General features: G+C 39.7%; 2 protein-coding genes across 4 annotated transcripts; one reads left to right on the top strand and one right to left on the bottom strand.

Annotated features, from left to right (window-relative positions):
• Positions 1 to 11,373: 11,373 nt before the first annotated feature.
• Positions 11,374 to 49,472, bottom strand: LOC111237064 (1-phosphatidylinositol 4,5-bisphosphate phosphodiesterase delta-3-A-like). Its single transcript, XM_022766018.1, has 16 exons — positions 49,207 to 49,472; positions 40,978 to 41,033; positions 40,772 to 40,883; positions 20,149 to 20,377; positions 19,658 to 19,787; positions 19,225 to 19,450; positions 17,460 to 17,661; positions 16,464 to 16,608; positions 16,103 to 16,255; positions 15,026 to 15,169; positions 14,746 to 14,899; positions 14,486 to 14,602; positions 14,124 to 14,302; positions 13,639 to 13,774; positions 12,817 to 12,966; positions 11,374 to 12,695 (listed from the first exon to the last, which is right to left on the bottom strand). The coding sequence occupies exons 1-16, from the start codon at positions 49,295 to 49,297 to the stop codon at positions 12,547 to 12,549; spliced, it is 2,373 nt and encodes a 790-aa protein (XP_022621739.1). The 5' UTR covers positions 49,298 to 49,472; the 3' UTR covers positions 11,374 to 12,546.
• Positions 49,473 to 53,240: 3,768 nt separating this feature from the next.
• acbd4 (acyl-CoA binding domain containing 4) lies at positions 53,241 to 64,595 on the top strand. Of its 3 annotated transcripts, none has more exons than XM_022766041.1 (11): positions 53,241 to 53,366; positions 54,650 to 54,784; positions 55,229 to 55,349; positions 55,949 to 56,033; positions 56,427 to 56,547; positions 58,978 to 59,142; positions 59,511 to 59,617; positions 59,803 to 59,989; positions 60,114 to 60,328; positions 61,392 to 61,451; positions 63,876 to 64,595. In XM_022766041.1, the coding sequence occupies exons 2-11, from the start codon at positions 54,694 to 54,696 to the stop codon at positions 64,002 to 64,004; spliced, it is 1,281 nt and encodes a 426-aa protein (XP_022621762.1). In that variant the 5' UTR covers positions 53,241 to 53,366; positions 54,650 to 54,693; the 3' UTR covers positions 64,005 to 64,595. The 3 variants fall into 3 exon arrangements, with proteins under 3 accessions (XP_022621762.1, XP_022621763.1, XP_022621761.1); XM_022766042.1 differs by having other exon boundaries at positions 53,241 to 53,382; positions 59,520 to 59,617; XM_022766040.1 differs by having other exon boundaries at positions 53,241 to 53,382.
• The last annotated feature ends 1,164 nt before the right edge of the window (positions 64,596 to 65,759 follow it).

Raw genomic sequence — 65,759 nt, 5'->3', positions numbered from 1 at the left:
TTTACCTGCACAGCATTCCAAGACTGATAAATGACTGTTAGGTTTATCAAAAGTAGATGCACTTCAGATGGCTACAGACCTGTACTTCTGATGTGAGGCTGAAGAGTCCTCAAGGATAACTGTGTGCCTACAGTGGGTCAGTCTGGCGTGCAACATCCCTTGTTGCAGGAAGCTGTATTGATGCACTTGATGTGCTGGCCTGAACAGAGGAAACAGAGGTTACACCAACATCACTCAAATGTGTAGTTATGGCAACAGCTGCAAGCAGTGCAAAAATGACAACAACAAATGCACTCAATTGTGTGTAAACTGGGTTGTCAATAGCTTGTAAATGCTGCAAATAGCTCACTATATGTGCAAAACACAAAAAATGTGTATTACAGACTATCCCCTTTCACATATTCCCTGTAACTGGTGCGCTTATCTAGATATTCCCCACAGGCACTGTATCTGTAAACATGATATAAACGTTAAAACGGACATCATAAGGCATGACTCTCAATACTAACTTTCACAGCACTAACAAACAAGCCCAGACACCTATGCTAATCGCTGCAAAGCCTGTTTAGTCTGAATTTTACCGGCTTGACTTTGCAGACAGCTAAAACGCCTTTCAAGTGTGATAAAGTTAGTAGGTTGGCTCTAATCAACGTCACACAGCGATACCAAGCAGAAGAATTGCATACAATCTGTACCCGGCTATACCCGGCTGTGTGGACGAGGCAAAACGTTAGCCACATTAGCTACCATGCTAACAACACACGCAACAGGCTCTCGTGTACATACAGTAAAGCAACATAAAATGGTAAAACTTACAGCTCCCAAGTTTGAAGTTGGGTCTCGGACAGTCGGTGCTGATCCATGTTTTATCTTCAGAATGTAGCGAATTCCGCATTGTACTGGCCCTCGTTGAGAAAGCAGTCCCACATGAAATGGCCCACTACAACTCCTAAAGTGTCCATCAAAAATAAAATAACACAAATCCACTGGGTCTTCAGATCCTCGGATGTAGGGGGTAAAAATACTTCTGTGTTGGTTTGTACAGTCAACAACCAAGCAACTAGCGTGCATCGCTCGTACCTTTGACACAGTTTTACTGGAGCCGTGATGCGAGGGAATAAACGATAGCGGCTGCAAGACAGACTCAGAAGGCAGAACACACACCTAGCTTGGGGAGTGTCACCCACCTGGGGGGAGGTGGCATCTCCCTTCATGACGACATCAAGGGAAAATCTCCAATTGGCCTGTGTGAGCACACATTTTCTGAAAGGTGGAGCAAGCAAAAGACGGAGAGGATGGACTTTTCTCATGTTTGGGGGGTTTGCACATATTACTGATAGAAAACCATGGAAAAGTGCATTTTGCATAATATGTCCCCTTTATTATTTATTTGGATTTTTTCATTTAATTACAATAATACACACAAAAAAAACAAACAACAAAAGAAAAACACTTCCATTAGTAGCTTATAGGTCCTTCCATTCAGTCACAATGCAAAAATTCTCTCCTGTTCAGTGGTCATTACTGTAATTACTAGTAGTATCACCCTCGCCCCTTCTGTAATAATTCCATTTCTCTCATTTCCCTTCAAACTGTTCCTCCCGCATTCTCAAGGTATGTGTGAACCTCTCCATATCATAAATCTCCTCCACAATACTCAGCCACTGTTCCCTAGTAGGTGGGTCTACCTTATACCAGGCCCTTGTAATTGCCTTCCTGCTATCCCCCAATAATACTTTCACCAGGTATTTATCTCCTCCTTGTACCTCCTCTTGTGGAATGTTCCCCAGATATAATACCAAACAAGTCTTTGGTATCTCATATCCCAGTATCTCCCTCAGCACATTCCAGACTCCCTCCCAATATCCCTCCATCTTTTGACATTTCCAAAACACATGTGTATGGTCTGCCTACGCTTGACCACACAACCTCCAACATGATTTCTGATCTGGTGTGTATCTCCCCTTAATCTTTGGTGTTATGAAAAACCTTATAATGTTCTTCCACCCAAATTCTCGCCATACCCTAGAGCCAGTGGTTGAGTGTTGAGCCTTGCACACATTATACCAGTCATCTTCTGTTATTTCTATTCCAAGCTCTTTTTCCCATTTTTCTTTAATATAGTCAGCTGAATTACGCCCACTGGCACCTAGAGCTTGGTACAGAGCTGAGATTACTCTACATTTTCTCCCTTCATATGCATTTATCATTATTTTAATAATCATGTTCTATTCTTTGGGTTCTTCTGACTTTATTTCCTTTAAATAATAATCCCTCACCTGAAAATATTGAAAAAGTTTGTTTGCCTCCAAATCAAATTTCTCCCTTAAAGCCTGAAAACTCTGCATTTCCCCCCTCTCAATTAGTGTACATATTGCTGTAATACCATTATGTGTCCATCTCTCAAAGCCCCAATCACTAATTCCTGGTTTGAATCTCTTGTCATGGGTTATCGACCTCAGAATCTTTGCTTCATTCTGTAGTCCATACTTTCCCACTACCAAGTACCAAATCCACAATGTGAATTTAGTTATTGGGTCCAGCAATCCCTCTTCCCTTTTAAACAATTCCCTATCAGTTATTAATATTTGTACTGGGCTAGCCTCCACCTTCATTTCTATATCCTTCCATCTAGCTACATATTCTCTATTCTACCAGCAAGTTACGGCCCTGAGCTGTGCAGTGTAGCGTACATACGTGGCCTGGCATCAGTCACAAGCCATTAAGGAAGTTCATTATAAGGACATGCAGAGTTGCGGACTCACAATTGACACTTTGCGACTCTTTCCACCATCAAACTATCAGATTGATAGGAAACAGAGACAAAGCTCTTCCACAAACAGACCATGCTGTTAGCATGGCCGAACGACACAGAACCAGACCAAAGATCAAAGGGTCAGCTCCAGGGGATCAACCAATGGACACCAGATAACTGGAGAAGTGATATTTGATTGTTTCTTGTATAGGACAAGTAACAACAAAAAGGACTGATTAACACTAAGGTGTGAATCCTGGCCTGTCTGTGCCATGCATGAACACACACACACACGCACACACACACACACACACACACCAACCTCCCTTCCTCTGTCCCTCTCTAGATAAGAGTCATAAACTACAACCCACATTCCAATCCTGGGTAGTGACAAGCAGAACACTCTTCACAGACACAGATCAAAGGATGAATGTAAAATTAAATATCCAACTGTTCTCTAACTCATGAGATGTTCCTATGTAATAGTTTAATCCCGAACTTCTATCCCATAGAATGTTTGAAATGTAACATGTAGATTTTAAGACAAGGTCCTTCATGTGACCATACTGTCAGCATCCTTCACACAACGTAACACACTACATGACATCCAGAATGTGCATATTATTATTATTACAGTCGAAGAACTGCTGTGTAATCCATATGTATAGATTATTAGCTTTGGGAAATGTTTATATTATTGTTTGATCAATTAACCACTTGTATCATAATTAATTCCAGGTTTGAAGGATGTAATATGAAATCAACACTCCTATTACTCCTCTCTGCTATTATTAGTGCAAGTAGTTTTATGTTTTTCCATTTAATGTTTTGTGGTCATGGTGGAAGAAGGATGTGCGAGTTTATAAGTAAACTCTAGATTTAAATTATTCTAAAGTTCAATGGAAAATTACTCTCTTCTCCAAGTGGAAACACAGGAGAAGATGGGTGACGCCCATGAAACATGCGCCAGCCCCCAGGGGATAAAACAGTCATGAACCATTCACACATTGCCAAAAGAAGCCAAAAAAAAGAAGCCCCCTTTTTCTAATGGCCAAAAAGCCCCCTTTTTCCAAGGCCAAAAAAAGCCCCCTTTTTCTAAGGCTATTTTCTAAGCCTGTTCAGAAGCCAAAACCAGGCCTAAGCCTAAATCAGGACGACAAGAAGATGCGAGAAGCGAGAAACGATGCAGAAACTAGAAGCTGAGAACTTTGCTCAAAGCTCAGAGTCCCGGCTCAAAGCCCGGCTCTGTAGCCATGTAAACTCTTAGCTCTAAGCTGCTCGCTACAAACTCATGGCTCTTAGTCATTTTGCACTTTTCGCGTCTTTTATTTTTCTTTGCCACAAGCTACAAGTAACATGATTTTTGTCTACATGCGCGATCTTTATTTTTATAAGCCAAGTCAAGACCAACTGAACCAAAGCAACAGAAGTGGCTCAGAGTAATTTTGTAACTTTTAATCATCATCAAGTTTTCCTTTTTGAAGATTTTGACAACTTTAGAGTCATCTGGTCAACGCCAGTCTCCTCTAAAGTTATCCAACCAAAGTGAAGAGCATTAGAGTTTATTTCGCATCAACCCGCAAGAGACGCAGGCAGATAACATCTGCACGACCGCCTGCAGAGAAGCTGAGCAGAAATCAAGAGTTCCCGAGACAGAAAGTCTCCTGGCAAACTCCACCAGAGCTGAACCGCTGAGACACCGGCAGAATCCGTCATCGTGATAACGGGACACGGCCTCCAGGAGAATCCACCTAGACCCCGCGTCTCCAGGGTTACCACGGCAACCACAGCCACCTGGGTTCCAGCCGAGGGTCTCCAGCTACAGCGCAACTCACAGTAGGCCGGTCTTAACACTCTGCTCATGACTGGGTTGATGTCGAAATATAGCAATATTTAATCATCAGACCTAATTCGTAGATGTAGTATCATTAGCTGTATAGTCATAGTGTATAGCCATAACATATTCTCTCCCACCATTGCCAACTCATCACACTGCTCATTCATTATATTATTTTCATCTTTATGATTATTACACCTTGCATTTACTCTGTACATAGTAGTTTAGTTAAATAAACTCATTTATTTACACCCAGTTGTTGTCCTGTCGTATTCTTTTGACGTAGAGACTGGAGATCCATTGAATCGAGAAGTCATGGCTTCCGATATGAGATTGATAAATTTGGCAATGAAGTAATTCATTGTTGTCCTCCTAGAGGACTGGTGCCCCATTTCAACGAGAGTAAATCATTAAATATAGCGTTAACGCTACAGCAGCATAGAAGTAGTCTTGCAGTTTCGGTACTGCCATGCCCCCTTTGTCCTTGGGGAGCTGCATGGTGCTATATCGAATTCTTGGCCTCCTACCCCCCCAAATGAACCTGGATATCCATCTATCCCACTCCATAAACTGTTTCTGTGGTATCATTACTGGCAGAGTTTGGAACAGGTACAGTAGCCCTTGTAATACATTCATCTTAATTATTTATATTCTTGAACTAAGATCCAAATGTAGTATTGACCATCTTCCTATATCCCGTCTTAGTTCCTGATTAATCTGAATGTAATAGCAGTGTATAACTTCCCCACTCCCTTTGTGATATTCACTCCCAGATATCTAATTGTTTCTGAATTCCACTTAATTTAGTATTTCTCTTCTAACTCTGGTGTGGGGGCATAGTTTATGGCCAAGATCTGTGTTTTGGTAACATTAAGTTTGTATCCTGAGTAATATCCATACTCCTCCAGTAGGTTCATCAGTGCAGGGAAGGACTCACTGGGTCGCTCCAAGTAGGCTACCACATCATCTGCGAACAGCCCTATATTATGTTCTCTACCATTCACCTCCACCCCTTTGATGTCCTGGTTCTGCCTAATCGCCTGTGCCAATGGCTCTATGAATATTGCAAAGAGAGTTGGAGAGAGACTACACCCCTGTCTAGTAGACCTTCCCAGACAGAAGGGGTCTGTGAGACTACCATTCACCTTGAGCCTAGCAGTCGGCTCTTGATATAATGCCTTAATACACTGGACAGATTCCTCATTGAAACCAAATCTTTCTAACACCTTATATAAGTAAGTCCAATTGACACTGTCGAAAGCTTTCTCTGCGTCTACACCAACTAAGTTTGCACTATTCTTCGTTCGTTGAGTCTCTTCTACAATGTGTATCATCCCCCTAATATTGTCCTGTGTCTGTCTTCCTGTAATAAAGCCAGTCCGGTCTTCGTCTATAATATCAGTCATGAATGTCTCGAATCTTTTGGAAATTATTGAGGTGTACATCTTGTAGTCCACATTTAGTACTGATATTGGTCTATAGCTGCTACAATGCTCTTGATCCTTGCTCTCTTTGGGTATGGTTGTGATAATGGCCTCCTTCCATGAGGGAGGGATTTTCCCTTCATTAATTGTGTGTCTAAATGAGGCCATCAATACCGGGGTCAAGTCTTGTCTAAAGGTTTTATAGAATTCTGAGGGGAATCCGTCACTGCCAGGAGATTTATTGTTCTTCATCCTAGAGATCGCCCTTTCCATCTCCTCCTCTGTGATGTCTGCCATTAATAATGTATTCTGCTCTTCCCCTATTGATGGTAGATCCAACCTGTCCACGAAGTTTCTCATATCTTGTTCGTCTGACATTGCTAGCTGTGTGTATAAGTTTTGATAATATTCCCTGAATTCTCTCTCTATTTCGTCTGGTTCAGTAAGCAAATCATTAGTTTGGGGGTCTCTAATTTTGTATATGGTGTTCAATGCTTGTTTTCTTATACGTCTAGCCAGTAATCTGCTTGCTTTGGGACCTCCTTCATAATAGGTTTGTTTGACAAATCTAGCCTTCTTTTCCACTTCTGACAGTAATATATTATCTATTTTATTCTTTGTTTCTTTCACTTGTCTAAGTACCTCTGGGTCACTTGTGGCATTATGTTTTCTCTCCAAGTCCTTTAAGTGTCCAATTTGTGTCTGGTAGTTCACTAGTCTGGATTTCTTGCGCAGCGTTGTCTGTGCCATCAAATTCCCCCTAATGACGGCCATAAGCGCATCCCAAAGAATGGTTGGATCTACCTCCCCATTATCGTTTTCCTCTATATACCTATTTATATCCATTTTTATCCTTTCCACCAGGTCTTTGTCATTCAGTACCCCCACATTCATACTGTAGTCCTGTCGTCACTGTAGTCCTGTAGTCACTGTAGTCCTCCTTCTCTTGTTTAAGTTTATTGTCATGTAGACTATATGGTCTGATAAATCTGCTACCCCTATCGTACAGTCCTCTACCCTATGCATATCTCCCTTTGTCATGAAGAAATAGTCCAGCCTTGAATACATTTGGTGTGGGTCTGAATAGTGTGTGTAGTCTCTCTCCAAGGGATGTAGGTCTCTCCAAACATCTACTATTCCCAAATCAACCAGTTGCGTGTTCATATATCTATTAAGCCATGTCCTATTCTTCTTTGTACTAGTCGTATCTAGATTGTAGTTCATCACCATATTGAAGTCCCCTCCACATATTAAGAACCCCTCTAGTTCTACATTAATGATGTCAAATAATGATTCAAAGAAGGGTTTCTTGCTATGTCGGGGTGCATATACATTGATCAGTGTCACTCTCTGTCCCTCTAATTTACCCTTTACCATTATATACCTTCCCTCCCTATCACACATTTCTTTTTCAGGTTCAAATTTGGTTGAATTTGAATATAGCTACACTGCTCCTATTACTTTGTTTGTGGCAAGTGCTATAAAATGTGTTGTTATACCCAAATCTCTTTAGTTTCTCATGTTCCTCTGTAGACAAATGTGTCTCCTGCAGAAACACCACCTGCATTTTTTCTTTTCTGAATTTGGCCATAAACTTTGCCCTCTTAATTGGACTACTCAGCCCATTCACATTCAGTGATACCACTTTAACATCTTCATGCTGCATTATACATCAGTTCCCCAATGCACTTTCATTACCCATAAGCTAAACATGGACACATAAAAAACATCAGCAACAGCTGTTCTAACTAAACAGTAAACAAAAAAGTGATCTCCCATGGTAAACTGGGGTCTTTATCTCTCCCCATTTCCCCTGTTGGTGGGGAGAGGGGAAATCCTCTCGTAAGAGGGCCCCCCTTAGCGATGGACAACTCTCCAAACTGAAGTCCTCCGTTCACGCTAAAAATGTCCAACATATTCCAACCATCACTCCCGGCCTTGACCTTATAATTCTTTTAAAGCCAAGAAAACGTTAAGCATAGGGATATATATTTACCCACACTGTCCAAACTATCCCACATAATGGAGAATGAAATAAAATAGAATACCCCATTCAGTAAAATAAGTAGGCTAACCCTAAAAAAAACTCTATACATGAGTGGGCTATGTCATTCGGTTCGTCTCTCATAGCATGCATAACAGCAGTGTTTCCCCTCATCCTTCGCCCAAATAAAATATGCCTACAGACTACTTACGTAACTTTCAGAAATCAACCAGGAACCAAAGAGTCTTTGAGAAAAATACTAGGAATCCAAATAGAAAATGCAAAAGTTCCTGTCTGTTCCGTGGTATAGGCTACAAAGATAATCTCTTCTCGTCTCCTCTCACTTCTTCCAAGTGAACCGCATCAGTTCCTTCCTTGCTCTCCCAGCGACCTCGGTCTCCTGGTCCCCTACTCTGCGCCACTTGAAAGCGGCCTCAAGCTGCTGCTTCAGCATCGGTTGTTGTTCCTCCATCAGTCCATCCACCTTCATTCCCCTCTCCTCCATCGCCCGTGCAGCTTCTTGTGTGTGTGCCGTAGGTCTGGACGCCTCCTTGCCAGTGGACTTTCAGTGAAGTTAGCGGTGACTGGAACTTAATCCCTTCTCCCTTTAGAACTCTCTTCAGTCCCACATAGCTACGGCGCTTTGCAGCCACCTCCGCTGGGTAGTCGTGGTCGAACGTCACTGTCTTTCCCCCAGTCTCGATTTTTGTCTGCCAGGCCTTTTTGAGGATGTCATCCTTGATTTGGTACTGCAGGAAGTTGACAATGATCGCTCTGGGGTTCTTGTCTGGGGCAGGTTTCGGTGCCAACGCTCTGTGAGCATGTATGTGTAGACTGGCATCTTCCCCGAGCTTAAGCTCCTCGCGAATCAAGCGCTCTATAAATCAAGCCGAATCCTTCTCTTCGCCCTCTGGTACTCCCCAAACTTGAATATTGTTCCTTCTCGATCTCCCTTCTAAGTCAGTTACTTTCTCCTGTAGCCTCCTTTGCTGCTTGAGGGAAGAGGCGAGAATCCCCTTCAGCTCTGCATTCCACTCCTCGGTCTCCACCACGCGCTCTTGCATGTCTGCAATATCTCTGCCCTGGGCTTCCATTCCCCTGTCGATGGCCTCGAACCTGTGGCCCATCTCCTCCTTAAAAGTGGCTAGTTCTTGTCTCAACATACTTCCCAGATTTTGAATACTCTCTTGAATGTCCTTCATTTCTTTACGGTTTTCCTTGCTATTGGTCCCAATCTGCTTAGACACGTTGTCAAAGCCAGCCTTCATGCTAGCTAGCATGTCGTCATTAGCGGCATCTGACCTATCGTCTCCCTTTCTATCTCCCATTTTCTCTCACTCTCTTTGCTTCTTCTCCGTTTCTTTTTTGGTAAGTTCCCTTTTAGTACTCACCCCCTCTCTGGTTGCGCGTTTGAATTTTGGCTTTTCGATGTTTTATCACTTCATCCACCAGGAGCTCCTGATTTAACGTCTACCCACTCATTTGCTAAACCGGAAGCTGACTTAACAAATTCAATAAAACATTGTGAAATAAGATTTTCTAGGATCTCAATTTTTTGTATCGAGCCCATAATATGATGATGATGATCATAAAAGAAAATGTAATGCTTGAATTCCACTTTATTTTTAGTTATCATTGTCAGAAACATGTCATGTATGTATCATTTGACAGTATGGTTAGAACTGAACTTCGGTTACTCAAATACCATCTAACATTATGAGGTTCTTCAATTTGTTTGGATAATGGTTATTATTTTCAGTGTTTTAATAATTTTCTATTCTATCGTGTATACATAAGGTGGTTAAATAAATATCAAGTCATTTAACATACAGCTGGTGCAATATTGATGAAAATGTCAAACAAATGCACTTGCAATGTTGAGGAAAGTGATAAAAATTCCTGGATTTGCCCCTTTAACCGAATCAGCACCAAGATTTTTCCTTGCCAATGCCCCACCTCCCCCACCAAAATTGGTGCAAATGGGTGCCGCACTTTTTGCTTAATCCTGGTGACAAATAAACAGACACAGGTGAACATATAATCTCATTGGAGTAGGTAATAACCCCAAAAATGTCGATATATTGAATTGTACAGTTAGTGTTAGGGTTATCATTTCTTCAGTTCAAAACACACAACTTTGGTCTTTCTTACCATGTATATAATTCTTTCACTTACAGTTCTTGATTTATGTGCATATGTGCAATATTGTCACAAACACGGCTGGGATTTTTTTAAACTGTTAAATATTGGCAGTAGCTCAAAAATTCAAAAGAACACCCTGATCATATTTTTGTTAAAATGATAGCACATTAAGTTCTTTATCAAATAATGACTAATTTGGCAAAAATGCCAAAATATATTTTTTTAGACTAATACTACAGAGAGACAGACTAATACTGATATCAAGTAGGCTATCTTTTCATATTCCCAGCACCCAGCCTTGATTGAAACAATACATAATATTGCAATATTTACACAGTATTCTCTGTAAGTTAAACTCTGCATGAAATATTCATAGTATTTCTTGTCATGTGTAAATTAACAAAATACTAATGTCCTAAAAACCAAATGCTTCAACAAACTTAAACATTTCCTTCCTTAATTAAAACAACACTGTATAAAACCTTACCTTCAACACCTACAGTGGATGACATAACAGATTGATGCCTAACAAAGAAATGTGTTGTATAATTTGTTCAAACACTGACAACAATAAAGTCATGTTACAGTCACAAAGGATCGTCAGTCAGGTTGACTCTGCATGCACAAAACACACCTGAACATAACATGGCTACTAAAAAAAGGAATTTTGTCAGAACCTAACTAATTAGGCATAATACATTAGGCTGCATTATATATATATATATATATATATATATATATATACACACATATTATGTATTGGGGACATTGCCCAATTTTAACCTGATATCAGATTTACACTGAAAGCTGCATTAGGACCTGAACATCTCCACTACAGTGTTAAAAGGACAGGTTTGGATTTCTCTCATAATACATAGAGATTGCTTCATCGCTGTTTGAACACATCTGTGGAAAAGTATTGTAAACTCAGGGTTCTCACTAGCTTTTTTTCACAGCCTTTTTCACAGCCTTTCTTAATAGCCATGATAACAAGATATGTGGTTATTGTAATTGGGGTAGTGGTTTTGAGAAACTCGGTGACCCCAGGTAGATTTAACTGGGAGAATGCAAATGCCATGTAAATAGGTATCCATGTTTCTAATCAACTCTTTACAAATACAGGTACAGACAGGTAAAATCTGGTAAATCTGTATTTATACAGCACTAACCTAATAAGTAATCTTGTTATTACAGTGCATGTAAATTCACTGAGTGTGATATGGCCAAAAGATTCAGAAAAAGCTGAAAATTGAACCTTGAAATTTGAATATTTTATCGTAGACAATCTCAATGTAATACGTGCACGCCATATGTACATCAATAGAGCCTAGTGACAAGCTTGCCATCATACAGAGGGCCAAGATGTGATGATAGTAAAAACTGGGATAATAGCATACACTTTCAGACCGTTGTTGCTACAAATAGTAATGAAACATAGCTGATTCAAGAGTGTAAAAGAAGGTCACAGAGAAGTCAAAATCCAACCTACTTTCTCACTGTGGCACACCTGCCCAGTTGCTGCATGAAATAAAGTTGGATTGTTGGTTTCAGAAAATGGAAAATGGAAGATGACAATGACTATTAGCTCTTTGAATGACCTCTGGTTGTTTTAAAATTAATTTTAAAAATCTGAACATGTCCCTGAACACTTCATAGAGGATGGCTACTTCACACACCATGTATAAAGTCTACACTTGGGATGTAGGCTATCTAATCTAAAAGTAATGGTCAAATCACATACCAGCAGACTACACAAAATAGACACAAAACTATGATACATATAATTAAAAAAAAATTTCCTATAGAAGCCATGAGACTTAACTAATTGCAAGGTTAGCTTATATGTTCAAAATGTAAAGACAAAATCTAGCACCAAACTTGGTCATGGTATACCTCTGCAGGCTGGATCAATGGGTTATAATTAAGTTCTTCAGTCCTGCTCTAACAATCAAACCCCCATTAAATGATAAATTAAAGAAACTGTTAGTATTCAACAGTCAGTCAATGTTGTTAGAGGGAATGAGGCTGGGCGTTCAGTTAAACCTTCCAATCACACCCAAAATTGGCATTTGGTTCATCAGTGATGTTATATCCCTCGCTGATTATATCTCCATGTTTGCTATTTTGACACCCTTAGGAAGATCAGGGACTTAATCACAAAACTAACCACCATGGTTAATTATAAGCATCGAACAGTAAGAAAAGCATTTGCTTTCTTCTTCAAAAATTTGAAATAATGGTCAGCATTTTTATCTTTAGCATCAGCATTTGCAAGACAAATTTATAACCACTAAGTTTTATGAGTTTGGGGCCAGATCCTTTATTTCCTTGGTCAAGGCAGATATGTTCAGGGATCTTCCCATCGTGGCTTCCATGCTTCATGTGGCTAGGGGAAGAGGGTAGATTAGGGTTCCTTGGCTAAAGACCTGGCTGGTGATTTTGCTGATGATTTGTAAGGACTGCTCTTGCAAGGGGTGACTGTGATGTGGATGAAGAGAGAGGAAGGTGAAAGGCTGGAGCCATCCAGCTTGCGCAGTTGGACATGGCGATAACCTGCAGAGGTAAGGGAAAGAAATTCAGGAGAGCAAATGTTTATTTATACTGTCTTGGCAATCTCAAGCAAGTCTTTGTGACAGCCCCCATATTAGTCAAACCCTACTGTCCCTAAACACACCTGTGCGGAGACTGGTGAAAGGCAGGGTGTATTGCCCTAGAAAGTCATTGCTTGAGGTATAGTCATAGTCTTCCACCATGAAGCGAACCAGTGCCAGGTCAGGGATGTGGACGGTAAAATTAAATGTACAGTCCCACCTTGGGTTAAAGCCTGAAACAAAGAAACAACAATTTCTTACACAGATATACACACAAGTTTGTTTGATGAACTTTGCATGAAATCATGTTCATGCAGTATGTGATTCCCATCCAATTTTGTCTAATGTACCCCCACAGATCTGTCAGCTTAACTAACATACACATAAGCATAGCCACAGGTGAGTCTAGTTGGCACTGGACCCACCCAATAACAGGGCTTCAAAGGGCGTCAAATCTGAACCGATCCATGAGGAGCACAACTGTTCATCAGCATATTGCTTTGTCCATTAACCATTTATCAGTTACCTAGCTTTTTGCCAATACTTCTAGCTAACTGCTTAGGCTTCTCTGCTAGTTTTCAGACACTCTCAATGACGACATTGTTCATATTATTTCAAATTAGTTGAACTCCATAATCTTTCTACATATCCCCTGACAAGTACCCCCTGGGGTTCAAGCACCCCTGAGCAGGAATCACTTCTCTATGGTAGATCATTGTCATCTCTAAGATACTTTAAAATGCAATAGTAATTTTATATTGTTTAAACCTCATACAATTATACAATCCTTTTCAGCCACAACCCACTTTCAACAATGCTTTCTAAAGCTGTGTAGAAGTTCCTTTATGCTCCTACTGAAGCCATTTAATTGCCAAATCGTCTTTTGTGAGGTATAGAGTATTTACCATTGTTATCAACATGATGGGTTTTCTTCTTATTGTTGTCGATGGGTACACCATGTATCTCCACCCAAACCTGGGGGTCCACAATGGAACTGGGCTTGTCCCAATCTGGTTTGGGGAGCTGCTGAGCTGATATAACCTAGAATAACAATACAGGAAATCTTAATTTCATTAGAGTATCTTTCCAGAATGGAACAAGAAGCGCTAGCAACAGTTTTGACACTCTGATACAATGGCCCTCTTTGCGTGTAGCATTATGGCCCCGTTTCCCTCCATGGATCCTGTTTGGAGTCAAGCTACAGTCAACTACAACTCCCTAAAAGCATTTCATTCAAAATCATTTATAAAGCATAAAATTCTCATGCAGTTTAATGTTGAGGAAAATCATTATCTTTCAAATGCAAACTGACAGTGGGAAAATACTTGTGGAACCGGCAGTTCTGCTACTTGCTACTCATTTAGGTGCTACTCATATTGTGCCATCTTACCCGAACAGTGAGCAGTACAGGTCTGTGGCCAGGACCTCCACCAACATTCTCTGGGTTGAAGGTGGTGTCAAGCTGGCACATGAAGGGAGGTTTCAGGATGTAGCCACAATGACCATTCTGCAGGAACCTGCCATGGTTTAGGTCCATCTGCTCACCGGGTGTCTGGAAGTTCAAAGCAACTGGACACCACAGCAGTGTTAACAGCATGTATTTCAGTTTATCACAATGGGTGATAGGGCTGTTGTGCCGTTATATCAAAAAGAGGAAGATAAGAAAAAGGACAGATTTGTTTCTGAATGACAACTCTCTTATTGGTCTGTTTGCTTCTCTTGACAATTGAGTAACTTAAAATAACTTCTCACCAATTTGACAGCCTCCATTCCACATCTCCTGAGGGTTGTAGTTCGAGGACTGGAGGCGCTGTCCTGAGGGGTAGATCCGGCTGAGCTGGTGACTATTGTGACGCACAAAATACATCCCTGGAGGGTAAGGATGAGGAAAGTCCAGTTAATTCAGTAGTATACTGTGGAAATAATCATTTTCCTGAACAAGGTAGGAAAAATGGGAAACTTTCTGTATCCACAAAAGTAAGTGTAAGTGTAGTCACAGACACGTATCATACCTGAGTCCTTAATGTGTCTGAGAGCTTCACTTTCAGAGAAAGAGGACATTTCAGTTGTTGGTTTTTTGGCAGCTTGTTCAAAGCTTTGAAAAGGAACACTGCGGGTGTACACGACCAACTCTGATAGCTCTGGACTAAGCTTAGACACACCTGGCTGAGAAGATAGACACAGAAAACCATCAGATTCTTGACCAACCAATGCCTCAACCCCCCCCCGCCTTGTAAATGGGCAAGAGCCACTACTGCTAGAATAAATGTATGCTGGTGGTGTTATACCCACCTTCCTCTCCTCTTTTCTTGGGCAGGGTTTGCCTTCAGTCCAACTGACATCCTCATCTGAGGAGCTGAAGTCTGAAGCACTTAACAAGCACTCCTCCACCACATGCTCCTTCTTCCCCTTCACAAGGATTTTCCCTTTAAGGTCCTGCGCAGATACAACCAGCATACACAATACAGATACACACAACACTTTACCAATTAGTTTGACAATGATAATTACAGTAAAACTATTCTGTCATGCTAATGATACCACTAGAGTCACTACTGAAGCTACAGACATCAAAACTGCTACTTTATCACTGACAAAAAACAAAATCAAATCAGTATGCATAACCCTAACTTTGGCCCCCTACCAAGCACTGTATTTGAGTAGTAGCATAACACTATAACTGACACTACCACTACTAAGCACTATCATTAAGCAGTGGTAACCATAACACTAATCCTCAAACACTGTGTTTAAAAAATAGTAATACTCTATCAATCTATCTATCTATCCATCTATCTATCTATCTATCTATCTATCTGCGATCACTGAGGCACACATCATGCATAAATGCACCAACTCTCATGCACATTATGAGTATGTGTAAATGTAAAATAAGTGGGACACAGGAGAGCAGATGGCCCCAGATTTCCTGTGTAGCACAGTCTGCTCTATGTTTTATGCATAATCCTACCAAACTGATTGCATATGCCTTAATTACATGACAGAGAAATAAAAGTTCGGCCATCCAGAGTGAGAAAGTTTTAATATGTGCCGGGGTGAAGTCCTTACAGAGGAATCTGACTGAGAGCCACTTATTGACTATTTTTTAACCATGTTCACATTCCATTGAAAAGTAGCAAGCACATTACAAACTTCTATCTGGGCAAATCATGTAATAATGTCAGTCTTTAAATCTTCAGGCAAATGCAAAAACATTCAAAGTAACTTACACATAAAGAAAAAAAAAATGCAGCTCCAGGACACACAAGCATGATATATGTCTTGCTTAAGGACACTATTAGTCTCGATAGACACATTAGTTCTTATGGGACTGAACTTTCATCCGTGTATGGAACAGTGTCTCCTTACCTCTGGAGAGGGTAAGTTGTGACAATTGAGACCATTGAGGGGCTTAGTGAGCAGCTTGTCTCCCAGGATGGATTGCAGCTGTTGAGCCATTATTGTCTGCTGCTCCACAGAGCAGTGGTTCTCCAGGGACAGGATCAGAGGGTAAGGAGAAGCCTGGGAGAGAATGATGAGGGTACAATGTCAGGGAGAAAATAATTTTCTCCATAGAGCATATTAGAAGAAGATAATTATCTTTTGCCCCTTCAACAAAACAGTCTCTCTTAATGCATAGATTTACAAGTATATAATCTTTGTCCACACAAATGTATTCAATTAATCAATTTACAAAGCCCAGTATTTTTTTGTATCAAAGTGTACTCACTTTAAAAGCATACTCGTTGATAGTTTCAATGACTTCAACGAAGGGTACTTTGGAGGTGAATGTGTGTCCATGGTAAATGACTGGCTCTCCTTTATCTCCATCCCAGCAGTCCAGCTCCACGCAACGGCAACCATGACTGAGAGCTCTAAGAAAAACATCATCATTAAGAATTTCTGAAACAAAGGAGAGTCTGAGATTAAAGGTGTAATGTAAGTTTGTAAGTTATCTGTGCCCTTCCCTGTACCCTTCTTTTTTGATTTGATCACACTTGATTTTCAGAATTTCTTTTGTTTCTGTCTTGTATTCTAATGTGTACACTGTAAGTTTTACCTTGTCCGATTTGACAGTTATGTTGCAACCTTATGCTAAAATCATTTAAATTTTAATTTTGATCAAATTTATAGAATCCTTTTCCCTCAACAATCTACACACCATATTGACAAATGCAAACTGAATTTTGACATAAGTATTCTGACCCTTTGCTGTGATACTTGAAATTGCCTCCCGTTTCTCATCATCTTTGAGATGTTTCTATCTTCACCTAGATTGGAGTTCACCTGTGGTAAATTTAATTGCAGCCCCCACTAATAATTTCCCATAATGTCACATGTACATTGCTTTCCTTTTTAATAATTGCACAAGACTTTAATTTGCATTAATTTGATAATTAATGTATACATTTTGTTGTGTTATATCGTGATATGCTGCACGTGTCAGTGATGGTGTAAATGATGATGAGATGACTAAATGATCAAAGGACTGACTGTGAAGAAAGCCCAGTTGAATCCTTCAAAAACAAGCAAAAGAAATGGTGAATTTCTCAGCCACATTTTAAAACAAAAGGAATAGGAGACCTTTGTTGAACCTCTAAGATGTATTTGGTCTTGTAATTTGGACTTCAGAGGTGGATAGGAAACCCTGTAATAGCATACAGCTTTATCTTATTTCTTTTAGCTCTGACTGTACTTAACTTTGTGGTGCCCTTATCATTATTACCGAATGTATGGCTCTGTGCTGCTGTCCCCAGTCAGCTGGTCCTTAGTGAGGTATGTGTTGTGGGAAGAGGAGATGAAGTAGTGAGCCAGTGGGCGTCTCATGTCTTGGTAAACCCTCGCATGTTCAGGGTTAAAGACACAGTTCTCCTTAGACAGCATGTACATGGTGAAGCCATTAGGGGTCATGAACTGGTTCTTCTGGGCTGCACAGGGCAAAAGGCACAAACACAAGTGGAATACATGACTGGTGGTAGTAGTCATAGTGCAGTTTCTACAGTACAGCTAATATATAGCAATTTTAGCTGTACTACATGGTCTTTTGGACGTAGAGCATAAATGGGTTGGAGATAAACTTATCCTGTTTTTAAGATAGACACCATGTTTTGTAATAGTTTTGAGGAATTAGGTGCATCAGTGTCTTAACTACACTTCTGCATCTAAATATTTGCTTGGGCCCTTCTCTTAGTATATCCATATATATATATATATGCAAGAATTCTGGGTGGAATTTTTGGTTCTGCTTTAAAATTTGACAAAAGTTAGATACTAGTAGTAGTTGTTCCTACATTAGGTCTATAATGAAAATAATAAAACAGTTCTCTCTTTTGGAAAATTAGAAGGCATCTTACATGCTTTTACTACATGGACTGGTGCCAGTGAACATTTCTGATCTGCTTAATCCTTATGCTCAAACCGCTCAGATCTTCTGATCACCTTCTGCACACCATTCCATTTTCCTACTCCCACAATAGCCCTGTTCACACCTGGCATTAAAATGCGTCTCCATGGTCTTGAGGTGCCACTTGTGATCGAATATCACTTCCCTGCTCTATATGCAAATAAACATGTATGCATTGTTGTTTTTTCCATTCTATTCTATGTATTTCCTCCTTTATTATTATTTCTGAAAATAGCCTTTTTAAGGACCATATCATGCTCAAAACCTCATCAAACTTTGCACATGCGTCACGCCTGATAAAAAAATGTAGATGCTTTGTGGGTCTTGCAAAATGCCTCGATAGAACCACCAAGAAAATTTCAAGAAAGTAGCCCTTGCCTTGTGTTTAACCTACATGTGTGAAAATAGGCACATGTAACATGTCAAGACTTACAAAAAAGCCTCCTGCACCCATACCCTAAACCCAACAGGAAGTCAGCCATTTTGAATTTAATCTGCAATTTTGGCACTGCTTTTGTGAATTAAGGATGTCATATATTAATGAACTCCGTCTAGAGTATTAATCAGATCGACATCAGATCTGGTCAGTCTAATTTTAAGACCTTTGCGATGCTAAATTGGAAAGATTTTGAGTTTTAATTGGAGGACCTGGCTGTGGTGGTGCACCAAATTCTGATGTTTCACCATGAAAAAAGAGGTTGTTATGACACACGTTGTCCAAACTGACCCAAACTTTGTATGACTGCCAAGAGTCCCAGCCTGAAGACATACATATGCCAATATTCAGTTATAATCATAGCGTACCTTGTGGCAACAGAAAATGTCTTGTTTTACAATTTGACGTCCTCCTCCTAGCAGATTGACCACACCCAACTTTCAAAATTTCAAAGAGGCACTACTCACAATGTGTTTCACCTACATGTATGAAATTCGGTAGGCACATGTAACATGCCAAGACTTACTAGATATTTTTTGTTTAACACATAGTCACTGAGTTTGTCTGTCTCTCATTGATTTTATCAGAGCTGTTTTGTTAAACATACATCATATAAATATTGCTACAGTATATTGTTACTTAACACTGTACCCCACTCATTAAGTTCATATGTGAGTATGAGACTTTGGGCATGGATGAGTGAAGCGTCCTCCCCCTGGTCCTTCAAGAAATCCCTCAGGTCCACAGTAGAAAGTACACAGCCATTTGCAGAGTAGCGGACAAACACAGCATCTATCTCCGGTCTCCGTAACAACTCCCTGCAGAAAACTTCAATCTCCCTGTGGTCCAGACGACCATCAGCTGACTGGTCACATTTCTCTCGGAGAAACACAATAAAAGACAGAAGATGAACATCAATTTTCAAGCTGGCTTCAATTTGTCATTCCTAAAGCAATGTGTACTTAAATAGTGGTGATCTAAAATAGGTTTAAATATTAATTGAAACCATATATGAGGGGATAAAGTTTTTATATATGTGTGCGTGTGTGTGTGTGTGTGTGTGTGTGTGTGTGTGCCCGTTCACCTGGAAGAGGCTGCGGGCATATTGGTCACTCAGGTCAATATTGATCATCTGCAGCAGGGTCTGGACTTCTTCATAGCTCATCTTATCATCATGATTCTGGTCAGCCCGACTCAAGTAAGCATGAATCCAGGTGACACACAAGCATTGTTAAGGAAACAGCAAGATGACAATGTGTTATACAATAGTTTGACCTAGATAGAGTATTGAAGGGCAGAATTAATATCAAGAAGTGTCCTATTGATAGTGTTAGGATTCTGGGATTTTTGGAACTAATTCAATCAAAAAAGTGGAGAAACAAAAAGTACCAACATATGTTTTCACTGGTTAAACTGTTGCCACTCTGGTTTGTGTCTCTGAGGGATCCTTGCAAGGGCCTCCAACAAAAGTTTGTTATACTTTATTTCTTCCAAATGTATATGGCACTGTTATATGTTCCTTTTTCGTAACAATTATCTCTCCAGATAAGGCTAATTGAACAACAGTTAGGATATTGGTCAAGTTTTTCCTTCTGGGTCATATTCTCCACTCTCTCTTGCAGAGTTCGAATGCCGCGAGCCCAGTGTTGAGCCTCCTCTTGGCTCTGACAGAGGAGATCCAGGCTCTTCCGGGGCCCTTTGAAGACCACTGTCAAACACTGGCCTTCAGGTACTGAGCCAACCAATTGTCGCAACATTTCTGACTGGCAACCCTCCCGAATGCACTCCACCTCCAAGATGGAGACTGATGTGTAGGAAACAGAAGGAGAAAGAAGAAGTGAGAAGAAGAAAGAACAAAATAGGTAAAGAACAAGTACTGTCCAATTAATTATCCATCCTGTTTTTAAGTGTAACGTTCATTTTTAGAGAAACTTATCAGTTTTTTTTTGTTGGCTGAGTTTGCCGTGGGTATCCTCAATCATGAAGGGTTAAAAGAGTGTAGCGTTAACGCCATATTTTAGGATTTACTCTCGTTGAAATTGGGCACCAGTCCTCTAGGAGGACAACAATGAATTACTTCATTGCCAAATTTATCAATCTCATATCGGAAGCCATGACTTCTCGATTCAATGGATCTCCAGTCTCTACGTCAAAAGAATACAACAGGACAACAACTGGGTGTAAATAAAAGAGTTTATTAACTAAACTACTATCTACAGAGTAAATGCAAGGTGTAATAATCATAAAGATGAAAATAATAAGGAAATGAGCAGTGTGATGAGTTGGCAATGGTGGTAGAGAATATATTATGGCTATACACTATGGCTATACGGCTAATGATACTACATCTACACATTAGGTTTGATGATTAAATATTGCTATATTTCTACATCAACCCAGTCATGAGCAGAGTGTTAAGACCGGCCTACTGTGAGTTGCGTAGTAGCTGAAGACCCTTGGCTGGAACCCAGGTGGCTGTGGTTGCCGTGGTAACCCTGGAGACGCGGGATCTAGGTGGATTCTCCTGGAGGCCGTGTCCCGTTATCACGATGACGGATTCTGCCGGTGTCTCAGCAGTTCAGCTCTGGTGGAGTTTGCCAGGAGACTTTCTGTCTCGGGCACTCTTGATTTCTGCTCAGCTTCTCTGCAAGCAGTCGTGCAGAGGTGTTATCTGCTGGCGTCTCTTGTGGGTTGATGCAAAATAAACTCTAATGCTCTTCACTTTGGTTGGAGATTAGAGGAGACTGGCATTGACCAGATGACTCTAAAGTTGTCAAAATCTTCAAAAAGGAAAACTTGATGATGATTAAAAGTTACAAAATTACTCTGAGGCACTTCTGTTGCTTTGGTTCAGTTGGTCTTGACTTGGCTTATAAAATTAAAAGATCGCGCATGTAGACAAAAATCATGTTACTTGTAGCTTGTGGCAAAGAAAAATAAAAGACGCGAAAAGTGCAAAAATGACTAAGAGCCATGAGTTTGTGGCTAGCAGCTTAGAGCTAAGAGTTTACATGGCTACAGAGCCGGGCTTTGAGCCGGGACTCTGAGCTTTGAGCAAAGATCTCAGCTTCTAGTTTCTGCATCGTTTCTCGCTTCTCGCATCTTCTTGTCATCTGGGTTTCTCTGACTTTTCTTTCTCTTCTGGTTCTCTTCTGAACTGATTTTTGGAACTTTGTGACTTGTTCTGCACTGATCTTCTTGGAACTGCTTTTTTTGGAACTGAACTATGTGAATTGATCACGACTGTTTTATCCCCTGGGGGGCGGGTGCATGTTTCAGGGGCGTCCCCAATCTCCTGTGTTTCCACTTGGAGAAGAGAGTAATTTTCCACTGAACTTTGGAATCATTTAAATCTAGAGTTTACTTATAAATTCGCACATCCGTCTTCCACCATGACCACAAAACATTAAGTGAAATAACATATAAAACTATTTGCACTAATAATGGCAGAGAGGAGTAATAGGAGTGTTGATTTCATATTACATCCTTCAAACCTGGAATTAATCATGATACAAGTGGTTAATTGATCAAACAACAATATAAACATTTCCCAAAGCTAATAATCTATAAATGTGGATTACACAGCAGTTCTTTGACTGTAATAATATTAATATTGACATGCTGGATGTCATGTAGTGTGTGTTACCTCGTGTGAAGGATGCTGACAGTATGGTCACAGGAAGGACATTGTCTTAAAATCTACATGTTACCTTTCAAACATTCTATGGGATAGAAGTTTGGGATTAAACCATTGCATAGGAACATCTCATGAGTTAGAGAACAGTTAGATATTTAATTTTACATTCTTCCTTAGATCTGTGTCTATGAAGAGAGTTCTGCTGGTCACTACCCAGGATTGGAATGTGGGCCGTAGTTTATGACTCTTATCTAGAGAGGGACAGAGGAAGGGAGGTTGGTGTGTGTGTTCATGCATGGCACAGACAGGCCAGGATTCACACTTTAGTGTTAATCAGTCTTTTGTTGTTACTTGTCCTATACAAGAAACAATCAAATATCAATAGACAAAGTCTTATTGTTACAAACTGGAGATTTTGCCTATATTCTCCAGTTGTCTGGTGTCCATTAGTTAATCCTCTGGAGCTGACCCTTTGACCTTTGGTCTGGTTCTGTGTCGTTCGGACATGCTAAAAGCATGGTCTGTTTGTGGAAGAGGGGTCCTTTGTCTCTGTTTCCTATCAATTTGATAGTTTGATGGTGGGAAGAGTTGCAAAGTGTCAATTGTGGGTCCGTAACTCTGCATGTCCTTATAATGAACTTCCTTAATGGCTTGTGATTGATGCCAGGCCAGGTATGTACGCTACAAGAGCAAAAAAGAAAATAGGGAGAAAGCACATTTTGTGTGCAGGTTGTTTCACTAAAACTCTATATTCAGTACAACACAGAAATAACATGTCCTCCAACTTAAACAACCATATACAGTGTTATTTTTCCCATAATTGTTTTACTTGTGGTGGGCCGCCGACATATGCCATTGACCGCCACATATTGATTTTGTTTTCTTTTTTCTTTTTTCTTTTTTTTTTACTTTTTCAGGAGGGTAAAATCTTATTCCATTGTGGACCTGTGTGCAGTGGGTTATTTGTCAGTAAGTACTAAAATATTTGCAGTAGAGTATGTCATAACTGTTTCTTGTATTGTATATTTTGTTTCAGGGCATCCCAGAAAAAGGGAGCTTGCTCTCAGTGGCCTTCCCTGTATAAATAAAGGTTTGAATGAATGAATGAATAGACTATAAAGTATTATTTAATATTTAATTTAATGACCTAACAATAAAACATAACTGTGGGTCATAATAACATGCCTGCACAGATGACCTTCAGGTTCCTTTTTTTACAAGAAAATAGTCTCAGAAATAAAGTAAATTTCCTATAAACATTTTGCATTTTGCATTTTTGCAACAGTGATGAGAAAAGTGATGACCAAAGGGGAAGACTATAGCACAACAGACTGAGCAAACTGACTGAGCAAACTGAGTAAATACTTAAACCCATACAAAAACTTAAACCCATACAAATTAGTTCTATCCTACACAACACAGCCCTTACATCACTGGAGGAGAGATGATGAAAGAAAAGTGAACCTTTAGTCTGTCTCCATGTTCAAGTAAATGCATTACACAATCATAGGTGTCGCTTTAGATTTTCTATTTGTGACTTTCACTTACAGGCTCAAATTCAGATTTTATAATGCAAACTCACCATCTGATTGGTTTCCATCTCTCATTCTCTGAATTATCAATTTATAGTACTCGTAGTAATTTGCTTAATTTGGGTAAATATGGTGATAATCATAATTATTATGTGGAACAGATAATTTCAGCATCACCACTACCCCAGTATAAATTGGAGTAAAAGCATTCATGTGTCCTTCCAGGTGATTTTACTTGCCTTTCAAGGCTTCTGTACTTACCTCTAAAGGTTATGAAAATGCAAGGGCATAGGTTTGGTTTCAATATTGGTAGGGACACAAAGGCCCTGCCACCCCTCCAAAACAAATAGGACTTTTTAATGCTGTCAACCAGTTTATTAACATAAACATGAAAACTATAACTATAAAAACTATATACACAATAAAAGATGAAAGACTAAAAGAAAGTTAACTTTAGGAAACTACCTGTTAATGGAAAAGACTTGCATTAAATGTTAATGGAAAAGACATTTATTTTTATATTCAGTTTAGGCATACCAGTGTTGCAGTTTCTCTTTTATCCTTGATTTCACATTTAAAACAAACTCCACCTTGACCAGCTACAACAGTATAATGTTGCTAATCCAGTCATACATCGGTATTAACAATCTAATAATGTAAGGGTGGTGACGTTAGCTAACAGATTTGAATTTTAAATCAGTGTGGCTGTTGGCTGGTTAGTTTAATAAGTATTACATATGCTTTCGGTGTTGAAAAAGCTCTTCTGTCTCTTTTTTGGTATCATGATATCTACAAAGTACAAAATGTGTTGGCATAGACAAAATTAAGTTATACGTGCTGTGCAGTTCTGGCAATAGAGGAAAGGGAGTCATCTGAATAGTACATTTTTACCCATGTTTGAGGTATGGACTGACAACACTGACAATACTGTTATAAGCACACTGATACGCTCTCACCTCCTACATGTCTGGCAGTAAGTGTGATATTTGTATATGACGTGAGCTGTAAAATCAGGTGATTGATTATCTTTAAATCTAAACACCAGGCCCTATTTGGTACCTGGTGGCAATTGAAGCCCTTGAAGAAAACCTGCTTCAGAGAGCAGGTGACCTGAGACAACACTGGAGTGGCTTCAGGACAAGTCTCTGGTTGTCCTTGAGGGAACCAGTCAAAGCCCAGACCTGAAGTCTCAAGTTTGAGTTTGAGAGGATCTGCTATGAAGTTTGGGATAAACTGCTCAAATCCAAACGTGCAAAGCTTGTAGAGACTTGGATTTTTGATTTTTTATACATTTGCGAAGATTTCTAAAAACATATTTTGACTCTGTCATTTTGGATTATTGGGCGTAGACTGATGGACAAAAATGTATTTATTTTTTATTAAGAATTAAATTTACAACACAATAAGGAGTGCAAAAAAGTGAAGCTACTGCAGATTACCTTTGTCGAGTGTATAGTTAAGTTAATGTTATTTTAAGTCTCATGAGCTCTGAAATGAACAGATTTGTATTGACAGACATACAGACACACAAATCTGAGCAGCACACAAGGAAAAGACAAAAAGATATATTCACCCTATAAATTAATTTTAATTTATTTAAATTTGTTTGACTTTTGACTTTCAACTTGCACGCAGCACGCTACCTGTTCAACAGACCCTACTGTGTGAATAGTTAACTCACCTCTCTCCGTTGGTCTGTTTTGCTTTGAATATCTTTTGTGACAGCAATGTGTGTCAGTAAAAATGTAAGTTCTGTTAAATAATATCTGACATTATGTCTTCACGGTGATATAGTTGTCTTATGCAGTGTTCAGGACCAGATTTGATAATTAGCCGGCTACTAGCTTAACGCACAAAATACACATGTAACTACTGAACTCATGTAGTTTATAGGCAATTATTGTTACACCAAAGCTGGTTTACTGGATTGACTGTGTTACCTGTCATGTTGCTAAGACTAGTGGAAGGAATCATTGAATTCCGTACCATAATGAAGTAACCCAGTCAGTCTGGTCATGTGACCTTCTACCCATGGACATCAGTGCCATGCTTGTGTTTGTTCATGTTCATGCCCTGACCCCTTCTCATCCAAATCCACTGACTGGATCTTACTGCCTCATCTGACATGTCCTTCACTATTTTCCTCACACTCTGTCCACTTCCTCCTAACTCCCTTACCAAAGAGACAACAGACCTTGCTACAAATCCTCTACATCCTACTTCCACAGGACAAATCCTAACTTTCCATCCTCGCTGCTCTGCTTCTGCCCCTAACTCTACATACCTGAGCTTTTTCCTTTCATATGCTTCTTCAACTGAAGCCTCCCACGGAACAGTCAGCTCTATGAAATATACTTTCATTCTACTCCTAGACCACAAGACTATGTCAGGCCTTAGCTTTGTACTGGCTATTTCCTGGGGAACAACAAGCTTTCCTCCTAAATCTACCTGCATTTCCCAATCACAAGCATCCTCTAAGCTGCCTTGCCTCCTTGCTGTCTTACCAACTTTCTCTCCCTCCTGAACAAACTTGATTGCAACTCTCTTTATTTTTGACCCTCCTAAATTTGCCTGCCTCCGTAGGTCTTCAATTCCTGCAGCTAAGCTTTTTAAAACCTGGTTATGTCGCCACGTATACCGGCCTTGCGATAGACTAACCTTACAGCCTGACAAAATGTGCTTTAAAGTTGCAGTACATGAACACAATGAACATAGCGGGTCTCCATTTACCCAGAGTTTTAGGTTCTGGGGAGTTGGCAATACATCATATGTTGCCCCTATCAAAAATCTAATGCTACTTTCCTCCATACTCCACAGCTCTTTCCAGCTAAGCTTTTTCTTATCTACACCTTCCCAATTCAACCACTGTCCCTGCTTAGCCTGAGCCACTGCCTTTGCACCCCTTAATATTTCCTCCTGTCTACGAACCTGTTCCACAACTAGCTTTCTCTTTTCCTTGGGACCTGCTCTACTCCACACCGGTTTGCCTGGGCCAAGCCCCAAGCCTCCCCGGCCTATTTGGACATTACCCACAATCTCTGTATGCCTGAGCGTTGCTTCTGCCTCCTGCACTGCCATTCTTGGATTCCACTTTCTCCCCTTGATTGGGTTTGGAACCACCTTACTGACTACCACATCTTTACTCCCAGATAACAGGAGCTCTGTCCTAACCTTAGTACATTTAAACTCCTCCACTAGACTAGTTACTGGGAGCTGAAGTATGCCTTTCCCATACAGTGCCACCGTACTTAAACATCTAGGAACACCTAGCCACTTCCTAATGTAAAAGCTAACTAATCTTTCCATTTTTTCTGCAGCAGATAATGGAATCTCATATACGGACAGTGGCCACATCAGTCTGGGAAATAACCCGAACTGCAGACACCACAACTTCAACTTTCCTGGAAGCCCTGATTTATCTATTCTATCCAGTCCCTCAGCAACATCTTTCCGAAACTGCACTACCTGTTCTCCGTCATTCAAGTCTGCCTTGTACCACCTACCTAGACTCTTTACTGATTTTTCCCTAATTATTGGAATTTCCTCTTCGTCTATTACAAACTTCCTATCACTTAGCTTCCCTCTACTTATTGAGATACTTCTAGACTTACTAGGCTTAATTTTCATACTAGCCCACTTTAAGTTTTTATTAAGTCTCTCAAGTACTCTTTTCATACATGGCACCGTTGTAGTTATCAACGTCATGTCATCCATGTAGGCCCTAATTGGTGTAAGGCGCATCCCATCCTGCCGCCTCTCTCCACCTACAACCCACTTAGAAGCTCTAATGATTACCTCCATCGCCATTGTGAATGCCAATGGAGAAATCGTGCACCCTGCCATAATGCCTATTTCTAGCCTCTGCCACCATGTCGTAAAGCCTGCTGTACTTAAGCATAGTCTAATGTCTTGGCAATACGACCTACTAACTTCACCACTACTTCAGGCACTCTAAAATAATCAAATGCCTCCCAAATAAGGCTATGTGGCACTGAACCAAACGCATTTGATAAATCCAAAAATATGACATGCAAGTCTCTTTTCTCTGTCTTGGCTGCCTGAATCTGATGCCAAATCATGCTAGTGTGCTCTAAACACCCTGCGAAACCTGGTATTCCTGCCTTCTGTACTGCAGTATCTATTAAGCTATTCCTTTCTAAATAACTAGCTAATCTCCGTGCGACTATGCTAAAGAAGATCTTCCCCTCCACATTAAGTAGCGAGATCATGCGAAACTGACTCAGGTCTGAGGATTCCTTCTCCTTAGGAATAAAAACACCTCCTGCCCTACGCCATGCTCTAGGAATAACCTGTTTCTCCCAAACTATTCTTAATTGCCTCCACAAAAACTTTAGGATATCAGGTGCGCTTTTATAAACCCAGTAGGGGACTCCGTTTGGCCCTGGGGCCGAAGAAGCCTTTGCATGCCTGACTACCTCCTCAACCTCCTTCCACCTGGGTGGTCTAACATCCATCTCATGATCTATCTTTCCTAATGGTGGCATGTCGGGTGGAAGGCCTATTACTCTATTCTGCTCCAAATCTGAATACGTGTTTCTTAAATACTTTTCCACTTCTAACTTCGTTGCCTTAAGCTGCCCTCCCTTTTCCTGGTTAAACAATCCTTTAACAAACTTGAAAGGGTCCCTGTAAAACGCTGTCCTTACATATTCTTTCTTCTTTCTCTTTTTCCTAAGATATTCAGCCCAGTACTGCTAGCCTGCCTCTTAAATCTTCTTGCAACACATCAATCCCCCCCCCTCTCTTCCTCTGTTGCCCTTTTCCACTGCTTTCTTAATTGTCTTCTTTCCTTAACTAATTTCTCCATTTCCCTTTGCCGTCTAGACTTAACTAACTGTGCTCTTTCAACCCTCTTTCTGTCTTGCACCCCAAACCTTTCTACACCATAGGAGTAAATTATATCTCCCATCTTCTCTAGTCTATCGCTTGCATTTCCTCCTAGTCTGCTTAAAATTACTGACAAATCTCTATTGACTGACTCCCATTCTTTCTTGCTATTTGCCCTCGGCCATTTAACTCTAGTTTTCTGCTCCATATTTCTCTCTCTGACTGGCCTATTCACCTCAGTCTCAGCTGCATCCCCTCTTGTAGTCTCCTCTTCCCTCTCTGTAGCTGTGTTGTTGATATATTCCTAAGTTCTGTAAGGTCACAGACTTGAATTTATCAGTCTTGGAATGCTGTGCAGGTAAATGAAGCTGTGGTTACTTAGAACTTGTGAGAGTGTGTAGGCTAAGATTTCTGTCAATATTAACATCTTTGATTTTTTCTTTACTGTACCTCCAGACTCTACCTGGCTGCCATGTACTACAATGAAAATGCTGACCGACCACAAGCCCAAACAAAAGAAGGTGAACCACTGTTCAAGGTCCACTTTCCAAAGGCCATGAATGGAGAATGCAGAGCTAAACCAGTTAAGACTGAGCTGACATTCTATAAGTGTTATATTATTTTATTTTTCAACCAAAAAATGTTTTGTACACACTGTATTAAGTATTGCATGTATAATGTTATGACAGTTCCACCAACAACAAAATACAATAAAGAAAATGTCAGGAATTTCAATCATTGTTTTGTAAAAAAACAACAAAAAAGTGAAAAATGTAAACAAAATCTTTTGTGTTTTATCAAACAGGGAATGTGGTGGACTTCATATTTGAAAAAGTCTTTGTTGACCTGGGACCATACACAGAAGCTGCTTTAGCCATCCCCATCCCAGAGGACCTCACTGCAGCTACATATCAAGCGCATATAACATAGGTAATTTATAACATGTTACTTATTGCATATAATGTGGAGCTTGACAACAGTGTAGTGTAGAAAATTGCAGAGTTTAGTTTTTGACTAAAGATTAATGTTGCTGTCAGACATGTTTATGCTGATTTACAGCTTTCATTGTAATGCACAAAATAAATTTACTACATAAAGGAAGATGTCATGATGAGCATCTCTGCTCAAAACATGGAGAAAAATTAATAAAAATCAAAATGATTTACTTTGTCAGCATCTATTAAAATATCTGACTAGTCTTGACATTGAATACCTGTAGCAGTCTGCGTTCAACAAATATTTTCATAGACTGTAAAAGTATATCCAAGGAGGCATGACAGATAACTACACAATTCACAATAGTGCTTATTTACCAAAAGAGCTCCCAGTAATAACGAGACAGTAACAGTTAGCATTAGCTACCTAGCTACACGTTAGTAACTGTGCCAGCACACATCAACAAACTGAAAATGTAATGTCAAAATACACAAAATTGGTTATTTCATCCAAAGTAACATCAGCACCTAGTGCATTAACTGAATCCACTGACAGCTTGGGTGAATTAAGATTTCTGAAAAATGTTTCCATCGCTTCAAGATCTGGTTTGCCCTGCGATTGATTTGTGTAAAAATCTGCAAAACATTTACTGATGTTTTCCATAGTCTGTCAGTAAGGCACCATCTTTTGACTTAATACAGTGTATGGCTCTGGGGTCCTGTGATTGTCTAAGCTGACAAGCAAGTAACCTGTGGGTCATATCCCTGAGCTTGCAGTATCTTTGTCTGACATACATACAAACATATTTGGACATTATCCTCATAACGCAAAATAATAATCTTATTAAGTAGTTCTGGTTTATGCATCGTTCTATACAAAGCCTCCATATTTACTAAGTGATTATCTATTTCAGTTAACCTTTACCTCTGACCTCTAGTCAGAGAGAGTTTGAATATGAATAAATGGTAGCCTATATTTTTCCTAATCAAGATTGCAAGCTCTAGTCTTTGTGCTAACATTTGACTGGTAGACCTCAGAAGCCCAAGTACTTTTGCTGCTGTTTTCTTAATGTGTGTTTTCTGGAGAAAACAAATATCAGCTTTGAGTGCACATAGATGTGCATAAACTCTCCTCTTTTCAGTTGACTATTCATCCCCTGCACATTCCATCTGATAATCTTAACTTCACCATCGCTGTACTTATGAGGATCAATAAACATATATGATATCTACTGTTTAAAGAAACCTGTTGACTGTGGCAAAAATATAAACAATAATCTGAACAGACAGATTATGCTGAAGAAAAAACACCCCAAAGAACACAAGAACCCACCCTGGAAGATTGAATGAAGTCAGTAATGCTTCTATATCCCAAACGTAAAGTTAAAGCCTGTAGCCCAGACTAGCAAAATAACTACCATCTGCTCTCCAAATAAGGGAGACACTCAACTTCACAGATGAGCAATGTCAGTTAAAGAGAAAAAGATAAAAAAAACAAGGATTCTTGTCCATTTTCCGACTTGATACTGTGTCAGAGTCCAAGTCTTCAGCTTTTCGGCTAAGGAACTTTTCAGCCTTGGCCGTGGTGTTGAACGAACTGGTGTTGTTGGTGAATGTTGACTGTAATGACGAACCTTGCTGGGTGTCAGAAGTCACATTGAATCTTCCTGCCTCTGCACTTCACCTTAATATCTTTTTTTAAGATTATTTTTTTGGCATTTCTGCTTTATCATGCCTCTGCGCCGGCGACAGCCAGAGCAAGAGGCATTTTGTGTGCAGGTTGTCCATCCGTCCCATTCTCACACAAACGCTGTTTTGGCCTTGTGAATACAATATCTTGAGAACTCCTCAAGGGAATCTCTTAAAATTTGGCACAAACTTTCACTTGGACTCAAGGATGAGCTGATTAGATTTTGGGGGGCAAAGGTCAAAGGTCACAGAGACCTCCAAAAACTTGTCTTTGGCCATCTGATCACAATATCTCCTTAACACCTTGAGGGAATTTCTTCAAATATGGTACAATGCACTTACACTCATGGACGAACTGGTGGTCAAAGGTCAAGGTCACAGTGACCTTAGAAAACACTTTTTAGCCATTACTCAAGACTTCACACAGTAATTATGACAAAATTTCACACAAATGGGTAATATATATATATGACACTGGATAAACAGGGAGTCCTTACCGCTGCGGTAAGGACTCAGCCTTAGCACGTGGTATGCACTCTACCAGGTAAGCTGCCGGGGCGTCCCTGCACTTCACTTTAATAAATAGTGAAAGGCCAGGCATTTCTTCAAGGCCAAAGAAAGATCAGAAAAGATCAAAACTGGGTGCCCTTCATACTGTAATTGTGCCTTCTCTCTTACAAGTCTCAGAACTAGGTCCTTCACCTGGAAAGGGTGCAGCCTGGCTATAGTAGCCCTTGATTTGCTGTCTCGAGCTGGTCGGTCAAAATATTCCTCTTCAAGTAGAATGAAAGCAACATGGCTACAAATTCAATAGGCCAACCATCTTCAGTCTTTTCTTTGACTCCAATTATGTAAATGTTTTGCCAGCATCCTGTACAGCTGCTTTAAGGCTCGCAAGTGACCTGTTATGCTCAGCAAACCTCTTAACAACTATGCTTTTCAAATTATTTGATGCAGCCAGGACATCCTCATTGGTAACTTTTTTTCTTTTTTTTCTTCACATGCAAAATAATGGTGACTCATAAGAACGACCAAAACTAATCAGTTAAAAAAACAAAAAAGAAGAAAATGAAGCTCAGCCTAAGTTCAGTCAACCAGCCAATCACCTTGTCCCTGTTCTCCTCTCTCCTGCTTTCAGCTGTCATTTCAGTGTGTTTGCTGTGACCCTCCTCCACACTATCCACCTCCAGTACTTCGTATCCAGTCAGGCTGAATTCATCATCTTCTCCTTTCCTCTACTTCACACAGCCTCACCTCCTTTTCACACATCACAATGGGGTCTAATTGTCAAAGACTCTCACATCTCTCACTTTCTCACTTGTTTTGCACGTAAAAATAAAAGTTTATTCGTTAATACAAATGAAGTCTCTCCTGATTGGGATAAATGAATCACTTTAAACAAAAAGAGTATAGCAAATGCCAGCCCTGTGTGACAAAGGAAAATGGATATAAAATAAAACAGAAAGGCCTTTGTAGGCATCAATGTTACTTTAAAGAGTCAACGGACCTGAACGGTTCACCGCTGAGTTATATTTTTTTCGGGGTGTCCATTTGTCCATCTGTCCCATTCTCATGGATACGATATCTCAATAACACCTTGACGGACCTTCTTCAAATTTGGCACAAACATTCACTAGGACTCAAGGATGAACTGATTACATTTTGGTGGTCAGTAATCAAAGGTCACAGTCACAGTGACCTCACAAAAACACTGTTTTGACAAAATATCTCTGTTGTGCCTTGAGGGAATTTCTTCAAATTTGTTAAAATAGTTAATCTAGACTCAAGGACAAACTGATTAAAATTTGGTGGCTAAAGGTCCAAATTCAAAGGTCAAGGTCACGTGGCCTCACAAAATGCACTTTTGGCCTTGCGAACGCAATATCTCCATAACACCTTTAAGGAACTTCTTCAAATTTTGCACAAACCTTCACTTTGACTCAAGGATGAACTGATTTGATTTTGGGGGTCAAAGGTCAAGGGCATGGTGACCTCACAAAGCATAAAACCATGCCAAAACCAGCCTTGTGAACGCAATATCTGTAATGCCTTGAAGGCTTCAAATTTGGTACAAAGGTTCACTTGGACTCAAGGACAAACTGGTTTGATTTTGGTGGCTAAAGGTCAAAGGTCAAGGTCATGGTAACCTCAGAAAACACACAAATCGTTAATATTGTGACTGTAGATGAACAGAGATGTAACCTGAAACCAGTTTGAGTGGCAGAGGCATGCATCTGTGAGGTAATTTTAGTTTAAGTTAAACTGCTTTATTGGATGTTTCTACCAATTTCAATCCCCTGGTTCTGTTTGTTATGGAGAGGAGGACACCTCTGTGGATAACTGCTGGTAAAAGCCTGCTGAACGTCTGGTTCATAAGTTATCACAATCAAAACAAAGATAACCAGCAATCTCAGCTTCCAACCCTTTCATGACATCTCATTTCAAATGTATAGCATCGGCGAAACACTGACTTTAAATGTGACTAAAACCTCCTGAACAACTGACACTGAAGAAATCTAAAGTGGGAGAAGCTTACGGTAATGGTGGTGAAGACAACAAGTCCCATGCTTAGTCTTTACATCACCCAACATAGTGTTTTGTTGTTTTAATTGAGAGACCCTTAGAGGCAGAAGTTACTGACTGAACATTTAAGAAATGTCAGTAAACTGAGATCTGTAGTTTCAAATGCAGAATTAGAGATGTTTATACATGTCTTTATTTCTTCACCTATTGATAATTTTGATGCATTTCTCTCCTTGATTAGCAGCATTATTATGCTGCAGCAAGACTAGTCACTAGGTCAGTCAGGGGTCTCATATTACCCCTACACTCACATCCGTTCACTTGTTCCCTGTTACATATAGCATCCAGTTTAAAATTCTCATTCTTATGGTCAGAGCACTACATGGTCAAGCTCCTGCATATGTGGCTGATCTACTTTATCTTCACTCAGCAAGTCGCTATCTCAGGTCTAATATAAATATACTCAAATGAGGTGCAGACTACAAGTGGCAGCAAGTCCACATAGCTCATAGTTTTTTGCAATATATTTGTAAATATTAGTATATTTTTTTTGTCGATTGATGTTTTTTATTCTACGTTGTTTTTATCCATCCTCGTCTGACGCGTGTGACATCATTCACAAGACTGTTGCAAGAGTACAGACCCAGCACCCTGATGCATTCATTGCAATATTGGGCGATTTTAACCATGTCACTCTCACCTGACTGGCTTCACTCAGTATGTTGACTGTCCCACAAGGGAAAATAAGACACTTGATCTGTTGTATGCAAATGTCAAGGAGGCCTAAACTGCTTCAGCTCTACCACCACTTGACAGATCAGATCAATCTGGACGATGGCCTTCTGGACGATGGCCTTCAATAAATGGAGCGACAAGAACTGCATCCTTTTGAACATCTCCAAGACCAAGGAGATGGTCATCGACTTTCGGAGGTCTAGGCCCACCCTTCAGCTGGTCAACATTCGAGCAAGGACATTGAGGTGATGCACTGTCATGGTCTCAGCCTGGAGGCTCCAGGGTTTTGGTTTTTTGGACTTTTTTGGACTTTCTTGATTTAGTTTTCTGTGTTTTGGGTATCTCTAGTGTCTAGTTTAGTCTTCCCTGTCTTGTGCTCTCTTTACCCGTGCACTTCCTGTTTTATTTTGTAATTTGTTTCCTTGTGTGTCTCAGTGTTTTGCTTCCTGTCTTGGTCCTGTTTTCTGTGTGGTGATTATCTGGCCTGACCTAATGTGGTTCACCTGAGTTCACTCACCCTTGCGTCCCTTGTCTATATAGTCTTTGTGCTCCCCTTTGTCTGGGTCAGTTCGTCTGTTTATTTCTGGGTTTGTCCTCACCGGTTCACGTCGTCAGTTCATGTCTGGTTGGTCACAGAACTGTTCTCGTTCTTTTCATCTCCAGGTTTGTCCTTAGTCTGTTCTTGTTGCCTGTTGTCATTCCTTGTGGTTCCCTGTGCTTGTTTTTTTAAGTTCTTTTGTTTAGTAAACCTGTCTGCACCGTCTCCCAAGTGTTGGCTGCATTTTGGGTCCACCCCTACTTACCACACACCCTGACAGTGCACACTTATAAATACCTAAGTGTGCACCTGGACAATAAACTGGACTGGTCCTTGAACACATATGCCATCTGCCGGAAGGGGCAGAGCCGGCTCTTTTTCCTCAGGAAGCTCAGGTCCTTTGAAGTCCGCAGTGAAATGCTGCATGTTTTATCAGTCAGTTGTGGCCAGTGTACTTGTTTATGCTGCAGTGTGCTGGGGTGGCAGCATGTCCGACATTAATACAAAGAGACTGGACAAGCTTGGCGTTTTATAAAAAAATAAAAAAAAAAAAAAAAAGGCTGGGTCTGTGCTTGGCAGGAGTCGGGACTCACTCAGGACTGTTGTGGAGAGTGCAATGTAAGATGGAGGCCATCTTAGAAAATACCAACCATCCTCTCCACAACATTCTGGCAGGACAGAGAAGCAGCTACAGAAGCAACCAAATGTCACAGAACAGAGAGGTTCAGGAGATCCTTTGTTCCCACTGCCATCAGGCTATACAACACCTCAGCCAAAGGAAGTGGCCTAATCTAATTATTATTGTTTATTTATTATTAACTGTTTTTATTATTATTATCATTATTATTCTTATCAACAATGAGCTAGGGGATAAATAAAGTATCTATCTATCTATCTATCTAAAATTACTGTCTGTCCCACACACCTGCTTAAAGAGCTGAGGTGATTGAGCTTTAGGTCTGCTGATTCTGTAAATTCTTTTAAAAGACAGCTAAAGGCACATCTGTTTAGAGAGGTGTTTGGGTAATTTGTTTGAATTGGGTGTATATTTTATGTATTTGTGTATTTTCTTTGCAGTGTTTTTTTGCATTTGAATACTTGTGACCTTAACTTTTACCTTTTTTATGGGGGGCATCCCCCTATTATTTCAGGTTGTCCTTCTAACTAAAAGCTGTCTAAAGAGTGCTGATATCAGTGCTCTGACTGTTCAGCCACCACAGTTCAGATTAGAGAAGATTTGATCAAAATGTTGTTATCCACTCAGGATACACTCTAAGTCTAATTGAAGCAATAATCTTAAGGGTCAGCAACAAGTGCTGAAGTCTAGGGTTAGTGCATTAACAATACAGTAAATATTTACAAAGTAGTAGTGCAATGCAATAGTGCATACTGGATACTTTCACTTCTTCAGGCCCCTATCTCTAGGAGGAAGAATCATTCTCTTAACAAAATGCTCCCAACTCATCTCTACAATAAGGAAATAACCTGCAATTAGGGGTACACTCCTTACTTTATTTAAAGGGTCACAAACCAGGTTGGGAACCATAGCAGTAGACCACCTAGTCAGGCTATAGTTAACATATTTAATCTAAAACAAGTGGGATAAATGACTGGGTGTGGCTGACAAGCTCCTACTTTCTTGTATCCAAATGTAAAGTCCAGTTAAATCAACTTGAGAGTTTTTAGAAGCTGGTATGAATCAGAGAAGAGTATAGAATTACAGATGATTCAGCTAAAAACAAGACATGAACAAGCACATCAGCATAGTTTGGTAGTCTGTGATAAGAAACCTAGAAGTTCTCTGATATAGAGAGGACACATACTAATCCAGGATGTCATGAAAGCATGTCCTATAACACACATGCAAACATACACATAGTCGCACAACAACCTGTAGACACAAACATGCACTGTGCCACATCACAAGTAAATCTAGTTTTGTGGCAATTACAGGCCTTGTCCAGGCTAACCTAGTGGTTGAGTCATATGATAACTATATAGCACCAAACCGCAAGCTCCAGGGCCGACTCCCACCACCATATAATATCCTATAATCTCACCGTTTGAACTAGAGCAGGATCTGCTACCATCTTACCCTGAAAATATATGAGCTCTATAATCAAGGAACTGTGTGTGACTCTCACATAGTGGAGGAGATGGAGAGCAGTCTGTGTCTGTACAGAGCATAAGTAGCATTTAAAGTTCAAAAATAGATGCAGTGTTTACAGTGTTTCACCTTAAACATCCAGTCAGAACCACTTCTATGGAAAAGGATTGGCCTGCTTGTTACTAATTTCAACCAAGAATTTTAACCTCTGGGTGGGGCCCCTGAAAGGATGATTTCAATGGTTGTATGGAACAAATTTTGTAGTGTTTAATGTATGGTAGATGTCTTCTCAGTTTCTGGCAACTAAGAACTGAGACTGAGACTCTGGGTCCAAATTACATACAGTCTAATTCTGTCTAGTAGAGTGCTGTTGTACTGCCCCAGGTCTTGGGTCAGTGTGTCAATATGCCTAAAACTGTGTCTACAAAGGAAGCCTGCATTTTGAAAGCATTCAGAGCACAATGCCCTGTAGTCATGTGTGTAAAAGGTAGGAAAATAGACCTTAAGTGTAAAAATACGTTTCAGGTCACATTTACAGGTGTATATTGCGAGTAAAACGTGAGCTGTTATGAGGACAGCTAGATTGCTCCATCACACTCACTTTATCAAATTTTGATCAAGTGGTGCGTCATCATCATCAAATGAGAAAAATATTTCTTTGAGGCAAATGAAGACTGTAGACTGTGCAGGAAAGAAATATGAGCCATGTCGAACACCTGTGTCTAGCTTGAAGACACAGAGCTGACACAGCTGAGTGAGATTGTGGCTCGGCGAGCACTCAAACAACTGCTATTTTTTAAAAGAACGGTAACTCCTATCAGAACCATTAGCGACCCATGAGCAAACCATGAACAGCACAAGACCTTTTTGCACAGATTATGTGGCTTTGCTGTTTCTAGAGCCGGAAATGTGGACACGGGGGAGTTACAAAAGAGGGTCACTTCTGCTCCTGAATTTGCATTACAGTCAATGGGAGAGGTGGAGGGTACTCCCATCACTTCCTCAAAAACTGTAAAAGATATCATAATGAGACCAAAACTGGGTGATACAGGACAAAAAATCTCTACATTTTTGATAGAAAAATTGTCAATGAACGTTGGAAATTGTGGGATTTAAAAGAGTTTGCCTGACTTTTTTGATGAAAATTTTCAGGGATGGCAGGTAGAGTGCACAGTTAGCTCCGGATAGCGAGTGGAGCTGTGCCTAAAGACAGCAGACATCGCTGAAGATTTAATAAACACCACAATCCTCTACACTGAAGTTAAATAAAAAACACACAGAGCAAGAGAGGGGGAGAGAGAGAAGCTAGGGCTAACTGCTAAGCTAAAGTAACTAGCAGATCTGAACAGCATGTGAACAACTGCTGAGTTAGTAAAAGTTGCTAAACGGAGCAGAGAGCTCTGAGTGCTGGGGGGCAAATCCACAGTATACCAACTAGAATAAAGTAGACTACACCACTGTACACGACCACATGCACGTACAAGCACACACACATACACGGCTGATTTGCCTTATACATACTCTCATACTTGAGAGTAAAAGGGGTAGGAGTTAATGAGTCCAATTAGCCAATAAGAATCAGCTTTGTCCATTTCTGCCCAGATACTGCGTCAGAGTTGTATTTAAAGTCCGCCGTACACAGAGTGAACGGGAACAGAGCCAGAACAGTCCCCTGTGGAGCCTGACATACTGTGGTCATCTTGTCAGGTAATCCACAATCCACAAAGTTTAGTTTAGTTTGCACTGTTAACATCTGGGGCTCTATTTTAACAGTGTAAAGCACATGGTCTAAAGCACATGGTGCAAGTGTGTTAATTAGGAATGCTTCGATCATGTTTTTTTTGCCCCCATTACCAATACCAATCATCTATGAGAGAGATCGACTGATCCATGGCTGATATGATCATTTTTGGCAGACATTGCAGGGCTCCAAACTGCCATGAATATGGGACTATTCTTTGTGAGTGTGCGAGTTAAAACTACACATGGTCGTTGCATGATCATTATTCATTAGGCTGTTTTGGTGCCCTACATGTACTGCATTGTAGTTGAAAGTAGTTTTTTTCCTTCACTGGCTCAGTCTGACTACCCACACAGAGGTTAGTATGCCTTTACAAAAATCATGAATGTTATTGTACCTCATTACCGCAATCTAGTGATATAATTTGACATTTTTGTTAACACATAATTAAAGAAGAGGAAGCCTCAGAGCCTCCTTCATGAAGAAATAGGCTATATTTAAAAAAAGGGGTGAACAAATCATGACTGCAACCAGTAAAGAAATCTGTCTAGAGCCCTGAGATGGCAGATGGCGTAGGCTACGTTATATAAGTCTCACACACTTTGTAAAAGTTCCACACAGGCGACATGTTGTTTTGTTTTTGTGGCCTATCGCACACCAGCGCAACAACAAGGTGAGAGGCAGGACTATGTAACCCAAACCCAAATGACTAAAAGAAATGCAAATGATAACATGGCTTTATGGTTTAATCAAGTTACAAATTTTGTGACCATTAAAGAAAATGAGCTGCATAGCCTATTCAGCACAGCGTGACATTTAATTTCGGCCTCAAAGTATGTCACCCATGACAATATGAGAAATTCACTTTTGCTTTTGAGTCCATTCAGCAGTTGCTGTCACATTAAACTTAACTATTAAACTTAACTATTAAAGAGGCCTTCAAAGATTTAGCATTGCACTCCTATAATATCAGACTCATGATGGTTTTAGTAGATAGTTTTAAAAAAAAATCCAAATTCAAAAACATGGAAAACGCGGTACCAAAAAGTCACCGGCAAGTCAATAGGCAGACGTGTGGCTGCATTTCAGATTTATAAACTATGTAGACAGTGAAGAGCTGGACAAAATAAAAGCTATAAGATGTGCAAGAAGAAGCCGTGTGTACCTGTTCATACACAGTGTAGCCGGTGCACTGGGGTACATTAACAACGCACAATATGTCTATTAATTCTTGAGATGCATGTTTAAACTGTTGGTCATGTTAAATAGAAAGTGCATTAATGTAAACGCTTCTGGGTCCATTCATAATGTTAACATTAATGTTTTTAATAATGCAACAGGTAAGAGGAGGAATTGACAGAATTAGTTCTCTGAGAATCTAATTCATATCCAAGCAAAATTGATATCATAACTGAAATATCTCTGACTGAATCTATATCGATATGGAATTGAATCTAATCTAATCGGGAATTGGGAATTGGGAATTGGGAATTGGGAATCAGGGTTCAAATCAAATCGGGACCTTATCAATCGGAATTGAATCAATTCAGGAAATCATTGGCAATACCCAGCCCTTATATGAAGTAGTTTTCCCCAATACCTGGAACTGATGTGAAAAATTGGTCGTTCAAAGTTCCCCTTTAATGTTAAAACCAAATCCTAATCCTAAAATGACACCTCACAGATACAAAACATGTGTCAAACTCTTTTCATTCTTTTATTCATCCTTCAGTCTGTGGTTGTCATGAAGATGCTCTGTCTGAAATATCCTCTCTGCCTTGTACCCTATGTGTTATCCTGTTAATTTATGGTTGTTGTAGTGTGTAATGTTTCTCCAATGACTGCCATATCAAATTGTTATTTATCACTTGACTGGTTCTGATTCACATACTGTAAAGAGCATAAACACTCACAGGATTGTTGCTTCTTGGCACGGCTCGAGGTTTTGTGGGACTGACACCAAACAGTGACACCATCTTCCAGCAGCTTCAAAGTTCGTTGCTTCTGCCAGCGAGGTGAGCGGACCTTCACACATGAGATATTCATTAAATCTTATCTGTTACTGTTACTAGCTACTAATAACAACTAAAAATGACTAATAGTTCATAGTTAGTGATACCTTCACCATACTGGACCCCTGTAACATCTGCTTCACATCGTCATCATCCTGAACTCCTTGAAAGAAAACAGATGAATTTGAAGAAAGACAGATATGAACTAGTGTACATGATGGCAGTAAGTACACACAAACTCCTGATCTGATCTCAAGTCAGTAGCACTGAAAGAATGAGGGGTTCTAAGTGACAAGGTATGGATGGAGACCTAGAGAAAGACTTGATATTGTGGAAGGGAAAAAAATAGAGATGAGGAGTGAGAGACTGACAAAGACCGTATGGTTAGGAGGTGGGACAGGGATGACTGTTGATTCCACAGGAGAGGAACTAGAATATCTGCATTTTCTGAAGAAAATGAGTGTGATTGTTGTGACTGATTTGTCAAAAAGGACATTATTGTGGTCAATGAAAGGAACATGAACATATAAAAAAACTATAGGTATAAAGTATTAGAAAAAAGTCAATAACTGGCCACATGGTGATGCTATTGCAACGATTGTTGATCATGTCAAGAATTGTCTGACAACTTTCATTTCTGTAGCCTTTACAATTTTTCAGATAACCCTAACCCTAACCCTCTTCACACCTTATTAAACAAATTATAACTAATTTATTATAAGGGATATCAACAGACTGTTTAAAAGCTCGTATGGCATTGTCATGCTTGGCATTATTAAAGTGAAACCATGTTTCCAGCCATCAGGATCTGAGAGTAGTAGTTTGTATTAAGCAATATTTATTTTACCACCATAGCACCCTTAGCAGTCTTATTCATGGTCCTAATCTGTACCACAAAGGTTTGTTAGCCAATCATGGAAAAACAGTGTCTCAAATCCAGCAAAAAATTCTAAATTGAGGGAAAATGATGCAACAATGGAAAGCGGTAGTTTTACACTGCCTTCGAGTGGCCAAAAAGTAAATAAAATAAATGCTTTAAAGTTTTACATTTATTATAAATGCTGAAGTCAGTTTTGCTTCTGTGTAGCAGCAATTGATAAACACAGATCCAGACACTTTGTTATCTTATAGCCAAAAATATAACCATGCATGCATATTGGGGAAAAGAGTAAGTTATGAATTGTATTTCTAGCAAAATGATTATTTCCTCTGTGCAGGGGAATCTTTTCCATTTAAGCTCTCCTACACTGATACTGCTGAGACCTAAGCTGAGTAAGCAAGAGTCAGCAGCTGAAACAGAAGTCTCACTGTGGTTTGGGAAGGGCTTGGTCACTACACTCACAACTTACAAAGGCGTCTTAATACTGGAAAGACACACACAAGCATACAGGCACACAGACACACATCACGATGGCAAACACTCAAGTCACACACACACACACACACACACACACACACACACACACACACACACACACACACACACCTGTGAGCTACTGTAAATGAGGACAGCAACCTTTTGTAGCAGTGGGAGGAATTCATTTGGTGTGTGGTTTTATTTGTGTGAGGGGGAAGAGAACCAGACTCAGACAGTGTGGCTTAGAAACAGATTGACCTCTTTAAAGTGACTGACCTGAAAACAACAGGTAACACAACCATGCAACAGTCTTCCTCAACTGTTGTGATGAAACCATGTGGTTTGATTAATGAACAGCATGTGCATGTGACTAGCAACAACTGCTATACTGCATGTCTATATTGTGCTGATATTTGAGTCACTCAGTTGAGATAAAGGCCAAACATACACAAAACACACACATAAAAGCAGTTATGCTGCACAAATACACACAATAGCCAAGTGCATATCATTTCTGATGTGTATCCAACTGGACCTTAAGTTAGGTAGTTACACCACATGAATTTAGTTTTACATAGGGAATTTAATTATTACTAAATATTTACATATTTTAGCTGATTAAACAAACTAACAAAACTAATATTAGCTCAAGGGTATAGATTTGATTGTTAAATATTTATATCTATATAGAAAATACGTTGGTGTTAAGCTTACTTAAGCACAATAACGACGTACACAATATATACTTAGTAAACTCCTGCCAACAGAGTGTTCCAACAGAGTGGAACAATCTTTCATCATGTTTTCTGCCCAGGTCATTTCAGCTTGAGTGCGATGGAAGTGTACTTGTCCAAGACCCAAATCAGGTCCTGCTAATATGCCAAACAGTGATGCAATCAGTGATGAGCATATTAAAACAACAGGTGCATGTTGTTTAATATGCTCATCACTGATTGCGATTGAGTCTTTGTGCCTCAAACACACAGTGACACAGATGCTTAAGGATCAAAAATCCCTTCTTACCTCTCCAAACCTTTGAAAAAGATTGTTGTGGCAGACCTCAAGGGATTAACATTAACATCATTCTCTTTCTCTACACAGGTAAATATTGGCTTTATTTAGCAGAAAACCTGATAATAACTATAGAATTAAGATATTACATTTTTCACAGTGGGGAAGTCCTCTTTTCTGTCACTTTTATTACAGGGGTCAGCAGTAAGGATCATTTGGACCCTGTGAGCATTCAGTGTCTGGCTCAAGGACTGTCATAGTAAGAATAATAAATGTGGTAAAGATTGTGGAATGATCATGACCTTTGATTTTACTGAAATAACAGCACTATGATGCCACATATACACGCACGCACACACGCACACACACACACATTTAAAAACTTTATCCCCTCATATATGGTTTCAATTAATATTTAAACCTATTTTAGATCACCACTATTTAAGTACACATAAACATACACTGCTCTGAGAGACAATTAGTGCTCTGTCAAAGCCTTAATTAAACTGGCTAACTCTTAAATTACCTCCTCAGTAAATCCATTGGCCAGGAGCATCATATCCATGGGTTTTGTGAGTGTTGTGACACCCACACTTTCACAGAAACATGATTCCATCCCCCTCACTTATTAACAAGGTAGTAGTCTCGCATTGCCAGACATATCTCTCCTACCTGAGGTAGTGATGAAACAGAATTGAGTTCCCTATACATGAAAACCTATTGGTCAAGTTAGACTGAATGGACATCCAGCCAATCACAGCCATTTGACCAAACCATTAGGTCAAAGGAAGAGTAAACAGTTGAAGTACTGTAAAGTAGTGTGCCTGTGTGGGGAAACGGGGCTTCTGTTGTCACTCACTGCTGTCAGAGTGTAGAGGTATGAAACAGCTTGTCAACTATTAAGTAATGTAAAATTTTCTTTAGTAACTTTGTCTTGTTGTGTGATGTGACAGCTAACATTAGTTAGTAGTTTAACTACTGTTAAATCATTCCAGATGCAAGCCAAGTAGCAAACAAACTTAATGCAAGCTAATAGCTGACATTATTTTAGACCAGGTCTGTCTGAATGCCAAGTCTGAATGCCTACTAACACTGTCAGCCACTGTTAGTAACAAACTAACAAACAACATAATCAAACTAGAAAATTCCAGGGAAATCATGTACTCATCCCGGCTACTGCCGGGATGAGTACATGATTTATTTCCAGTGTTCAAAAGTCACCCTGATCATATTCTGGTTTTGAGAAATGTCTTGATATAAAAGACTCTGATATAAAACAATGTCACATCCCTCCATCATGTATTATGTGGGAAATATCTCATATTCTGTGTTGTTTTTTTTAATAAAACAAGAGGCAACATGTCTTCAAACTGGCATTTAAAGGGTTAAAATCCTGAAAACTAATAAACATTTGGTAGGTTTGAGCAGAACTGAAGTGGTTTAAGAGATGTATGCAAAAAAAAGCAGAAAAAAATATTTTGATATATGATGATTTTATAGCATTTTCTTTGTGTGTGCTTTTTTGGACGCGAGGAACCCCAGAGGGTACAAAATGTGTTACCAGTGTATAATAGACCTGTAACAGTAACTGACATTAGATTTTAAAAATATGTCAAAAAAGACACTTTCTTGCAGAAATCCATACCTTCAGCTGTAACACAGCCAAAATGATCAGCAAATCAAAAAAGAAAAGTGAAGAAAATGTCCAAAAAAGGACAGAGGGACCCCTGAGGGTTAATAAATCCCATGAACCGCTATTTAAATTACCACTATTATGTTTTTTTCGGTGCTAAATTTAACATTACTGGGGAGGAGAGCAACGCGACTAGAAGTGACAGCGAGAGAGGGCTAGTAGCTTCTCCTCTCCTCTGTCTCAGCGGAGACTGTCACAACTTCATTCACTCATTTAACAAAACAAAAAGAAAAGCAACAAAGGAAGCAGTAAATGGACTTACATATTTAAGACCTAACTAAATGTAATTTAAGACCTAACATGCGGCTAATGTAAAGCTAGCGGAGCTTGGAGAGTTGGTTATCTGGTTGCTAGGCACGCACACACGCACACAGGTCAGGAGCTGCCGTTGCCATGGCAATGTGAAAATCTGCCCAGAATTTGGCTTCTACATGGCTTAAAACAATTGCAAATTATGAGAAAACCGTTACTTCTTTTCAAAAACCGAAAACACCGTGACAGACACTGAAGCCAGAAGTTTCTTACAGTCTCTATTTTATTCAGATATTCCTTAAAATGAGTGAGTAAGCTCAGTGCGAAGACAGAGTGAGATTCTTTTGAAAAAAAAAAGACGATTACATTAGGTGTCAATGAGAGTGAGACAGGTATTGCTGTCGGACTCGGCACCCCCGTTTAAATTTTGTGCAGACCCTGCCTGTCAAAGTTACATTTTATGAATCCCAACAACTATGTCTACATTTTCAGAAAGAATTATTTGTCTCCTTTTTACGGTTTGGCTGTGAGCTCGAGTTAAAAATAAAAATAAAGGTTATTTTTTACTGCTTCACGCACTCTAGCCAACTGACGCTGTCACTCTAACTTTGAAGAAAAAGTGATTTCCACTCCTGCTTTGAGTGGTCATAGTTTGAAAAGTTTACATGTTATGTAAAAACAGTTGCCGTGTTTTGGAGAGAGCAGAAGTTTTCCTCCGTTTTATAGTTTGAATCACATTTCTACGTGCAGGTATGAGAGAGCTGGGTGACTCAGAAAAAAGGTGAAATTTTGTAGAAAAAAGGTGAAATTTTGTGGGTTTTTAAAGAAAATTCCAATGCATTCCTAATGCATTATTTATTCCCGGTATTTTGGGAATAACTTTGGGAAAAATTGGAATTTTAACACCAAAAGTCATAGCACCTCTTTCGGGATCAAGACGCACGTTTTGATGTATATATTACCGGGGTTTTCTCAAAACAGCGGGACGAGTTACGCGCCAAAATTTGGCGGAAGAATAATAGGCACTCCTCTCAGCTATTCTAGCTGTAGAGGATCGCCTCGGAGCTGAGCACCCGTGGCACTAATAACTACGCTTACCATTCTGATACATGTTCTACTCACTGATTTTGGTGCACAACAAACTCCTCACTCCTCAACAAAATCTTGAGTCTGTGGCTGAGTCTCTGCGATGTTTCCTCTGCAAGCCATCTTGATACGCACTGCTCTTTCACCTGTCAACCTAGCCCAAGCAGCAGTGGTGGGTGGGACCTGATCCACAATTTCTCAATGAAGAAGTAAACATAACTGTGATGTGTGTGCTTTGATGAAACTGGTATACAACCCAACCCTATATACCAGTGATTCCTAACCTGTGGGCCACGGCCCTCTGGGCTGTGAAAGTATTGCAAGTGGACTGCCAAGTCATTTGCAAAACAATACAGTTCTGGTGAAAAAGTATGATTATAAAAAAAATTAAATATAAACTGTTTTTAAATGTTTTAAAACAGATCTTTAAAAACATTTTTAAAACTCCTTTCATTGTGTTTGTTTTGTTTTCGCTATTTATATGTATATATATATATATATATATATATATACTATATATGTAGACCTACATCGGTTTTAAGTTTGCTTATAGGCCTATTGATTTATTTCTCATTTGTTGAATGATACCATTATATAATTTGTAAAAATTTATTCGTTAATTAGCCTATTGCAGGCAGCCCATTTTATGTAGTGCTGATGGACAGCTTCTTGAAAACTCTGTAATACTGAAAATGTTGCAACATGTTTCAGGTGCTGTATTAGTGAATGTGGAGCTTCCGATATGTTTCCCCTGCTTTCCACAGCATGTTTGCACGTTATGTTAATAATAAAAAGAGCTCTAAGAACCCATTATTTGGCCTCATATTGTTATGGGGTCAGATGTGTGCCACCAACATTTTTGATATTTTCAAGTGGGCCATGATAGGGAAAAGGTTGGGAACCCCTGATATATACCAAGGGAAATTAACATAGACCAGTCTGTTGATGTGAACTACTTTGTATGCCCATCACCGCCCCCATCCCCAGGGTTGCTCTGTAGGCACATGGGCTACAGAGTTAGGTAACATTTCATATAATATAACAATATAAATGATATTAAAGGTTCACAGATTTGAAGGCTTGGATGAACATATGCCTACAGCTTAGCCATCTCAACAGAACTGAAAAGACATGGTTCATTTCTGTGCTTATTTAAACTAAAATATTAAAATCATCATGTGGATTATTACATTCAGCTCAGTTTTAGTTTATGTAATGTCAGCTTGTTACTAGTATCATTGCTATTCTTGTTAAAACTGTAGCTATAGCTTCAAGCTAAAATAAGATATGACATAACTATAAGAGGGCTTTTTCTGCCATATTTTCATGAAACTGAAATGGGACGTATGCCACCTTTGAGCCCAACATCGCACCAGTAGCTTTCTGACAGTTTGTAAAAGCTTAATAATAATGTAAAAGTTATTATTCTCTATACAATTCTGTAAAAATCTGTAAACAGGCAAACTTTTTCACCTCAAATCTACAACACAATAAAATGCAAACAGTGAAGGGGTCTCAATACTTTCTGAAGTTGCTGTCAAACTGAACTTATTGCATGCAGAGGAAATATACAAATCTGGTGGATCTGTGAAATACTGTACATAGTTGATTGAGAGAAAAGCAATGTTCCAGCTGCACAGTGTGCAACATACAGACCTGATTTTACTGGCCAAACCCCAAAAACAGTCATGAGGAGGAAAGCAGTGAAAACACAGGCTAGCACTATATGTGGAGAGTACATGTCCATTATTTAAGTGTCCCACTGTCTATTATTATTCTTACCGGTGAAACTGGAAACCTCTTTCCTTAAATAGCTTCTCTGGTTATGGAGACAGTTTTCCAGAATAGCTGGTAATTGTTGTTTTCTTCCATGAGAGACACCAAAGTTAAAAATCAGTCTCAACAAACAGTCAGGACATCCCTTCAGAGCGGAGCTACATTGTGCTGTCTGTGGTGGATTGCAAGAGATATACCGATACTTTTATCATCATACCTGACAAACATGAACTACAGAATGAATCAAAGTCTGTATCAGTGATTCTGAAATACTTGATGACATTGATGCTCATGAGTCTGCGGGTTTTTCTTTTTAGTCAGCCACTGTAGCATTAGTTCCCCCTGTATGGCAGAGGTTATGCTGATCAATGAAATCAGGCAGGATCTTAGGTCATGAGGGCACACAGAATAAACAATGGTATACTGCCTCCAGTCAGTGAACACTTTCATTCAGGTAAGCATTAGATCTAATTTTCCCAATTTAAATACTCTATCTTCATTAATGCTAACTATTACACTTGATTCATTGACAGAGAGTCATTTTGAACAATGATTATTATGGTATTGTTTGTTAAAGTCTTGTTGTCTTGATGTCAGCTTGGGCTCTGAGAAAATTGTAATGGACATTTTTTATTAGCTTAAGAGATTTTATGGCAAGATATTCATTACTAAAGAAAATAATCATCAGTTTCATTTTATATATTTTTACTTTGAAAGTAGTTGCTATGGTATGTTTGGCACAAATTTGAAGGATAAATCAAAATTAAATTTAAATAAATTATTATTAGTATAGCTATATCTGATCATAACATCATAACAACATCACATTTATTCTAGAATATTTGATAAGATATTATCAAACTCTATATTAAAAAGCTAAATGTAGCCTATTCTGCATCAAGGTTAAAGTCAGTCCAAAGTTAATGACTTAAAACTAACTGGCTAAAGAAAAAGCACTAGTATGTTAGTGATGACTGTTAAATGTTTTGAACCTCTGGAGACTAAAACCTATCATTCTTCTCATTCTCCACTCTTTGCTGACTTTAAATATCTCCTCATTATATGGGGGTGGGGGAGATAATCAGTAATACTTACTGAGATGGAGAAGTCTTTGATCATTCAGTACATTCAGATTATGGGGGCTGTAACACAGACACTCACCAAGATTCCTCAGAGGATCGATGGCCTTTAACTTGGACGTCCCAGCTCCGTTCTTCACAGCCGGGGCTGCTTTCTTTCTGTTGCCCAACATAATGTAAAGAAGCTGCGCTTAATTTCGCTCTGCCTTCCTCTCTTCCTTTTGCCTTCCTTTTGCCTTCCTTGTCCCGGATCCTATGTTCTTTCTCTGGCAGGAGATCGGCAGTCTACTGTATGGAGCTCCTAAAGGAGAAGAATGTGCGATTCTCCGTAGCCACGGCGCTACTCATGCTTTTATCCTGGAGGAAAATAACATGATTTGGGCCAAACCTTCTCCCTGCTGATGTCACTGAGATTGGATTTAAACACAAAGCTATATGGTCAATACAACAGACACAGACTTCCTGGGTTGACTTTCAACATAAAAGTCGGTGAAAGTCGCTTCACGTTAGGAGGCTAGTAGCTGGGTGACTCAGGGTACTCTAATCTTATCATAAGTGTACAAAACCTTGTTCACATAAGGTCTGTGTAGCAGTGATTGAAGTAGTACTCAGATATTTTATTTCAGTAAAAGAGTATAGTAGTATAGAACAGTATAGAAATACTGTAACAAATCCTGCATTAAAATTTTTACTTTGATAAGAATATGTAATCTTTATGCAGAATTATCTATTTCAGAAAATTGAATTATAATGTTGCAGCTGGTAAAGGGGGTTAGTGGGTAGTTTGTGAATCAATAAAATCCTACAATAAAAAACTATAATAATATATCAGAATTTATTTGTTGCTTATATTCTGTCTGATCATTTCAAAAGAAAGATTTAAAGTTATTAGATAAATGCATTGGGGTGAAAAAATACAATATTTTTCTCTGATTAGAAGTGAAGTAGAGGTATGAAGCTGCATAGAAATAAACTCATAAAACTCAGAGATGACATGATGGGCTCATTGCCCACAATAAAATATATATTGTTTACTAAGAAAGAAAATCCCTTGAATAGAATATGATTTTATCAAATCCTGGTCTGTAGCATGTTTTACTGGGACAATCCTTTTGTCTTTGTCAAGGTTCACCAAAATAACACCTAGCACTGTGGGCCTCTGAATGGTGCCATTATGAGATGTGGCTGAAATATTTTTTCTTCATCTTTGCTCTCTGTATTAAACTTCTACACACTAGCCCACAAAATCAGGCTTTGTCAATCTTTTGTTAATTAAAATACATCTATTTATCAAATATAATGAAATACATATAGACTAAATTAAACATTTCCATACTTTTTATACTTTGTTGGCACAGCTCTTGTATAATCTCTTCTGGGCTCAAAATTGAAGCACTCAAATCTTAATTTACAAAATTACAATTACTACGCTTTTGTTTTGAAGGCAAACTCTCAGCACTTCCGGGATTTGTGTGTAATCTTTGCAGTTTAACAACAGACAGATCTTAAAAGGATTATAGACTGGGAGGGTGCTCATCTGTCCGATGTTTAAACAGTCCTTCTCGTCTCGGCCCATGAAGCCCTCATTTGAACCGACTCACAGTACTGGACCGAGAAAATGAAAATGTTTATCCTCTAATGCTGTCCACTGTAATTAGGGCAATGGTGCCGCATATTGATTTATGCACAAATGGGCCTAACGTCCCGTGTCGGCTGTAATGAATTGATTGCCCCAGTTGATCTGAATTAGGCCCAGCTTCTGTGCTCTGAGCTATTTCCTAAATTGCACCTGGGAGAACGTGTAGATTAGATTTCAAACAGCATTTACAACAATAGAAATCACAGGACAGAAATAGGCCTACAGATTTTAAGGATACTGACTTGTAAGGGGTCACTGGGTCTGGATGGCCGCTATATACAAAGAATTTCACTTCATTAGCCTATAATTGTGCCTTGCTTTTTGTGTCATTTAACAATTATATCCTTGGTGATTTCAATTTGTTTTTGTTTTTTTTTATAGGATTTTGGCTATTTACTGTAGGATATAGCCTATCAGTCAAAGGTTTTATAGAAATTTTTCAGCAGATGAATTCCAGTGAATGAAAAAATTATTTCATAAAACTGGCCTTTTGCAGTGATATAGGAACTGGTTACCTTGTAGCTTATCTGCAATAGTGAAAGTAAATTAATCATTAAAAGTTAATGCAAACAGGTGCCCACACTTTTGTTGATGACCTACAGACCCACTCTGTACAAAGGCAATGTTGGAGCAAACTGTATTACTACACCCTCTGATGCATTGTTAAGACAATACTGTGCTGCAGCAAGTAGTAGCCTACTGTATATTGCTGTCAGAATAGTGAGAAAGGGTAAATAACAAAGGAAGACAGACTAGTTGGTCAGTGATTCAGCCTACAGATGCTACAAAATAATGAGTCACAACATAAGAAGAAAAGAACTTATGGAGGCTTCACATGATGGAAGACCAGCACAGTCTCCAGACTTAAACCCCATGGACCTGGTTTGGGATGAATTGGAAAGAGGGTGAAAGCAAAGCAACCTGTAACAGTGTGTTGGGATCAACTTTCTGAACAATATTTCATTTCCAGCTGCTTGATGACAACAAATTTAGTTAAACAAAAAGATTCTATGATTCTTTTTTTTAAAATTGTTACAGATGGCAGAAGGAAGTGACGGAACAGGAAGCAAATTAGGAGAGATGGAAGTAGGTGGCGGGAGTTTTGAACAATGGGATATTGCTAGGAAAAATAAACACAAAAAAGAAATGTAAGGATGAATCAGATGATAGTGATTGCAATAGGGGAGCAACTAAAATGGAAAAAGGTGAGAGAGGAGTATAACATAATTTTCAAATACGCGTGAGAGGGGGCCTCTTTCGGCAACTTAATCGGATTCAGCTAACTAAATCCTTGAACAAGGAAATTGGGGAGGTAAGGAGTGTTAAAATATTGAGAAATGAATCGTTGTTGGTTATGTGTAGGGATGGAGGACAGCAAGGGTGAGCATACACATTAAACAAAATAAGTGATAAAAAAAAGTGGTTTGTTCTTTTGCTACTGACAAGAAATTAGTCAGACGAGTCATCAGAGGGATTCCAGTTCACATTTCGGTGGATGCTGTGAAGAAAACATAACAAAAACAAAAGTGGTTGAGGTAAGACTTCATTTAAAACATCTCAAGTATCAGCAATGCAGTTAGAAGTGGGAGAAATGCCTTTAAGGATCAGAGGAGTGAAGTTAATGCTGGCATATTGGGTTAATCTCCAGTGACAATGTGACAAACATTCTTCTAAAAATGTTTTAAAAGACTGCTGGGAACATAAAGAGACCGATTTCATCAGTTTTGGATGGATATGTAATGTGAAAGCCTGGTTACTCAATATATGGAAAAAGCTGGAAAATAAGTCAGAGCAACTCCCTGTATGGTACACTGTCCAGAAATATTTCACTAACCATTACTCAGATTCTGTATTTATATTCACAGATGGAGATGGAAATGAAGAAGTAGATATTCTGGCAAAGCAAACTCACAAAATTAAACAAGTAGACATTCAAGTCATATTCACTACAGCCAAAGCAAAAACATTCCTTAGGACACATACACAATCAGTATGGCAAGAACATTGGAATGACAGTAGAAATGGAAGGCATTTTCATGATATACAGGGACATGTTGGTACTTGGAGGGTGGCGAGCAGGAGAAGAAGGGAAGAAAATATCATCACTCGTTTAAGAATAGGTCACACAGGACTCAACTATACACTATATAAAATAGGCAAGCACCCAACTTATAAATGTATTCATTGTAACCAATCGGAAACAGTACAGAACATGTACTGCTTCATTGTCAGGGCTCTTGGGGAACTCTGCAACTATATGGTGACATTATTACATTTATAAATGAAACTGGTTTAACCAAAAGAATATATTTTTTTTGTTTTTTTTAATAGTTTTTTTTCTCCTGATCCACACTCCAGTCCAGTCGGTGGCGGTAATGCACCTATAAGCTGGTTAGCCAACCGCCATTAAACACAGAAGAAGAAGAAGAAGAAGAAGAAGAAGAAGAAGGGAAAAAAAAAAGATAATATTTCCTCACTCAACTGGCATGTAGTTTAAAAAAAAAAAAAAAACAGGATAAACAGCAGCTCACTGTCTGTGGAGGGCAGCGTTACGCTGTGTAGTTTAGAGCCTCAGGAGAAGAATGAGAAGCCGGAGGGGATAGGTTAGTCCTAGTCCAGGTAGGTCCGTGAGCAGTTTCGCAGGTAAACTTTACAATCCAGAAATACCCGGAACCACAGTAGCTACCCAAGTCGTACTTTGGTAATTGTGTGCTCTTTACATGTTGCTGCTGATGGCAGGTGGCAAGACACAGCCACTGATGTAGAACAAGTTAGCACGCTAGTTAGCTGGCTCAGTTAGCTCCCATATATCTCGCACTTCGCAGTCTTGTTTATTTGTCTCATCAAACCGAACTTGAATTTAGCGATAGGACGTTTCTCGGTATAGCTATGTAGCAGTATATCGTGTATGTTTCTACTTAAGTCGCTGTCAGATCTTGGATTCGATGTAAAGGACCAGTAAACCAGTTAGCATTAGAAAACGGCACTGCAGAAGTTTAGGGCCTGTGTGCTGTGGACAAACCTGGATTCCAACAATCCTCCTTTCTTAGAACACAGAGTGGTTCGGCGGTGTGAGCACTACATTACTCTGCCAATAAATATAGCCCTCCATTGTACTACAATGTTTTCTTTGAGTGTGATTAGATTTTTCTGACACTCATTATCAGAGCAAACACTTAAATCGCGGAGTGAAAGCCGTCTTTACAAATGAAATAGAAAAAGGGTCAGACTACTCCTTAGACTTCTGACAAAAACTGCATAATGAAAACCAATGAACATTACAGGCAAATCTGTGACTGAAGTTTACTGAAAAGTGCCAACTTTACAGGATCTGTGGACATTTCCATGAAATCCAGTGTCCCTTAGAGTACATAAAGATCAGTCATAAAAGCACCCAGCTGTAAGTCTGCTTTAAACAGGCCAACCTGAAAAACTATAATTAGTTAACAATAATAACTTAATAAATGTCTGAGAAAAATGGGGTCAGTGACGCCCTGATTGATCTACAGTAACTGCTGCCAAAGGTGCCTCTGCTAAACCTTGACCTTAAAGGGGTGAATACTTTAGCAATAAGTTATTTATGCGTTTCATATTTTTAATAAGTCTGTAACAATTTATAGAAATTAGTTGTCACTTAAACATTAAAGTCAAACTCTCAACTGATGCTTGGTGCAAAGAGTAATTTACATTAAGACCTCAAGTCGTGTTTTTGAAATTTTCTGAGATATATGAGCCTGTCACAATTCTGACAAAGCAGCTTCACATAAATTCAGTTAATGTGTTCAATGTTGTATGTGAGATAGATTATAATGCTTTTCAGATAATGTTAGTTTTTGGTTCCACTCTCCTAACTCTTTGATACATCTGTTTTTGTGTGATCTTTCAGCTCCGTCTGTATCCATCCTGGTAGATTTAACAAGTCAAAGTGTCATGCCAGTCCCAGCAATGGCAGAGCCCGTGGTTGATCACCAAAAACGGTTTCAGGCTGCTGTGGATCTCATCCATAACCTCCCCAAAAATGGTACATAACTTTTTACAGCCCTGGCACTTTGGCACACATCGTGTGACAGGAAGTAGCTGGTTAGGCTGGTTACAGTGCAGAGAAGGTTCATGAAACTATCTTTATTATTAAAGGATTGAACTGTGTAACTCAAAACAAGGCCTTAACAACTATGTACTGTCACCTGGATAACTTGTCAACAAGGAGGATTTTGAATACAGTGTCAACTCTTAATACTATTACGTAGACTGAAGATTGCCTCCTTGTGACTCATTCAGCATTTTATCGAATCCAAAACAAGAACCCTCAAATTTCGGAATACAGCAGCTTTAAGTTTCCTCTGTCCTAAAGATAAAGTGAGCTGCTGTTTTTTTCTGATCTGAAATCCTTTATAGTTTGCCCTGCCCCAGTTCAATGGAGAAATAAGCAAACAGCTAAACTTGATAAATGTCTGTTATCTTACAGGCTCCTATCGGCCGTCCTATGAAGTGATGCTACGTTTCTACAGTCTGTACAAGCAGGCTGTGTGTGGACCCTGTACAGTGCCCCGACCCGGCTTCTGGGACCCTGTGGGTCGCTACAAATGGTGTGTATGAGTGTGTGCTTGTATATCACTCTATTAATAGAGTTGGGTTACTTTTTGGTTGCAGACACTCTAGCTATTCGGTTGCTCTGATAAGTGGTTTTCTTACATGTACAGACAGTACTGTCCATTATATTTCCATTCAGAAATCAAAACTCGCTGCAGTCCGTCTCTAAATGTTTTAAAGTATTTTAATCACTCCACCTCCCCAATAGCCCCCCAACTATCCTGTGCCCTTGTGAGGAGGTGTACCTCACAGTTTGGGAATCTCTGATTTAGATCATTATCTAGTAACCAAATTGATTTGAAGTTTAGATATAGAAGAGCAGGATTTGTAACAGTAGCTGTGTGTTGTTTGCACAAGTGACCGTGTTCAGACAGAGTTAATATGAAGAAGTTCATCTAAAACTAGCATTGTATATAACAAGTAGTAGAATATTGTATAATGTTACATAGCCAAAAGTACTGTGGTTTAATCATGTTGATAATGTTGTGTGGTGTTTGGTTGTAATTGTGTGTGTGTGTGTGTGTGTGTGTGTGTGTGTGTGTGTGTGTGTGTGTGTGTGTGTGTGTGTGTGTGTGTGTGTGTGTGTGTGTGTTAGGGATGCCTGGAGCCGCCTGGGAGAGATGAGCAGTGAGAGTGCCATGGCAGTGTATGTGGAAGAGATGAAGAAAGTAGCTCAGGAGGTACATGACAGATTTATTTCAATCCAGCACTGCACGTAGTATTTCTTGCTACATCAAGACTACATCTGCAGACTGCAGGTAGTCAGTCAGTAGGTTTACAGATAAATGAATGAAGAAATAATTTTAAGTGAAGGCTTCTTACACATTGGCACATAAAGCCCACATTTGGCCATTGGGCACTGTTTAGACATTAACACTAATTTGTTTAGTTCAGGTTCTTGTTGGTTTCATTGCTCTCTGATCAAATGAGTTCACAGTTACATTGTGAATACGAAATGGGGCATTAAACAAAACAAAATAAATGTCTCTCAGCAGCATGAAGCCTGGTCAAATGAACACAGGGACTTGTATTGCAGTTAGCAGTGATCAATAAAGGATTCCACTGATCTGCAGGTCATCGACACTATGCCCATGAATGAGAAGACGGCCTCGCTCTTCCACCACTTCGAGCCTCTCTACCTGGTGATTGATGATATGCCGCGGCCTCCAGGGTCACTGCTCACACTTAGCGAAGGTTAGTGACCCTGAGGGTCAGCCTCTAACCAGCAGTAATAGAGCAGCTGGAGGGTACACTGATGTCTGTGCACTCCACCTCTGGTGAAACATAGCAGGGTCATTGTCTGACCATTTCTGTAACTTTCAGAAACAGAAAATCTAACATTCACACCCTCTTCTCACCGTCATTGGCCAGCTGTATAGAGATGTGAAAGGAGCCATGGATTGAGCGCCTCCCTATAGCTGTCTTTTTTATTTGTTAAACAACTATTTCTGTCACTTTTCATGAGAATTATTCATGTGCGACATGTGACTGTTTCCCAGGTTAATTGAAAATGTATGCTGTGTCCTTCAAACTGTAAACAATTTTGATTTCCAACGTGATTCTGATGGACCGTAAACCAGCCCTCAGAGCGAAATCAAGTCTAAAAGGTTTTTTGAAATACTCCAACAAGGACATACTTTTTGTGAAAACTGGTAGTTGTTTTGCATGAAACTAAATTTATAGATAATGTTTTAAGCAGCTATCATTAATATTTTACAATGAATGAAATGACGATGTGAAAACTGAAAGGTGCCTGAGGTAGTGATGAACCTACAGAAAATTATAAGCTGAACCTGCAGCTCCTCTTGGCTCTATGTAGCTTTATAGTTACTTTCAGCTCATTTTTTATCTGACTATTTCACTGCTCTCATAGTATCGTGTTCAGCCACAAGAGGAAGCTGTTTTCAGAGAAACAGCTGTAAAAAAAAAACTACTGTCCACTACCTACTCAGCAGCAAACAGCAGACAGACATAGTCAGAGAGCAGCTGGTGAACATGGTGGAGCATTTAGCAGCTAAAGAGACAGATATTTCCCTCAGGAGTTGGAGACCAAAACAGCTAACAGAGCTAAAAGAGAGGGAATGTTGGACATAAACACCACTACACCTGAGGGACCATGTAGCTGCATAACTGCTTAATGTGGAAAAAGGATACTAATTACTAATGTTAACAATGTTAGCTGTATCAATTTCATACAGTGATAATATATGTCCTTTCCTGTTTTGTTTTCACCTTGTTCCACTGCCTCCAAGTAGCCAAAAATTTCTTTAATGCAGCTTTAAAAATAGTGGTACAAACTATGATGGTGAGACAATACAATGCAGCTTTAAAATCGTGTGACATCTCTATGTTTCAAGTTTGAGCAGTTCAAGCAGGGTTTCATTTTTACTAGCCTTTAGTGATTATACATTCACCAGTCACTTTATTAGGTACACCTGTTCAACTGCTCATTAACGCAAATATCTAATAGTCCAATCACATGGCAGCAACTCAATGCATTTAGGCATCTAGAAATGGTCAAGACGATCTGCTGAAGTTCAAACCGAGCATCAGAATGGGGAAGAAAGATGATTTAAGTGACTTTGAACGTGGCATGCTTTGTTGATGCCAGAGGTCAGAGGAGAATAGCCAGACTGGTTTGAGCTGATAGAAAGGCAACAGTAACTCAAATAACCACTTGTTACAACTGAGGAATTTTGAACACACAACATGTTGAACCTTGAAGCAGATGGGCTACAGCAGCAGAAGACCACACTGGGTGCCACTCCTGTCAGCTAAGAACAGGAAACCGAGGCTACAATTCGCTCAGACTCACCAAAATTGGACAACAGAAGATTGAAGTAACGTTCAAAAAAATGCAAAACTTTGTGTAAACAACATGAAAGCATGGATCCATCCTGCCTTGTATCAACGGTTCACGCTGGTGGTGGTGGTGTAATAATGGTGTGGGAGATATTTTCTTGGCATACTTTGGGCCCTTTAGTACCAATTGAGCATCGTTTAAACGCCATAGCCTACCTGAGTATTGTTGCTGACTATGTCCATCCCTTCATGACCACAGTGTACCCATCTTATGATGGCTATATTCTAGCAGGATAGCGCGCCATGTCACAAAGCTCATATCATCTCAAACTTTCTTAAACATGGCAATGAGTTCACTGTACTCAATTGGCCTCCACAGTCACCAGACCTCAATCCAATAAAGCACCTTTGGGATGTGTTGGAATGGGAAATTCGGATCATGGATGTGCAGCCGACAAATCTGCAGAAATTGCGTGATGCTATTATGTCAATATGGACCGAAACCTCTGAGGAATGTTTCCCACACTTTGTTGTATCTATGCCATGAAGAATTAAGGCAGTTCTGAAGGGAAAAGGGGGTCCAACCTGGTACTAGCAAGGTGTACCTAATAAAGCAGCCAGTGAGTGTAATCAATGGGACCTGTGCTGTGGTGTGTGTGTGTGCTGTGTGTGATGTTGTTGTTGTCATGTGTGTGTGCTGTGTGTACATGTGATGTGTGTGTGTGTGTGTGTGTCCGCATATATATACGTGTGTGCGTATATATATATATATATATATATATATATACACATATATGGAAGAGTGTTTTTTTGTTACTGTAGGTCTTAAGGGCAGTGGGCATGCCGGCAGGCCAAGCGAAAATGTGAGGAAGTGTGAGGATGAGGAGCAGGAGGTGCCTAAAGAAGATTCCTCACTTCCAGAGGATGCAGACCAGGAGTTCAGTCTGGCTGAGGTTATAGACCTCACTGCCAACACCATCCCTAATGGTATGTACTGAGTGTTGCTCCTGTTCAGACCTCTCTTCTGGTATAAGACAATGTCAGCTCTTAGCTATAGAATTTTTAAAATGCACTTTTGCTCTGGAAACAATTTGCACCCACATGAATGTTTTCACAAGTGTGGAGGCAAGGCAAGTTTATTTAAATAGCCAGGGAGAAGCAGGCTGTATGAACCACAACGTTGTTTTATAGCGTACAATTCCTACAGTGATTCAAAAATAATTGAGATGTAATAATGGAGATGTTTTCTACATATATGTATGTACAGCTACATATATTGAGCTATATATCTATCCAATGCACATATAAATAGACATAAAACCTGTTTATCTCACATATCCAAAATGCTTGTTGAGCTGCTGCAGACTCTGGAGTGTCCGAGTGTTTGGTGTTAACCAGTGACTCAGAGAGTGAGATCTTCTGTGATTCTGTGGATTCAGTGGAGCAACTCGGTAACATCAAGGTACAACTCCCTCACATCCTCGAAAAGGTGGATGTAGCACTGGTCACACTGGCAACATACAGAGCAAGTTAACTCTATTGCAGGACACCAGGCACTATTCCAGTGAGCTGAAATATGAAAAGTGTAAATGGAGAGTTGAAGTATATGCAAATAAGGCTATTTCAACCAATGATTTCTGTTGACAGATTCCGGTAGTCAAGTCCAACAGTTTTCAGAATGGCCACGTGTCCTCGGAGTCATCTCCCTGTCTGGAGGCCCGACAGGTAGGAGCAGGTCAAGGTGGAGAGGGAGCAGACGACAGGAAGGGTCAGGGTCCCATCAGCAGGAGGCGAGACAGTGGGCGGGAGGGTTACTACCACAACTGGATAGAACGTAAGCCACTATAACCAATACTTCAAACACAACTTCAAGTACAATTTTCAGCAGTGCCTTCACTTTTTACATCTGCTTTTTGTAGTGATTGTCTCATAAATCAGGACTATATTGTGGTCCATAGGCGGTGTTCCTCAGGGCAGTCCGAGGTGGGGGGCCCCAGGTGGCGGTGGTGGGGGAGCAGGACGAGGAGGAGGGGATGGTTCAGAAGGTGGGGCAGAGAGGTTCCATGACACTCAGTTACAGCAGCAGATCATCGTAGCCCTACAGCGGCTCAGAGAGGACATGAGGAGTGTGATGGACAGGCTGGAGGTGGTGGAGAGGCTCGCTGCCACACATGTAAGCTTGAATATGATGATCATTCTGTGCTGACAGACCAAAATTGTTGTTTACCTGCCTTATTAACATGTTGTCATAGAAATTAAAAAAAAACTCAGCTCACCTGAATACACAAATGCATTTTGTCTATAGGTTTCAAATGTCAAAAGCTAGCAAAACTGTTAAAAGAAAATGTTAATGTTGGTACATAACTACATAACTGAACCTGAACTGAATTGACTAAGTAATTGTTACAACACTGGATTGCTAAGTAACGTTACAAGATACACTCCGGTATTTTTGTAGTCAGTGAAATAAAATGGTGTAGTTGGATATTGAGGCTGAAATTCAGTGTCAATTTATTTTTACTGTTGATGTAATTGATGTAGGAGTAGAGGAGTGCAGGAGTGAGGTGAAAAGTGAGATTAAAAATGTCAGAAATGCAAGATGACTGTCAGAAGTAGGTCAGCATTATTCTGCATGGTTTTTGTTAACAAATCCCAGTAAAAGACCCAAAGCAACAATATGTTAGGTCATCTCTCAACACTTTCTGACTTCCCTCCTGTCTGTCTCTCTCAGCTCCAAACACACTGGTCCCTACTGAGGATGTTAATCTTTAAACATAACATAGTTTCATTTTCATAAAGCCTCAGTAATTTCCTAAAACAGCTGCTTGCTGTAGTTTTTTACGAACATTACTCAAACAGGAGGAAATAGTGCATTATTTCTGGACTATTTTCAGTGGCGCATTAATCCACATTTGGTGCTCTGTATTTGGGGCAGCAGGATGGTGTGTGGGGGACTGAGTCAAAATAAACTACAGTATGTGTGTCCATGGTGATGATAGAACATGTCACCACTGTATTTTTGTGTCTCACTGATTTTTAATAGTTTTTGGAAACAGTGGAGCACTGTGGCTCAGAGGAATGGGGTTCATCGGGTTGTGATACACATACTTGTTACAAGAAGACATTGGTTTGGCTCTGCAAATGAGATTTGTTGACGAGAATAACAATCTAGAACATCATGAGACTCTTGAAGCTGTAGATGTGCTCTGAGCTCATTGCTGCTTTCTGTGTGACAGGCTCAGGGTTCAGAGTGGAGACCCTGTCTGCAGTGTGCAGCCACAGCTTCACATCAACAGGTAAGAGAAAAGCAGTTTCTCCTACTCTTACTTCCAGGTTCTTTTTGTTCTGCAATTGTTGGTGTTGTTAATGAATGTACTAAACCGAAGAGAATATCTTCAAAGTAAACACTGAATGTGGGTATGACAGTTAATTCTGGACCCTGAGAACACTAGTTTTCAGCTTTTGATCAGCTAATCGTTAATCGTCAGCTAACTGTGATATTTGCTTAAAAGCTCTGGAAATGACTAGAGAATGAAACCTTGAATCGGTATTATTTGTCGAACTAATTTGCTGAATTTTTTATTTATTTATTTTTTAACAGGTTGTCTGACAATGTGCCATGATTAAAAATGGCCTTTATGACCAGTTTTGAGGTCTATTTAAATTACTGATGTTCTTTTTAAACATTGGAATAAAACTAAATTCTACATTCATCTGTGTAAGTGTGAGTAGAAGTTAATGCTACACCAATCAATATTTTAATATCGTATATGAATCAAATAACTAAGTGTATTATGAGCTCTGTCGCTCGTAGTGACAAACTCAGAAAATTATCACCATCCCTGCAGTTCCCCTCAGGTCTATGGAGCGTTGTCTGAATGTGTTAATAACACATAAGCCAACAAGTTAATAATGTGATAATATGTCAGTGTTTAATTTACAGCCTGTTGTTAGGCTGCCTCCAAGTGGCTAAAAACCATTGATACTGCTTTAAAGTATATGCAACATTTGTATAATTTCTATGTTTAATTTGAAGATTTCAGACTTTGGTGCCACCAGTTGTAATATCAAAAACACATTGGCAGACAGCAATTAACCTCGCAAGGGGTTTCTGTTTTTAATGGCCACAGTAGCCAGTGCTCCGCAAAAGTTAAACACTAAGGGCCTGATTTACTAAGATCCCAAATAAAGAGTGCTAAATTGCGTGCGCACACGGATAAGATTGCGCGCGCTGCCTGTTTGGGCCTTGCGAGTGATTTACTTAGATTAACAGCGCAGTTGACTACAGGCGCAAAAGTGATCGAGCCGGCCCTATTTAAATGAGGATTTTGCGCGAGTTAAGGGTGTTCACCGTGGCGAATGCAAACGAGCAGATCCAATTGGACCGGAATTGGAGGTGTTGGTACAAGAGGCAAACAAGCACATTTCTGTGTTATAGCAAAGGAATTTAACCGTTATTAGGAGGAACGCAATATGGGAGGCAATCTGTGACAAGGTTAATGCTGTGGGGAAAACTAAAAGAACACCAGATGAAATGAAGAAAAGGTGGCAAGACATTCGTAGAAGAACAAAGGAAAAAATCACACAGAATAACAAATCGGCAAATAAAACAGGTGGGGGACCGGCGGAGGAGGACCCTCTGTCTCCCATTGAACAGCAGGTGCAGCTGACTTTCTGTGATGAGCAGATTACTGGGATAGAGGGAATATTTTTAATTCATTCAGGTACACCACATAAGACATGAACGTGCGTCATGAACGTTCTTTAGCTGTGCAATGGAAAAGCGTAATTGCCAAAAGGGTTTTTTTTGTTTGTGCGTTCCAGCAGGGGCGCAGAAGTGTGTCCGTTTTCATTTGTTTTAAGTTTCAGGAAAAAATGATAGGAACTCGGCCGAACTAAATGTTTCCTATGTCTAAAAGAAAGTGGGCTTTAGTACATAAAAATGTGAGTTTTTGGTTTTGTCAAAATAGCACAAACAAGAAACACTTGACATTATGATGCAACATTTATTATTTAAGGATTTTCTGAACTCTGAACGAATGACTTTTTTCTTTTTTTCTTTTTCAAAGGACAATCATGGCATCGCCGGATAACCGATATGTCTCGATTATTTTTTCTTCTGCCATTCCAAAAAGAGTGACACGAACAGAAAAGATGCGTTCTCTCCGTTGCCTGTTGTGCCTACGCCGCCTCCTTGCAACAATGACCGCAGCCATCTGTGCGCACGGCTGTGCCAGGTAGCCTAAGACTTGACTTTCAAACGTGCTAAATATAGACGCAAAAATAATCAGCGCAATTAGTTTGAGGTTTGGTAAATCTCATTGCGTGCGCAAAATGATTCTATTTGCATCTACTCCTCCCAATATTTTGCGCGTTCTGGCAGGCACGCCTATATTGCATATTCATGAAGGCAGAAGCGCAAAATGGATAGCGCGTGTTATTTTGCCCGACTGACAGACGCGATCCTCGGTGCGCCCGGTTGGTAGATCAGCATCAACATGTGTTTGCGCGTGCTGTCGCGTTTGCGCACGTTTTTACGCACGCAAAGCTTTAGTAAATCAGGCCCTAAATATTTAGTGAAAACCAGTTGTCAGGTGTGCGATGTTCAGTTATTTAACACTAAAGTGGTCTGTCTCTGGTTTAAACAGGGTTGTGTGAGCATTGTGACAGCTCCTGGTTATTTTTGTGATAAATAATGAACTGATTGCTTTTTCTGTCAGGAGGAGAGGTGGTGGCCTTTTGACATCTCTGGTCAGACCGTCCTTCTCTTCCTGGTGTGGCCATTTGTTGCTCAGGGTCTTGTCTACCTGTTGAGGAAAGCCCAGAAGAGAAGTCGTGTTTCTTCGTGAGGTGAGCTGTAGAAGACACTCAACCATCAGCCACAGTGATCTGTCAGTGCAAGAAGTTACATCTCTACTTCAGAAAGCACTGACTCTAATATGAATCATGAGAAGACATCCTCCACCCTCCTTCTGTGCATGGGAGGAGGGAGAGAACTGTTTGTTTCAAAGACAAATGTGTCTGGTTTTATTGCACACCTCAGGATCCAGAAATCCTCTCACTCACCACAGCAAATGAATCTTAATTTAAACTATTCTAGTTGATTCATCTGCTGGCTTGTGTTGAGCTGCAGGAATCAGACACTTAACATGATACTGTCTTAATCAAACCTGGAGAAGTTCTTATACTGATCATGAGGTGCCTGAATTAAAGATTTAGGATTAAGTCAGTGAGACCTAATTTGTGTTCATCTGATTCCTTTTCTTCTGGTTTTTTTCTTCATAAGCTCAACATCTTTACAATATACAGAATATTAACAAAATATTACCAAAATAAAATAAGTGTCCAATGAGGGAAGTCAGATTTTGAATTTAACACACAGAAATTGGAGTAATGTCACTGTCTGAAATGTCTACAACAATATTAAAGTAAACTGTGAATGGGAACTCTGTGGCTACACTTATCATTTCATTTGTAGTCTCTGAGTTCTGACTCTTGAGCTCAGGTTGTTTGTCAGTGGTTCCATTAACTTAAATCCAAGTCTTAAATTGAAATGGTGTTTCCATTGCTCTGGCTGCTATGTCTTTTACTCAAAATGGCTTCTGTCTATCCACTTTACTATAAAGGTCTGATTGATGGAGTTCTGCTGAGATGGTCATCCTTCCAGCAGGTTCTCCATCTTTTTCATCTTTTTCATTTGTATAGCGCCAATTTACAACATAAGTTATCTCAAGGCACTTTCCAAATAGAGCAGGTCTAGACCTTCTCTTTGTAATATTATTTACAGAGACCCAACAATTCCCACCAAGAGAAAGCGCTAGGTGACAGTGGCAAGGAAAAACTTCCTTTTAAGAGGTAGAAACCTTGAGCAGAACCGGATTCAGGGTGGGCGGCCATCTGCCTCGACCGGTTGGGTTGGGAGAGAGAGAGAGAGAGCAAGAGAGAGCACAGAGGAAAAGAATAGTAGTGCTTCTACTGATAAAAATAGTAATGACAGCTAATAACATTAATAATTATCATTATTAATTGTAGTAAATTTTAGCAGGTTTAGCAGCAGGATCGTGGGGGGAGTAGATGGTTTGCAGTTGCAGATCCAGAGATGAAGGAGAAGGGAGAGAGAGGCACACAGCCTGGGCACTCATGTGCTTGAGGGAAAAAAACAAATGGTTAGAATGATGCAGTGGTTTTCAGAAAGTTTACAGTGATCTTGTCACAACCTGGACTATACTGTATTGAGTTTACTGATTTATTGAGACTGAGGCCCACCCACAGGTGGTAGGATGGGTACAAAGCCTAAGTTTGTAAAAGAATAAGAAGCCAACTGGGGCGTCGTGTGGCGTAGTGGTCTAAGCAGGCGCCCCATGTGTAGAGGCTACAGTCCTCGCTGCAGTTGCTACATGTCATTCCCTCTCTCTCTGCCCCCCATTTCCTGTCTCTCTCTACTGCACTATCGAATAAAGGCATAAAAAGCCCAAAAAAATATATACTAAAAAAAGAATAAGAAGCCAACTGAAAGTTAGGGCATAAAAATACCTTTTTAAGTTTAGATTTGAAAGTCTGAATGGAGTCAGACAGTCTAATATCACAGGGAGGTTGTTCCAGAG

The sequence above is a fragment of the Seriola dumerili genome, unplaced genomic scaffold (assembly GCF_002260705.1).
Source record: "Seriola dumerili isolate Sdu_G_001 unplaced genomic scaffold, Sdu_1.0 BDQW01000807.1, whole genome shotgun sequence".
NCBI lineage: Eukaryota > Metazoa > Chordata > Actinopteri > Carangiformes > Carangidae > Seriola > Seriola dumerili.
The sequence above is the reverse complement of the archived record's forward strand: the minus strand, read 5'-3'. Positions and strand labels throughout refer to the sequence as shown.

What these genes read in the sequence shown, in the direction of transcription:
- LOC111237064 (XM_022766018.1), bottom strand. Translation starts at nt 49,297, where the DNA reads ATGTTGGGCAACAGAAAGAAAGCAGCCCCGGCTGTGAAGAACGGAGCT. An exon ending in ATATGAACTTAATGAGTGGG is followed by an intron (nt 17,662 to 19,224) that starts GTACAGTGTTAA and finishes TGCCCTGTGCAG; the next exon opens with CCCAGAAGAACCAGTTCATG. An exon ending in GAATGGAGGCTGTCAAATTG is followed by an intron (nt 14,303 to 14,485) that starts GTGAGAAGTTAT and finishes TGTGGTGTCCAG; the next exon opens with TTGCTTTGAACTTCCAGACA.
- acbd4 (XM_022766041.1), top strand. Translation starts at nt 54,694, where the DNA reads ATGCCAGTCCCAGCAATGGCAGAGCCCGTGGTTGATCACCAAAAACGG. An exon ending in TGAAGAAAGTAGCTCAGGAG is followed by an intron (nt 56,034 to 56,426) that starts GTACATGACAGA and finishes ACTGATCTGCAG; the next exon opens with GTCATCGACACTATGCCCAT. An exon ending in CCACAGCTTCACATCAACAG is followed by an intron (nt 61,452 to 63,875) that starts GTAAGAGAAAAG and finishes TTTTTCTGTCAG; the next exon opens with GAGGAGAGGTGGTGGCCTTT.